At 34.3% G+C, this 57,938-nt stretch overlaps 3 protein-coding genes across 3 annotated transcripts; 1 reads left to right on the top strand and 2 right to left on the bottom strand.

The window, feature by feature from the left end:
• The first annotated feature begins 27,798 nt into the window (after window positions 1-27,798).
• LOC132064318 (probable protein phosphatase 2C 34) lies at window positions 27,799-31,119 on the top strand. Its single transcript, XM_059457263.1, has 6 exons — window positions 27,799-28,049; window positions 28,869-29,155; window positions 29,275-29,583; window positions 30,091-30,208; window positions 30,393-30,616; window positions 30,877-31,119. The coding sequence occupies exons 2-6, from the start codon at window positions 28,904-28,906 to the stop codon at window positions 31,087-31,089; spliced, it is 1,116 nt and encodes a 371-aa protein (XP_059313246.1). The 5' UTR covers window positions 27,799-28,049; window positions 28,869-28,903; the 3' UTR covers window positions 31,090-31,119.
• A 1,527-nt stretch (window positions 31,120-32,646) lies between these two features.
• On the bottom strand, window positions 32,647-34,131 carry LOC132064317 (deoxyuridine 5'-triphosphate nucleotidohydrolase). The gene is made up of 3 exons (XM_059457262.1): window positions 33,950-34,131; window positions 33,786-33,877; window positions 32,647-33,118 (listed from the first exon to the last, which is right to left on the bottom strand). Exons 1-3 carry the CDS (start codon window positions 34,129-34,131, stop codon window positions 32,874-32,876), a joined length of 519 nt encoding a protein of 172 aa, XP_059313245.1. The 3' UTR covers window positions 32,647-32,873.
• A 5,147-nt stretch (window positions 34,132-39,278) lies between these two features.
• On the bottom strand, window positions 39,279-56,725 carry LOC132064316 (phospholipase D zeta 1-like). The gene is given in 21 exon segments (XM_059457261.1): window positions 39,279-39,755; window positions 39,894-39,955; window positions 40,306-40,371; window positions 40,503-40,634; window positions 45,818-45,919; window positions 46,280-46,477; window positions 46,557-46,703; window positions 48,203-48,313; window positions 48,800-48,959; window positions 48,961-49,271; window positions 49,343-49,499; window positions 50,202-50,351; window positions 50,497-50,636; window positions 51,381-51,497; window positions 51,577-51,819; window positions 52,695-52,868; window positions 53,770-53,940; window positions 54,465-54,606; window positions 54,712-54,824; window positions 54,954-55,055; window positions 56,531-56,725. Coding segments are annotated over 21 exon segments (3,243 nt in total). The 3' UTR covers window positions 39,279-39,505.
• Between the last annotated feature and the right edge of the window lie 1,213 nt (window positions 56,726-57,938).

Below are 57,938 nucleotides of genomic sequence, written 5' to 3'. Positions count from 1 at the left end.
CCTGGCCCCATCGGACATGCGGCCCCGACATAATCCTAGCCCCTTCGATGTCACTCGCGGCATACGGCTACCCCGGCCCCATCGAGGCATGCCACTCGCGACATAATACTAATCTGCCCTTCGGGCATATTAATAATAACATAATAATAATAAAATGTCGCACCCCCTTCGGGGTGGTTTTAAAAAGTTTTATAAAATATCACGTCCCTTCCTTTTGTACGCACCCCCCTTCGGAGTGGTTTTAGAAAAGCCTTAGAAAATAATATATCACACCCCGCTTCGTGGTTTTAAGAAAGCTTTAGAAAATAATATATCACACCCCCTTCGGAGTGGTTTTGGAAAGTTTTATAAAATATCACACTCCCTAGTGGTTTATGGAAGTTTCAAGGCAATTCGATTACATTCTGCAAGTTACGGATGTTTGAACACTTTTCCAACAAAATATAAAGATTCTAGTTCAATCGCACCGAATGAATAGTGCTCCATTTCCGAGTTGGATTTCGATGAACAGAATAACCCCCGAGGCTCAAATTCAAGCCTAATACACCTAAGACATGCCAAGAGAAGGAGAGGGATAGCTTCACATACCTCACGGGCGTCTTACGCTCGCTTAAGCTCAAGTCCCGTTTCGCCCAGAATCTGCAAATGGTCACATTTACCAATTACTATTCATAAGGCTTAAAATTCCAATCTTGAATTAATACTTGTCTACCGGAATTTCGGCAGCACCTCCCCTGTAAATACAACGCCCCGAGAATTTGACTCGGCCATAACGGAACAACCAACCCAATAACAACGTCAACAACAACAACAATCGAATTAAAACGCATTATAACATAAATAGTCTCCCTTTCCAAATAATGCAACAACTTCCAATCCAACCTTGCATTACAAATCAATATCAATATTTTCATGTCCATATACTAATTTAGGATTATTCAAACATAGGCCAAGAATATTCCAAGCCATATATCCAATATACAACAAATTCCATATTCCATCCAAAGTTCCTACTTATGCAACAAAACCATCACAACACATTTTCTACTTACAAATTCATAATTCACACAACAATCCACATCTTAACAACCTCATTTTCATAGTATCATAAAACCACATTATGATGACATAATTTCCTACAACCAATTTCCATGTCAACTCAACCCATTTCATCTTCATTTACATTATAAGGATCGTCACAACACAACTAACATATTCAACAAAATTAGTCTATTCCCATACATCACACGGCCATACTCTATATTTCCAAATCCAACCAATTTCATTCAACTTTCATCTCCAATATAAAGTCTATCATGACCACAACTAGAACACTTACATACAATTCAACTCATCTCATCTATACAACATTACACACACGCTACTACGCACACATGCACACCCAACATGTAAACTTCCATATTTCCATACTTTCTACTCATTTCTACATTCCATAACATAAACAAAACCTTCATAACATAAAAAAAAGATGAATTCTTACCCTTTTCCAATTATCTTCTTTCTTGACTTGAACTTGTAGCTTGCAAGAATAGTTGCTTTTCTTGCTCAAATGGCTACTTCACCTTCCTAGGGACCTTCCGATTAGTAGAAAATAATTTTTGAACAAATTTTTCCCAAGATTTTTCCTCCACCAAACATGGCCGAATAGGCCCTCGTGTTTTCTTCTCTTTCTTTTTTTTCAAATTGTCTTGAACTCTCTAAGGGAATATGAGAAATATATCCTATTTATCCTTCTTTTTTCCCACCATTTCTCCTTATTTATTTTTAAGTCCCTCAAATAAAAGTTATGGACACGTGGGTCTTCTCCTTTTTCTTGAAACTTCTTGAAATTCCCAAGTATAAAAGATGACAAAAATGTGTTCCATAAGTCATATTTTGACTTATTTATTAAGATTCCATATGGGCCCACTTGGCCTATTATTTCATGAATTCCAAGTTTTCCAAAATTAACCTTTAACCCCAAATTTTCCTTTTTGCCCTTAGCCTTTCTCAATATTTCCGTACTACTAATATCCATAGATAATATTCATAACAACTTGTACATCGAAATAACTCTTGAAAGTGGTCTTGCCCTTAACTCGCCACGACTTCGAAATATCCGAATGCATAAATTACGGGATATAACAATATGGACGCCGTACGGCGCTATATTAGATGGTTTGCGGCCTTCGTAGGGCGGTCGGGGGTTTGGAGGTCGCGGTGTCCATTGATACACACAGGACATCGTAGAGGAGCACATGCCCGAGCGTGTCTTATGACAGTTTGGGCATACATAGAGTATACCCCCTGACGTCCGTCATGAGCTCCGACATTACCAACGGGACGATCGGGCTGCCGTTGATAATGATTTTCTGGCTTTCATGGATGTCCAGCTCCACCATTGGGAGAACAGGTTAGGCACTTTAGCGGTGATCGGTCATTTGACTCCCATTGAGTATTACATGCGCTGGTATCATCAGATCACACGCCGATTGATCGGCAACCCGGCTTGCGTCCCCACAGGGATGTAGGATACTCGGCACTCGCGGGGCGATACGAGGCATTGATATGTTTATCGTATTTAGATTTATTTAATTGCATTAATTGTTATGTTTTAAAAAATAACTTTTTTTTTTCTGTTGAACACAAATATGCAGCTGGTGGCCGTACAGCGTTTACGCATCTTGGGGTTAGAGCATATGCCTTACCCTGGGCTTGTAGGACTTGCGGCGGAGATGGTATGGATATCGGAGGATAGTATCCGGCGCGGCGAGATCGAGGGCGCGGAGGAGCTTGTTCGGAGGGGCCGAGTATCGAGCGCCGCCGGGGAGGAGGACCGGTGCTCCCGAGAGGAGAGGCCGTCTTTGCGAGGACGCCGTGAGCGTAGAGGCCGCGGTGCTTTCTTTAGAGGACACGGTGGTGGAGGACACCATGCGGAAGATGAGGTGGATGAGGCCGATCCCATTCCGCGGGGCGTTCACGGTCTAGTCCATCCGCGGCCGTTCCGGGCGGGGTGGCGGCTCACACACGGGGAGTCACCTACATTTACGCCGGCGCTCTTACTTGCTGAGATACCCGGGTTGTCGTCACAGCCGAGTCAAAATGCATTCATGGAGGAGCGTGATAACGTTGATTGGGCGGCGTTACGCGCTTCATTAGGCGATGAGCGGCTGTGAGGAATTTAGAGAGCCGTGATTCTTGACTTCGATGAGTTTTTGATCCCGTTAGTATTTAAAATACTTATTTGTTCATTTAAATTATTTATTTTAAATATATATATGTTACTTATTATTTAGTAATATTTTATATTTTAGGATTCGGCGCCGGCGGGGTCCACCGAGCCACCCACTCAGGCGTTTTCTCATGGGTCTGCCGAGCCAGCGGTGTCTTCCCATATGACTACCGAGCCACAGGTAAGCTTTTTATTAAAATTTCTTTTATTCAATATAAGGTCAATATTTAATATATATATATATATATATATATATATATATATATATATATATATATATATTTGATTATTTAAAGTACTTATTTTAAATATGTATGTTACTTATTATTTCATTTTTTTTGATATTTTAGGATTCGACGCCAGTGGGTCCACAGGAGCGACCCATTCAGGAGCATTCTCATCAGCCTACCGAGGCAGAGGTGTCTTCTCATGAGACTACCGAGGCGCATGTAAGTTTTTTACTTAAAACTAATTTTATTCAATATAAGGTAAATATTTATTTAATTTTTATAACCTTTACTTGGACTTCGAACGATCTCGTCCGAGAGACTACCTCATATTCACCACCACACCCATCTCAGGAGCCTACAGACCCATCTCAGGAGCCTATTTAGGCGCCCGTTGACACACATGTTTGATTAAATAAATAACGTTAATGTATTCAATATAAATAAGAAATGTACTAATTATTATTTACTTTTCAGGTTCATCCTTCGGCGCCTGAGGTGGCGACTCCCGACGAGGAAGAGGTCGAGTTTCCAAAACTAACTCAGCCTGAGGTTCTGAGCGTGCCAGTGGGACTAGATCCCAAGAAGAAGCACGTTCTAGTTAAGGGCGCAAGGGCTAGGGGAAGAGAAGATGATCATGACTTGGAGCGCCCGGTTATTAATAGGAAAAAGGGTGATAGAGACGATGGCGAGGGCGGTGGGGATAGTATGAGCCTTAGGCCTAGGGATAGTTTCCGGCATACTACATGTGGGACCCATCCTCGATAGTATATATACATTAGTGTTGTACAATTTATCGTAAATATTATATATTTTTTGCATATTTATATATATTATCTTAGTCTTTATTATTGTTTATAGTTTCACATCCTAAATTGATAATAAAAAAAAACGTGACACATTCGAAATAAAGTTAAGTATTAATTTAAAAATAAGACGAAACCCTAAAAGATAAATAACGTAAAGCTAATGACTACAAGTCTTCAAACAAAAAAGGACTTCGAGCACTTTTCAACCACTAAAACGACAATCCAAAATATTGCGTATTCTTGATGTATTGAGTCTATTTTATTAATTGTACAAATATAAGTAGGGTTCTATATAAAATATTGAAGTTCCGGAGTCTCAAAGCATGATTAATATACGGCTAAACTACGTAAAAAGGAGTGAAAATGTAATAAGAGGCTGGTGTTGGAAAATGGCGGACTGCTATAGCGCAGTAAAATAATGCGCTATATGTTATACCCTATTTTAACCTAAGTCAAAAATAGTTTACAACATCCAAGTAATTTCGGGGTTATTTAAAGTTAAAGAGTCGCCACCTAATTATTTACGGTGAATTAGGGCACCTAAAGTAATTAAAATAATTATCTAAAGTTAATTTATTTTTAAAGTCTACGAAATCAAATGATTCTAGGTACGGGTTCAACTAACCTAGAGGGAAGGTATTAGGCATCCTCTAAGTTCCATTAATAATGGTTAATCCGACCGGACTTAGATGAATTGATTAGGGTTTAAAAAACGTAAGCATAATATTTAAAATATTTAAGAAGATATCTTGTAAGCATCGCTAAGAGTTTAAATATAATAATGTTATTAAAAGTAAGATTTATAAAAAATATAGTAATTTGCATGAAAGAGGATTCTGAGTATTATTGAAGGTGAATTTGAAGATGTAATGGTTTTCATATAGGCGATAAGTTTAGCGAATTCGAAACTTTAGATAAAATTGTATTAATATGACAATGCCAATCAAAATCTAGTTTTATTATAAATATGATACAAAGGACATGAGTTTCTTTTTTGTTGACTTTATTTGATTATATTAGACTAAAAGTATGCATAGTTGAATAAATCTTAAAATAATATTTATAAAGTATGCTTGGATTAGTATTTATATGTTAGTGACGCCTTGAAAGTCTTTAAGATAGTATCACAAAGCATGGTTCTTTGGTTCAAAATACGTAATCATGCTACTTTGAAAATCCATTATTCTAAAATAGATAAATATTGTGAGTATTGTAAATAACTTAATATAAAAAGATGAAATTTATGGAATTAATTGGTCTTTCTTAAATTAGCTACTAAACTAAATTCCCTACTGATCTACTGTGGTTCATTTAGTTAAGGGAACAAACAAGTGAAATGTTAGTTGCACCAATACAAATCAAAATGCATAAAAATGAAATAAAGGAACAAATGACGTTAAAATGGGCTCGGTCCATTTTATAGACTGCTGCTGTTGTTTTTCGTTATTGGGCTTTTGGCCCAGAACTTGGTTTTCTTTCCCTTGGCTGCAGATAAAGGGGGCTGGACAGAGAGAGGTTACGTCGGGCTTTTAGCCCGACACCGAATGCGGAGGAAAACGAATCCCTTGGACTCGTATGCGATGGTCATGCACAAAAACAAAAGAAAAGGAGAAGGATTAGTATATAATCCATGGATAGTGTTAAACATGTAAAAATATAACTCAAACAAATTAGTAGATTGTGTATATCAGTTGGTCACGAGATATACCTTGACTAGGCTAAGCTAAATAAGTATCAGATCATGCACGACTTTGGAAAACAAATTCATCATATAAGACTTTATTGGATTAGACAAATTTAAGCAGGCTGAGCGATTCAGTTATAGAGCAAAACAGAGGATTTTCTTATTTTAACTATGATCACAGTTTTAACAATCCAAGTTAAAGTAATGTAGATCATCTTATTAAAGCAAATCAGGCCAAACATGGTGCAGTTCTCAACAAATGAAGCAATGAACCTACTTAGTTCAGCAACTAATCATACAAACAACCAATGATGAACAAAAGAAGAAAACCATACTATTTAAACATGCTTAGATAGATAAGATTGACATAACTAAATAAGCACATTAGCGCAGCCACAGAACTAATAAATGAACTATTTACCTAGCATACAAACAGTTAATAACCAAAATGATTAAATTGGTACTAAAAATGCAGAAAAATAAAAGAGAGGAGATATACAAAGAGTTTTCAACTATATCCATCCCATGCTAGGATACGAATAAGAAAGGAACTGAAATACTTCTTGTTGAACCTAAAGCCAAGCTAAAATACAATAAAGCCTAAACTAAATGTTAGACAGCGAACCAAGACTAGATTTGATAATATTGTGCATTCCACCTGAATCAATTATACGATAACCAAGCTTGGATTCATTCGTGTCTACACTAATATTATTCAAACAACATAATGAGGACATGCATAATCTGGCCGAATAGGAAGAGCAATTAGACAATAGCGGCGTACTGAACCTGAATCAAACAGGAATTAAGCCAACATGCCTACATAGGCCTAAACTGGTATTTCGATGAGCATTCAAACATAACAGACAGGATTGAGTTAAAATCTCAGCGATTTAATACTATCTTAGGGCACGTTTGGTACAAACATATGCAATGCAAACCTAAATCATGGAAGAACAAATAATCAATAACTTCGCCACCTTGTTTCGGGTTAGCATTAACCGAACGTAAAACTTAAACTTGCGTATGAAAGACAATTATGGAAATGGTTCAATGCCGATCCGTTTTAATCACACAATATACCTAAGATATACACACCACAAAAGTATATATCGATTATATATCGAATGTATATCTTCTTCTTACATTGATAACCCACTATATATCTTATGTATATTCAGCTTGAAATAGATTTTAAATTCTGGAAATTCAGTCTAACCATCCAAACTAGAGTACACGTCTTTCAAATTCATTTTAATAAATATTAATCTATCTGTGACCTCCCAAACATCAAACGAATAACACGACGACAAAGAAACTACACAACGATAAAAAGAACAGAAAGAGCTAAAATTTTAACTAAAGCAGAGAACCAAAGGCTGAAAGCGATAAGTGTATCAAAGTTTACCTTGTTTGCGCGCGATGAACTGGGACGGGGTCTCGAATCTACGCTCCTGAACCCGATTAAAGTAACTAGAGTTTCAGCTCGGAGAATGGAAGTAGAATAATATATGGTTGTTTTTTTAGAATGAGGCTATATTTTCGACGATAATTTTCAATCCCCAAAATCTTGTATTTTTTCAGAAGTGTTTCTGATTTAAAGGAAAATCAAGACCCGACTAAAAGAAACCTAAGACTTGATCATCCAAAAAAACCCCCTTTTCGGCTGAGCACTTAGAGGCGTATTTATAGGTGAAGTAACTAGGGTTTCGAGGTTTTGAATTCACGATTTTTGGCTCCAAAAACTAAAAGCCGTTTGAACTCAACCCGTGAAGGAATCTTATGCTCAGATCACTGAAAAGTTGCTCTTTTTCCTTCAGAATTTCAGAGGTGTTCTTGGCCATTTGTGTTGACTCGAACGTTGGAGACAAGGAAGGAAAGTTTTTACGCGAAAGTGGGGGCAACGGGCACGCCATGGCTGAAAGAGGGTTTGGATTTTGGTTAAAAAAGGAAAGGATGAGGAAGACGACGAGAGGGAGAGCGTGGAGAGAGAAAAGAGAAAGAAAGAGAGAGGGACGGCTGAAGTTGAATGAGGTTAGGGATTAGGTTTTGTTAAATATAGTGGGCCGGGTCGGGTGAGTTTGGTGTGGGCTGGAGCGGGTAAGTGGAGAAATGGGCTGGTCGGATGGGATTTTAGAAAACATGGGCTGCTGATGAAATGTTTCATTTGGGCCCTTATTTTGTTGGGCTGTGTTTGGCTTTGAAGGGATTTATAGGCTTGATTTGGCTGAAATTTTGTGGCCTTTTCTTCTTCAACTTAATTCCTTTTGGGTTTCTAACTTAACAACTAGTACAATGAAGACAATTAGTAATTTGTATGTAGAAAGTAAAGATTTAATAGAGTATAATTAATTTAACGAAAATAAAGTGACAACGAACCCTTTTAGAAATTGTGATAAAGAGATGCTAATAATGTTGATGAAAGTAATGATATCAATAATAGTAGCAATAAAGAAAATAATAGCGAAAATAAAGCGTTTAGCTCGTCAATAAATTTAGAAGCCCACAAAAAAAAAAAAAAATTGGAAGAAAGGAGGGACAAAATTGGGTGTCAACACTATAGATGAGAGACAAGTGTCTATAGCGCAGTATTTTACTGCGCTAAAGGACTCAACGAGCCCGTTACAGTTAAGTGCTATAGCGCAGTAAAATCTAAAGCACTAAAGCACTTTAGACACGATTAAGTGCTTTAATGCGATATTTTTCTGCTAGCAGCTAAAGGTACTTTTGTAATTTTTTTTTTATTAGGATATTTTGGTTCAAAATAATTTTTTTGGGAACATTTTGGTTCCGGACTCTATGTACTATTCTCCACCGTAATTGTGCCACCAACTAGGCACCATCCAATTCAATGACTTTCTAGAATACTTTGTTTTCGTTTTACGTTAGCACTTCTTTGTAATCATTAGCTTACTTTGTTCCATTGCCATTAGCCTATTTTGCCATTAACAATAGAAACTATTTAAAGTAACTTTTTGAGCTAGCATAGCCAATGACAAAAAATTCAGTCTTCTGTGACATGTCAAGTATAAATAAAATAATGCCATACTAAATCCATTTATTTGATTCCCGCGGCCAAGTCCCCACCGTAATTTGTCTCTTCAATTTAGTGCTTCACTCCTATGCATTTATTTACTAAAAAATGGGAACTTTTTCTCATATAAAATATTTCTGTTCCACATCGAAACCAATCATAACTTGGAAATTGCAATTACAAGATTTACATGCGAGTGTATAAGCAATGATTTCAGTACTCCACTTACCTAACCAATCTTCAAGCATTGTAATAGATTATAACTATACGAGGGTATATTTTATCGTCCACCATTTCATGATAATACAAGTTTCAACTCCATGAAGAGTCAAGTTAATAGTCAAATTATCAAAGATTCCCCTTAAATTTTTCCCATCAACCTCTCCCACTAATTCACTTGATAGATCTTGTCTTTTAGTTGGTGGGCTAAGAAGCGAAATCGAATCAATTAGAAGAAAAACTTGAATCAACATCTTTGAACAACTTAGCATTATAAAAAAATCCTAATTCACTGGGTTGTAATGAAAGAGTAACTCTTGGTTAATCCAACTATACTGTTGTAGTGTTGCCAGCCATCTGGAAGAGATCGAATTTCATGAAGTAATGTTTTTTTTTCTTGAGGTCATTGGTTGGATGCACGAATTCAGTATTTGAACATTAATTATGAATTTGGATTTTGAATTTTGAATTTTGTTACAATCTATTTGATTTATGGGTTCCAAATTTATTATTTATATTTTTGTTATGAAAATTTTAATATATATATATATATGGTCCGAAGTTTACTATTGAAGAAGTTGGAACGAGTATCGTAAAGGATCTTTAATTTCTTAGATAGAGTAGCATGATGCTCCTAGAAATGTCTACGTACTACTAGAGTTTCCACTTTCCAGCTGCTAATGTGCATGTACATGTGCATCTCATATACTCTGGAACTGACCTAAATACTTCGAATTTTTGGGACTTTGACAAGCCGAATAATCTAAAAAGCTCTTTTTGGAAGGAAATTCGAACACTAATTGAAAACAAACGTCAAAGTAAGTGAATTGGAATTAGAAAAAGGGGTCTCCCCGTTCTATTTCCTTTGGACATATGTCATTACCGTCCAACTTCAAATTCCCATTAGCGATAAGTGAGGAAAAATGTGTTGAAAAAAAAAGTGAGGCAGCGTGTACGTAATAAATGGTATTCGGTGGCCAATGCACAAACAGTGAGAGGTGGGAATAAATGGTGCAAATCCCATATATAAATGGTAGGTGGTACCCATAATTGCTACTCCCTCAACAGTAGCAGAATTTTGCAGACTGACTTGGTCCAATATGAACATAATGTATGGGGCATGCTAGGGTGCATGCATGAGGAGAAATCTATGATTTGAACCTAATAAATTTGAGTTTGGAATTTGATTTAATTACTGATTTGAATTCTATATTTCTTACATATTTAATTGATATTTAAGCACTTATATAAGATCCAAGCCAAAGCTAATTAATAAATTCGTAAGTTATACGCTAGATCGGTCCTGGGACCACAAATATAGCCCTTTTTTCCAATTTGAGAGGGAGGTTATTAGTTTGCGAATAATGGAAGTGATGGAACTGTAATTACAATTTACACATTTAAGTGAGGCAAACTGGAGTAGCAATCAATCTAACTACGCAAGTCAAGCTTTATATCTTACTCCATATCACTTTTTATATATGTAATGAGAACTGAAAGTAGAAGGGCGAGCCTTGCCGTAACTGATAAAGTTGTTGTCATGTAATCGGGAGGTCACGTTCGAGTCGTGCAAATAACCTCTTGTAGAAATGCAAGATAAGTCTGCATAAGAAAGATTCTTATGGTTCGGCCCTTCTCCGAACCCAGTGCATAGCGGAAGCTTAGTATTAGGGTTTTGCCCTGATTTTCTTACCAAATTTGAGTTTTACTTATCTCTTAAAGGAAAGTCAAAGTATTACCATAATTACTTTTACTTTTCCTGAAAGGAAAATATGATTCTCTTCCATATTTGGCTAATCCTTGTCGTGGAGGAAAAGTTTTGTACATCTATAAATTGAAAACATCCTTTCCACAACTGACACAAAAAAACAATAAAGATCCACAATGTAGCCGTTTAGAGAGTCTTGTTTATGAGGAGATTATTCTCTCCATAGTTTTTAATGCTTTTCTTTAAATTAGGGTTTTAATATGTACGTCACTTGACCGAACCATATTATAATATTATGTTTTTTTTAGTATATTTTAATTGTTGTTTGTATCGTCGTTCAAGATTTGCAATTGTAAGCTTTCACATGATGCCCTGATTATTGCGATCCCAACAAGTGGTATCAGAGTCAGGTTCATCCAATGATTCAACAAGTGGTATCAGCGCCAAGTTCGACAAGGTTAAAGACAGGTTCAAGATGGGTTCTAATCAAGAGCAACCAATTTAATGATGACGAAGTATTTTGTCAACCAAAAAAAAAAAAAAGGTCCAAAATTTTACATGTGGAGATGAATTTGTCAATCATATTTTCAACAATTCTGCTGCTATACATCTTTAAAAACAAAAAATATATTTTTAACCCATGCTTATTTTTCATGCTTGGGCTCCAATTTTCAACTCATGCTTACTTTTTTAACGCATGAGCTCAAATTTTCAACCCTAGCTTACTTATAACGCTTGAGCCAATTTCAACCCATGTTTACTTTTAACGTATGGGCTTCACTTTCAACCTGTGCCCACTTTTAACCACAAGGCTCAAATTTTTAACCCATGCCTACTTTTAACCATAACAAGCAGCAGTGATGAAGATTATGTGAAGAAGACGGATCAACTTTTGTCAAGAAAATCCAGGCCAAAAGGGAAGATTTGTTAGGGTTTTGCCCTGATTTTCTTACCAAATTTGAGTTTTTACTTTTCTTTTGAAGGAAGTCAAAGTATTACTATAATTGCTTTTACTTTTCCTGAAAGGAAAATATAATTCTCTTCCATATTTGGCTAATCCTTATCTTGGAGGAAAAGTTTTGTACATCTATAAATTGAACACATCTTTCACACAACTGACACAAAAAAATAATAGCATCCACAATGTAATCGTTTAGAGAGTCTTGTTTATGGGAAGATTATTCACTCCATAGTTTTTAATGCTTTCTTTCAAACTAGGGTTTTAATATGTAGGTCACTTGACCAAATCATATCGTAATATTATATCTTTTTAATATATTTTAGTTGTTATTTGATATCGTCATTCAAGATTTGCAATTGTAAGCTTCTCTCGCAATTGTAAGCTTTCGCATAACGCCTGATTATTTCGACCCCAGCAAGTGCACCGGGCAGTCGGGCTGCCCTTTAATGAAAGCTGAAAATATTGGTGATTTAATTTATGCAGTACGTTCATGTCAATCAGGTCCTACTTTAGCTACGCCGACTCTACAATTGATCTATGATTAATCCATAGGCGGAACGGGTGTGCACTTTACATTGGCTAATTTGTTGCTATTAATGGACGACCAAGTTTGTAACTCTCTTCGAAACAATCACTGGGAGGCCGTTTGTTGCTTTTTTAAAAGATGATGCGAAGAAAAAATTGAAAATATTATTGAAAACGTTTCTCAATAATTTTATTAAGGATGGAAGATTTAAATAGCCAACTTAAAAATAAAAAATCTGAAGAATAAAATTCAAAAGACCTGAATTATATTATCTTAACTAAACTTATTTAACTAAATTTAAATTTAACTAAGTAATTTTCAACACCGGTCTTGTCAGCTGCAGTAAAATGAGGTGCCTTTCTTGTGTCTTATATTGCTATTCTTACACTAATTCAACGAATAGGTTCCTATTATTATCATGAATCAATATAATTCCAATGTCACAACTGAAAGAATTTTGATCAGTCCTTCACAGAAAGGACAATGGACAAGATATATCTAAAAGTGTCCTCATGAGGAAAGGAAAAGACCTTAGCTTAGACTTTGTGAGAAAAACAAAATCATGACGTGAAGATATGGGGGGAGATGTGTTCACACACATGAGAAAGGGTAAAAATTAACCCAGAGTATTTTTTTTTTCCCGTAACCCAGTTTATTCACACCAATCTGTGTTTGACTATATACAATTATCATTTAATCATGATTAGTGTATATATTTTCACTATATTAAATTACTGAATCAAATTAATTCAAGCACTTTTTTACCCATGCCAAAGTGACAAAACTAGAAAAAAGAGGATGAAAAGAAGAGTTGAATCTGTGAAATGCATATGAGGTATGGGTCAAGTTTGCAGTGCCATCCAAACACTCTATGGTTTCTGGTTTACGTGTCATCATCTCATTGGACAATTCCCAAATTCTATCACTACTTTCCACCGACGTCATTATGCCTTATTTCCCACTTCTGCCTTCACCTGATGCATGAACTAACTTTATTGTACTCCAGTAAACATTTTCACGTGTCTTTTTTTTTTTGGCCTTTTCCAGAAACTACTGCTTTTACTTTTGTTTTGGCAGATCAAAATTTTAATATCCCTCACGTGGGATATATAAAGTAGTAGAAAATGCCGACGTGCTTCAAGTGAAATTCACAGAGAAAAGGACATAAATGGTCCCTTAACTATGAGAGTAGGTTCAAAATAGTCCCTTAACTATGCACTTAACGGTTTTGGTCCTTTAAGTTTGCCATAAGTTAACAAAAATGGTCCCTTAACTATGAGGGTTGGTTAAAAATAGTCCCTTAAGTATGCACTTAACGGTTTTGGTCCTTAAGTTTAACAAAAGTTAACAGTTTTAGTCTCCGACAAACTATTCATCGAACTCTGTTTGTTAGATTTGACGAGAACTGTAAAAAAAAGGAAAAAATTAGCGAGAACTCACATCTGGGAGACACACGCTATTAAAGAAACGATCGGAAATACCTCGGGACGAAATCGACGGACATACGATCGGTTATAAAAAAACCTACGGACTTGATAATGTCGGAAAGTGGTGTCTCGAAACACAAAGACCGACGGACTACGTCGATTAAAATTGAGGAATCCATCGGCTAAATAAAATACACTAGACTTTACAAATAAATTAGAAATAGCAGAAAACTAAAAAAGTTGTCACTACCAAAAACAAGCGAAAAAACGACGGACGGAAACCGATGGATAAAATCGAGGGACACTATTTTTTTAATTTTTTTTTATTTTTATTGTTTTTTACGAAAACCAACGGAAGTCCATCGGTTATTTTTGAGGAAAAATGCGCGGAAACTATTTTTTTTCAAAAAAGAATCACTACACTGGAAGTATTTATTTTTCTCGAGTTTTTCAAAAAAAACGAATCTAGTGTATTTCACTTAGCGAATGGACTCCTCGATTTAAATCGACAAAGTCCGTCGGTCTTTGTGTTTCGAGACTATTTTTTCGACATTATCAAGTCCGTAGTTTTTTCCTATAACCGACTAACGTCCTCTTTGTCCGTTATTTGACCGATCTAGAGTTCTCGCTAATTTTTCCTTTTTTTCATAATTTTCGTCAAATCTAACAAATGAAGCTCAAGACTAAAACTTCGTTAACTTTTACGAACTTAAAGGACCAAAACTGTTAAATGCATACTTAAGGGACTATTTTTAACCAACCCTCATAGTTAAGGGACCATTTTTGTTAACTTGTGGCAAACTTAAAGGACCAAAACCGTTAAGTGCATAGTTAAGGGACTATTTTGAACCTACTATCATAGTTAAGGGACTATTTTTGTCCTTTTCTCGAAATTCACATGTAGAGATTTTACCTGCTTGAGGTAATTGACAAGTAAATTTACCTTGTTTAATAGACAGACCAAATTTAAATTACCTATATAAAATAAATAATTGTTCTAGAGAAAAGCTTATCGATGAAGCTGTGTTTTAAGTAAAAGCTTACTATACTTATTCTTTGTTAAGTTACTGAATACATCAAAAATTCACATTTGAATTTCAAACTTGCAATTCTCATCTAGCGTACGTTTTGATGAATTTCTTGTAAGTTTCATCAATAAATATCGTTTGAAGCTCTTCCTAAATTCTGAGGGAAATTAGATCGAGGGGGAACCTGGGAACAAATTAAATGGAGGAGAACTAGTTAAGTTTTTTAAGGACAATAAAACAAATGATGATGTTGATACACTTCCTCTATCCCATATTAGTTGTCCTGTTTAGCTTTTCGAGAGCCAAGTTGACTAATTTTCGGAGTTGATTAGATCAATTTAATATTTTAAAATTATAATTTAGATATTTAAAAATTACACGAAAAATATTACAAATTGCAATTCTTCTATTATTAATACGTTGAAAAAATAACTTTCAAAATATTGATCAAAGTTTATATAATTTGACATTTAAAAAAAAAAAAAAGTGGATAAATAATATGAAATGGAGGGAGTAGGAGATACGCCTTAATTTTCGACAAGAGAATAAAAAGTAGGTGCTCATGTGAGTCATCAGAATTTGACTGATGTCGTTTCCATAAAAGTATTAAATATAGAGTAGCTAGCTCAAAGTCTTGGCAAGTGGCTATTTACAAACTAAATACACAGTTTTGCAGCGAATTCTTGTCTAATCCAGGTTCTAATTATATAATTCTGTGTGCTAATTAAAAGTAAAATCTCCACTTCTTTGCCCATATCAAACGGTCATCATCCAATGAATACATCTCTAGAATACATCATCTTTACTTTATGTTTGCACTCTTTTGTCAGCACTGACTTTCTTCACTTAAATTGTTATTTTCCTTGAGAAAAATAGTAGTAATAACTTTTTCAACCAAAGCATAGTGCAAAGGGCAAAACTTTAGTCTTCGACGAGAGTCAAGTAATAAATAAAATAAATGCGTCACTAAATCCATTTGATTCCCAATTAGTCCCCACCCACTAGCTTGTTCAAGTTATTACCTTGCCCGTAGGGAATTGTATTAGAAAATTAGTAGTAGAATGTCTGTTCCACATACAAAAAGATTAATTCGGAAAATGGCACACATATAAAATTTGCGTGTGAGTTATAAGCAATGATTTTCACTCAAATCTAACCAAATCTTTAAGCGTTGTAATCAATTGTGTAATTGGTGGAGGTGCATAATTTTTATTAATTGTCCGCTAGTTCATGATAATACAATTTTTTATCACCGTCGAGACCTTAAGAGTCAAAATGTTCATGATTCCCCTTATCTCCTATCAACTTCTCCCACATTACTCAAAAGTAATCTAAATTTGTCTTTTAAGTCATTGTTCTTTTCAGCTAAAAAAAAAAAAAAGAAAAAAAAAAAGAAGAAGAATAAGAAGAAGTTATTGTTCCTAGAAGCTAGCCAGGATTTTAATAATTTAAGCAACTTCTATCGTCATCGATCTTTGATCGACCTGCAATTTTGGAGGAAAAAAAAATTAATCACTTGGTTGTAAATGACGGCTATAGCTTTTTGTTGATTAGTAGTACTGCTCTTTGTAGTCTCATAAATCACCGATTTTTCTTGACAACTAATAAATGACAATCGTGGAGGGCTGGAGGCGTCTCTGAAAATGAAGAACCATATAATTCAAAAACCTAAATACTTATATAAATTTTGGAACCATAGAGAGCTGAATGCAGATCTAAGGAACAAAAACAAGTATCATGCATATCACTTGTTTCGTGCCTACCTTTACAAAAATTATGAGCATTATCATACTTATTTTGTGCTCTAGCTAGTGTATATATTCAGCTCTTGTGCACTTTTTCTGCTTAGGCAATGATATATAATGGGACCCGTTTGGCCATAAGAATTATTCACTGTTTTTCAAAAAACATTTTTAACTTTTTTAAAAAATTGGTGTTTGGTCATGAAAATTCCAAGTACAGTTTGAAGTTGTATTTGGAATTTTAAAAACAAGTTTTTCATTTTTTTCGCAACCAAAATAAGTACATTTTAATGAAAAAAATATTATTTTGCAAAAATTATGGCCAAACACAACTCCAACTCTAAAATTTCAAAAAAAATGAAAAATTTTTTGATTTGTATTGCCAAACGCCTACTAAGATCTAGGGTGGGGCTTAAAGACCAAATTTGTTAACACGCATTGGGGTGCTAAAAACTTCATTCTCGTCAAAATTTAAGTAGATTGAATAGAGAAAAAAGGGGTCTCCGCGTTGAATTTAGCATAAAGGTCTCCTTCGATTTTATTTGTACAATGAGTCCAATTTCTCAAGAATCGGAAATAATCTCTCTACCTTTTAAGATAGAGATAAAATTTACGTACACTCTACTCTTTTTAAATTCCACTTATGAAAATATACCAGGTATATTGTTATTGTAATGAGTCCAATTTCCAAGTTTCCAGTAGTAAATTAAGTGAGGCTACGGAACAAAAATAATTAAGTGAGGCCGTATCTGCAATAAATGGTACTCAGTCGGTGGCCCAATAGCCAATGTACAGATTTTAGAAATTTGACAGGGGCCAAGTCTAATCTACGTGCTGGAGTGAAAGTGAATAGTGTCTCAAAAGAGTTTTTCCAACTGTATGTTTCTCTACTTAATTAGTATCAAAGAGAGCTAGTCATAGTGAGCTCACACCCAAGAGAACTTTTTACTGAAGTAGGCTATTATTTCAGTAAATTCACCAAAACAATTTATTTTAAAAAAAATTACCGAACTAGAATAAACGTATTCTGTAATAATGTATTAAGTATTATTTTATTCAAAAAATTCAACGGGCAAAAAAGTTAATGGTTAACGGTGTTAAAGAGTAATTCGTTACTGTGAGTAACATTTTATGCCTAATACGTAATTGACAGTAACGTTTCTACAAAATTCTGTAAATTGGGAATCCTTCTGATTGATTTACTTATAATACATTATTGACAGTTTTTTGGTGAATATGTTGTCCCCCTTTTTTGTTAAAAAAATTCAACATTTTGCACATAAAGAAAGTATCTATATGCAACTAAATATTTTCAGATTTTTTTTCAGAAAGTACCTATTAACCCCAAATAATAGTATGTTGATAACGACAACCATCAATTCCGAACTAATCAATAAAGCTACAGGTATTCACAGCCTAGTGTATCATCCCCTTAGTTGATAGAAAAGAACTTAAGATTAGAATCTTATCCATGCATGTATACAAAATTGCATTTCCTTTATTGTATTATCAAATAAAGAGGCATAGCAAGCTGATTTTCTGGTCCCAAATTCCATGAACCCAAGAAAATGTTAACATGTTGCAGAGTTAAAGAGAAACACGAATAAGTACTAAAACAAAAGAAATTCTAGGTCGATCGGTCCTTATAAAAGCCTTAGCCAAACATACAACGTTAAGTGTAGTGCTTTATTTTCTTATGTCACTGGTGTTTACCAAACATTTTTCTTGATTCTTTCGTAATGTATGCTTACAAGTTGAGAGAAACATTTATTAGCAATTATGAGCATCGAGATTGTTAAGCGGAAAAAATTGGTTCACAAAAGGGCATTTTTTTAGCAACAATGATGCTTGTTAGAATTCCATTCAGATAGTACATATCCTAAAGCCAGGTCTTTCCCAACTAAACAACGCTGGCTTTATCCATCTCATCTACAGTGTCGAGAGAAAACATCTCCTAGCTAGTTCCAATTATCCCCAACTACTTCCAAAATTGCTTGATGTATATCAAAGGGTCAAAGAACGTTAAAAAAAAGTGAAAAAATATGTGTAAGATGCTATTTTTTTAAACAAAAAGGGGGCATATTTACCAAAAAACCGCCAGTAACGTTTTATAGGTAAATCAATAAAAAGGATTAACAATTTGATGGGATACGATTGTCCGTGCCTGAATTCCATAGTAAACGTTCTTAAGTCGATTCATTTTAGCCTAAAGTCTTAACTCTGAGTTACGACTTTCAGATCAATCAATGTCAGATTTCGTACAAGGATTGCTCGTGCGTGGATTCTGTAGAAACGTTACTGTCAGTTACGGGCATAAAACGTTACTCGTAGTAACGAATTACCCTTTAACACCGTTAACCATTAACTTTTTTGCCCGTTTGATTTTTTGAATAAAATAATGGCTAATACGTTACTACGAAATACGTTTATTCTAGTTCTGTAAATTTTCAAAAAAATGTATTATTTTGATAAATTATCTGAAATAATGACTTAATTTGGTAAAAAATTCCACCCATGAGGAATAAATCAAAAGGCATAAGCGATGAATATGTCCCTCGATGTGCGAGGTCGATGGACCACAAAACTAGTTGTTATACGATTTTACCTTGTTTTACCCCCAAAATGAGTCGAAATATAAATTGTTACAAGTTTAATAGTTTCTATCGTTTTTATCCTAGTAATATCTTATGCTAGAAGTGCTTCTGAATCCTGGGGCAGATATACATTGTTGCAAAAATATCTTTAAGTATATAATTTGTCCTTACACGCGTTAAGCTTCACAGGATTATTTGATCCTCCAACGTAACAAATATAGTACCCACAATTAATTGCAACTCCTTTTGCTGTGGCAGAAATTAAGAGAGTAGTTTTGTCTTGGTCCGCCATGTGTGAAAGGACCACCATGCATGTGATTTTCTGGACTCATTTTCCTGGTAGGACTTGTAAATAATGAGAAAGAAAAACGTACTCGGTGAAATTTGAATTATGTACCCGATTGATAGTATTTAGAAGTCGAAGAAGTGAAATTTTCTTAGAGTATATTGCATTGTGAATATTGCCGTCACAATACATATCAGAATCTTTCTACGTGTATCCATTTTATAAGTGTAGTCAAAGAAAATATGGGTACTAGATTACATTGTCATTGTCTCTAATGCCTTTGATCCATTGCGAATTAGTGCATACGCATGCCTTGGATAATATCCTTCCCTGTCAGTCAATTTCTTATTTTTCGATCTTCACTTTCCCGATATTTCACTTTATTCCGTTTCATGCATGTGGAAGTGGTTGATGACCAAATGATGATCATCAATACCTTGGCAAAGATTGTTGTACATTTTGCATTGGACAAAGTTTTTGCCTTTTCGTGAGAGCATCTTTTGACTAACTTGCAATTTTAGGTAACAATGTTGGAGGTGGTTTAGATATGCTTTTACTTCTTTTAGATTTGCTTGATTTAACGAGACCACAATGTGGACGAATTAAAAATGGAAAGCTAATAAACATATGAGTTGTGAACAAACTAAACATTTGCACTTAGCAAAGAGATCTTCTTGCATACAATTGTGGCACGTTTGCGGCTGAAAAGCCATAAATTAGATGTGGAAAGACAAGTTCCCTCCTTCAATTGATAGACGATACCCTTATGTCATAATTAAATAATTAATGCACTGCAATATCTATCACATGTAACTATAGTTACAATTATTATTTCTTTTTTCTAACTATTTTGAAATGTTTTTCCTTAAGTCGAACTAGGGTCTATCGAAAATAGCTCTCTACCTCCAAGTTAGAAGTAAAATCTTCATTTGTACACTTTACCCTTACCAGACCTCACTTGTAAAATTATACTGAATATGTTATTGTTGTATGTAACTACAATACAAAAGAAAAAGGTCTAATGAATAATGAAATTGACTAACACACGAAAACTTTTTACAATGTGGTGAATGGGAGAGGGCCTTAATGAACACTTTCCTGGTATTTTCATGATTCAATAGTCACATGTTACAACTGCACCAAGAAAAATGAGTCCTCCTTAATTTGACTGAAAAGATGAAAACGCGGGGTAAGGTCCTTAGAGCTGATAGAAAACAAAAACATGTCTGGAGAATGGGAAAATGAATAAGCCAGAGAATGGGAGAGTTGAAGGGTCAATTTTGCTGTGCTGGAAAGAAGCAGAGAAAAATCAATAATTCAGCATGTGCCTCCCCACACTTGATTGTTGGCAGTTTACGTGTCACCATCTCATTTTCCTTCAAAACTCTAATCACTCAGCATCACCACCAAAAAAGTTACTTTTATTTTAGGGCAAATGTATATATCTCTCGACTTTATGATTTAAAGAGAATATATATACATACTCTTATCATTACAAAATGATACAAATATATTTTTACTTTTACAAAATGACGTAAATATACTCTTTTCACTGACTAAGTTTTTTTTAAATCATTTAGGTTATTTTTAAATTAAAAAAATGTCACGTGACTTTCAAAAAATGTTTACCTATTTTTTTTTAACATATTTTTCTAAAGCCACATGATTTGGTTCTGATTCGTTTAAAAAAATATCCCTGTGACTTTGAAAAAATAAGTCTACCCATTTTTTTAAATGAACCGGACCGGACCCACCAGAAAAGAATTACTGTTATGTGGCTTTAGAATAGTATGTCTACTCAAAAAAAAAAATGGGTAGAATTTTTTTTATTTTTTAAGCCATTTGACTTTTTCTTTTAATTAAAAAATAACCTAAATAATTTTTTTTTTAAATGCCGTCAACGAAAAAGGTATATTTGCACCATTTTGTAGCGGCAGGGGTATATATACATCACTTTTGTAACAAAGAGTATGTCTGCTCTAACTCGTAAAGTTGAGGGGTATATTTGCACCTTTGCCCTTTATTTTGTTGGATAAAGTTTCATTTCAAACATATTTTCGGGGTAAATTTCACAGATGGTCACTTAACTATCACTTTTTTCCACAAAAGTCACTTAACTATCGTTTCTAACACAAAAGTCACTTAACTTTGAGTATACTAACACAAAAGTCACTAAATCACTTTACGGTATCACTAAACCACTTACGGTGAATAACTAATTTTCTACTCTCTTTTTTTAGAAAAAAAATCAAATAAGTTAAAAATTACTTAAAATGGTTCAACCCGACCCGACCCAACCCAAAATTAATTATTATCCCTCTGCCCCAATTTATATGACACGGTTCAAATTTTGAGTCAAAACAGTTTAATTTTGATTGTGAATTTGGGCATGTGATCTTTAAGTTTTTTGAAATAAAATGTACATATTTAGAAATTACGTAAAAATACTATAAGTCACGATAATGGACAATTCAAAATATTTAAAAGATATATGAAAAAATTACGGTCAAAGAAACACTTGTTTGAATCTCGAAATCCGAAAGATGCCACATAAATGGGACGAATGGAGTAAATTTTTTTGGGTCGGGTTGAACATTTTTAAGTAATATTAGATTTTTTTTTTTTTAAAAAAAGAGAGTAAAAGATGTGTTATTCACGGTAAAGTGATTTAGTGACACTGAAAAGTGGTTTAGTGACTTTTGTATTAGTATACTCAAAGTTAACTGACTTTTGTGTTAGAAACGATAATTAAATGACTTTTATGGAAAAAAAGAATGATAGTTAAGTGACTTTTGTGTTAGAATGATAATTACGTGACTTTTGTGAAAAAAAACCCACCCCCCTCAACTATGAAAAATAGACATTCTCCCCCCTTTATTCTAGGCAATGTTTATTTTACCCTTGGTATTTTCAATCCTCCATCTATGTAATACCTTTGTATATTATATAAAATTTATTTATTTTAACCTAGGTATTTATACATTTTTATTTAAATTCACATTATAAGTAGAATAATCCATTTATGTATTTATCACAAAATCAAATATTACTTTTTATGATTGTTATTTTAATAGTAATGTGTGTATGTGTATATTATACACACACACACACACATTACCGTTTATTTTTATATGTGTGTGTGTATATGTCTGTATATATATATATATATATATATATATATATATATATATATATATGTATGTATATGTATAGTTAAGTTTCACTTCTCTCTTATTCTCTATTGTCAATATATAAACGAGTTTTGGTTGTCATTAATGGAATATTTCAATTATGAATTAAAATTCATTTGTGATATAAATAGATTATCTTTTAGGAATTTGTTATACAATATACCTCTATTTTTATTAATTATTTTATATTACCTTCATTGAAATATATTTATAAGATTATTATTACATGTTATTTTTACTTGTATAAATAGATATCAAAGTTTTGATTATTAGTAAAACAAAATTCTTATTTTTCTCATTTATTTCATTATAGAACGGCATTAAGTTATATACTCAATTAGTGTTTCTCACTTTTTTTTTTCCGTCTAGATTTTTTTTTTTTAATAGAAAATTTGTCTCATAGATTAAAGAGATAAAAAAAAAAATCATGATTTTAAAGAAGTAAAAGAAAAAAGAAAAGTTGATAATGTAAGGGTAAAATAGAAATTTTAAAAAGCCAATTAGGATAAAGGGGGGAAGAATGATTGTTCAAAGTTAAGAGGGGAGTTTGATTTTTAAAGCAAGGTTGGGGGTGAAAATGATTTTGTGAAATTTACCCTATTCCCTCACTACAGTATTATTTTCTGTCCAGAAAACTACTTCGTTCAATTTCGTTTTTGGTTCAAAAACCTTATTTGATGAAGACTTATGGAATGTCAACCAATTATTAAGATTTACTTTTAAAGTGTTATAATACTCTCTTGTGGATTTAACAAGACTAGTTAGCAATTCTACCGGTGGACGTAAAACTGATAAAGAAAAAGGCAAAACAAAGATATGATTAGAAATATTAGTGTCTCACCACTTTTTATATTGGAACAAACACTTCTCATAAGTCATTATGATTTGGATTAATTTGTTGAGCTGTGTAAGGGGTTGAATTGTTACCGAGCCATCGAATCTGATGACCAAGTATTAGGGTCCACCATAAATCATTGATAAGTGAGTGTGACCGTCTTTAACCAAATAAAATGGAATTTACACTTTCATCAAACTTTTAAGTTGAAATCTTTTAATTGGTCGTCCATGGGACATCAATTAAATTAATACTTAATGTAGTTTTTGGGTAAAGTAAACACAATGGGCCCTCATTCCGACATTTCTATTTCCTCCACATATTTCTTAGCTGATCGACATCACTTTATTTATAATAATAATTCCATACATTTTTCTATTGAATCCCCTTTGGCGACTACAGTCTGCCCGTTGTAATTTTTATATTCTTCATAGAAATATATCCAATTAAGGAAAGATAATCTAATTAGAAGTTTTAATTAATTAGTGGAGTTCAGATTAAATGTCATGTCTCATCTTTTTGGCACGCATCTTTCTTGTTCAATAAAAACTAGTCACCCTTTGTGGTTGAAGAAAATTGTGAAAACTTAAGAAGAGTAAAACTTTGATTTCTAGTCTTCAAATTGCGCTAATGGGTGTGCTTGTAAGTATTTGAATTGCTTAATTTTGACTTCGGAATAACTCAATTCTTGTTTTAGTTGGCCACTGATATCTTCGATTTTGGAGGCCCTCATGAATATTAAATTTTGAATAATTGTCAAACACGCGGTACATCTCCGAACATTATTGCGGTCCAAAACCACATGCAAAAAATGCATATAAAAAACAATGCTACAAACATAATGAACAATAAGTAGTACTCCATATATCATTCAGGAAGAGGGGTTCTATAAGTTATTCTTGGATCTCATCTCTGAGTGCCGGATCCACTCCCCGTCCACTTACGAAGGAAAATAATTTTATTCAAAATCTCATAATTTGAATGTGCTCTATAATTCTTCACAACAGAAAATAGCTAATAGCATCCTATTTGTAATAGTACAAAATCTACTTCCGGCTAAGATCATAACCTTATGCCATTCAAAGATTTTATTTTCTATTACTTAAAAATTGTCTCCTTCTTCTTAACGGGAAAAATAAATGGCATTTGGAAATAGGAATATTATTATTTTCATTCCCACATCAGTATTGCTTATATAGAAAAAACGCAATACCAACCAAAGAGTTGACTGGTAAGTCGGTTGTAAAATTAGTATACATGCTACAGCTGCAGGTGTAATATTTGGATATTACTGAACTTTTTCTTTCTTTTTACCGAGGTGTAAAATTACTATACATGCTACAGGACTTGGCGCTGTTTCAGATTACCGAGGACATGACCTTGATGGCGAGGTTACGAGGGCCGACAGGCAGGCGTAGAAGAGTATAGCCTCGCTTTTCTGTCGCACTAGCAGGCGTAGCTTTGCTCTATTTTTTATTGCCCTATGTTTCCTGCTTTTATGTGTTGGGTATTGTCTCTTCATGTTGTTTTATCATGACTTCTTTGCTCTTGTTTTTTCTCATTTTCGCATTGCTTTGATTTGCCCTGTTCAGATCCGACTTTTCTCCCCTTGTTTTCTTGTTTTCTTTTGAGCCGAGGGTCTTTCTAAATGCCTCCCTACCAAGGTGCAGAAGGTCCGACATTTAACCTTCCCTGCACCCCACACCTGCAGTGATTCAACTGGGTATGTTGTTGTTGTAGTTGTTGTTGTTTCTTTCTTTTTACCCTACAGTCTCTCATTCAAATAGAACATAAATAGTTAAAAATGTTGTATCAATTATTTTGACCAATTATGTGTACTTGTTGCACGGCTCTAGCTCTGATTGGATACAATGAAAGTTGACATCTTATTATAGCATTATTTCTTACGGAAAAATAGTTACCGTTACTTGGTCGACTTCTATTTCCTATTTATAGTAACTTTTGGTTATTCATCAAAATGTTAGCTAACCTTCAGTTGTCTCTATGGATGCCACCTGAGACGAACTGTATGACATTGTCCTTCAAATAAATAGCGTACAAGTTATTAGACCAACAACTGATAATTAATCATATCAACATAATTGCGTTATCTTGGAACTATAATAATATAATAATAAAAAACATAGAAGACTCTGCTATGTGGACCGCCAAACTATTTAATTAACTCAATCTTGCTCGGCCATCCAAGCTTATCCACGTATTCTGTTACGAAGTATCTTAGCATATAAAATTATTTGTCCCTATTAGTTAGAATTATTCTTTCGTTTCGACAGAAAACTATAGTTTGACAGCTTACAATGTTTAAACAGAAGAGTTTATTTCAGCCCCTACCTCACACGGTTAGTTGAATAGCAAATTAAATATATAGATAATAGTACATATTTAATAATGCTCTCATCACAAAGTATTTGACAACCTATATGACTCGATCATGTTATTAATTTAGAATGAGATTTCCATTATTTTAAACGGGAATATTGTTAAGTAAAACACAATAAAACATACTTAATCTTCCCAAAAGGCATCAACTGTTGATACATGCATGCATGATGCATATCACATTATGTCTCATTTAATTTTTTTAAAAGTAAGAAATCATTTTACGAATGGTTAGAACAATATCTTAATATTCTCACATAATTATGAACTCAACCGAATTGTTCGGTCTACTGGAAACAATCCAATTTTTAGATATAGTCAAAGAAAGATAAAAGAACTCTTGATATTTCTTATGTCTCAATTTATATAATACTCTTTGCAATTTGAAGAGTCTCATTTTTTTTTTTTTTAATAATTCCTTTTATACAATTTTAACAACTCTCAAGAATTTTATATTCAATCAAAATTGAACTTTATGTATAATTATTTTTAACAATTACAATTTTCTTCTACTGCCACAAATATAACATAGTGTATAACTGAAATCAAATATCTAAAGAGTGTATAACTGAAATCAAATATCTAAAGCACCAAATAAATCAATTACCATCATAAAAATAAAATAGAAATAATCTTTTTTTGGCCTGATGAATTAAAACCAAAAGCGTATAGGTTGTAAGTTGCAACCATAATCAAGATTAACCTTAATTTTCTGTCATTATGCATTAGAATGTAAATTGAACATCCGTTTTAGCTAATAACAAAATTTTTAAGTTTCTAATGATTTAAATAATAGGAGTTTCAAACCTCTACTGATGGCATATTAAAATTGAGGGAAAATAAGAAAAAAGAAAAGGATGGAGATATTGTCTTGAATCTTTGATATACCTCCTGTTCTATTTATAGGAAATTCTTCCTTTTTTGGTTTGATTGAGAAGATCCCACACCTCTTTTATATTTGAAAGTTTTTCTCACTTAATATTTTTACATTATTCTTGAAGATATGCTCCAATCTAATACTCCTATGAGTTTGAATAATGTTTAGTTGAAGTTGAAAAAAGAATATTTAATATTAAAGTAAGTATTTAAATTGTATTTGGACATAAATTTTACTCGAAAAAATAAATTTTTAACCCTCTTTTCTTGTACAGTTTTACTATTTCTCCTGAGTATCCACAAAAAATTTCCAGCTAATGATTCGGGTTTAGAACTTGGTAAATGGTAAGTTTCAAAAGGAAAAAAATAGTTGCAAGTGAATCATGGCCAAAAAATTACTTAAGGAGCCGTTTGGACATGAGATGAAATCATGTTTGATACGCATGCAATCAATTTCTTAAGTTGCAGTTTTTTTATAAATATAAAAATCCCACAAGTTGTGAAAACCATCAAAATTTTCTCAATTCTTATACAATCTTACCAAATGAGTAAATCATAGTTCATAATAAAATTAATACGCTACTAGAAGACCTTTCTAAAAAATATAACATCAATTGATCAAACTTTAGTTCAATAAAAAGGAAAATTTAACATGAATAGTAATATAACTACTCTTTAATATAATCCTCTCACATGGTACGAACAATATATCTACCAACTTATGATTTTTAAACGTGATTAGTAAATATATCTACCAACTTATGGATCTATTTTTACAAAATATAAACGTATGAGTCAAATTTTATATTTATATTTTTTGAAATTATGATTTTAAATTTCAAATCATATCTTTTTGAATGATTTAAAATTTCATCTCATGAGATAAAATGAGAGATGAAATCGCATATCCAAACGCCTACTTATTTTACAAAAATATCTTGACGAAATCAAGGTCAATATAGATGTTTAGTATTCACCTTATTTTAAGACAGTAATACTGGTACACAGGAAGTTGCACACCACATGTTTAACGTACGCTCTATGTATGTCACTGTACACATAAACCAAACTCTCTTGTCTTCTCTTTTCTTACCTTTTAAAGGATCTATAACCAACGTAATCTTTTAATGGATTCTCTTCTTCTTTTCTCTCCATTATATTTCTCAGTTCACCTCATCAGAATTTCTTCACTTTCCGGCAATCATTTTCTTGATTTTCAGACCCGTCAATAAATCTCCGACCATATATTCAACCGGAAGTAAAATAAAAGGTGGTTCACATGGTCCTTACTTTTAGTCATGTTACATAACAAAAGGGTGTTATTTGGTTAATCAAGTTGTTTTTTTTTTTTTCTTTTTTCTTTTTTGCTTTGTTTACGAAGAAAATGAAGAAAAAGAGATGTAGTAGTCAAGTTTTCAACTTTCAATAATCGTAAAATCTGTTCAAAAGTTATTTGGGGATTGTTTTACCTATAAAACACTAGTCAAGTTTTTTTTTTTTTTTTTTTTTGTTTGCTTTGTTTCAAGAAAATGAAGAAAAAGAGATGTACTATAGCAAAGTTTTGAACTTTCAAGAATCGTAAATTCTATTCAAAAGCTATTTGGGTTTTTTGTTATTTATGTTCTCAGCCAATCAACTTGTTTTTGTTAATTGAGAAAATGGTAAAAAAAGGGACAAACTTTTTAACTGTAAAGAAGTTGTCTTTGTCTGTTTATGCTAAAAATACCATGGGGGGAAATTCTTTAGAGTTAATGGATTGATGGGTGTCTGTTCATTCTTCTGACATTTTTCTGTTGTTGGAATTCCAAGTTGGAGTTCGTATATTCCGCTTTCTTTGCATAGTTAAAAAGGTTGTTTAATCCTTCTCCTGATTTGTCATTTTTGGATATTTCTGTATTTTAAAACCTGTAGATTCTTAACTTTCTAACTCAGATCACATCCCTTTTTACCTCAGCCAAGTATATCTAATTACTTGATTCATGTCATGTTGTGTGTGTGTATTATTCAGTTTTTTACTAAATAGTGATATGCATATTTTGGGGGTTGTTGTGCCTATAAAGCTCAAGACTATTTTACCTTTCTGCTGCAGGGGTATTTAGGTAGCTAAATTAAAGAAGGCAGGAAATGGGGCATTTTTCTTCCATGTTTAATGGATTAGCAAGGTCTTTTTCGTTGAAGAAAAGAAGGAATAGCTCTGATAATGGGAAGTACAATGCTAGAGAGGCTGTTGAAGCTATGGCTAAAGAAGCCAAGAAAAATGACTTGATATTAAGGTCCCCAGGGACTGTAAACGTTGATGGCTCTAAGAATTTTGCTTCATTATTCTCCAGAAGAGGTGAAAAAGGAGTTAATCAAGATTGCTTCATTGTTTGGGAGGTATATTTCCATCATCACCCTTTTTATGATTATTAATTTGGTCTATGTATACTAGTCTTTGGATCTTTTCATTGTGGTTTCAATGAATTTATAGTAACAGTAAGTTTTGGTATTTGCAGGAATTTGGATGCCAAGAAGATATGATATTTTGTGGTATATTTGATGGGCATGGACCTTGGGGTCATTTTGTGTCAAAGAAGGTTAGAGAATCGATGGTGTCATCGTTGCTTTGCAATTGGCAGGAGAGTCTTGCTGAGGCTTCAAGTGATCCAGATTTGGATTTAGATTCTGATAAAAAGCTTCAAAGATTTAACATATGGAAGGACTCATTCCTGAAGACATGTGCAGCTGTAGATCAGGAGCTGGAAAATCATCCTAAAATTGATGCATTTTACAGTGGAACCACTGCTTTGACAATAGTCAGACAGGTAAATTCTTTCTTTCTTTTTCTCTTTGGAGTGTTCCTCCTGCTAAATTGTTAAACAGATTATAAGTGAAACTCAATGTAAGAAAAATGTGCTGAATTGTTGAATTTTTACTGTTATAAAGGCTATTGTGACAGTTCTCTTTTTTCTTCCATTTTGTTTTTGAATGTGGAAATGGTAAATGAAATGATGTTTTTACTACTTAGAAAAAGTGTTTAGCATGTTGACCCTGCAAATAGTAAATTGTGGAGAATCTATGGTTGAAGCCTGAGAAATGAAACTGCTTTCTAAGAGACAGCTTTTTTGAAAAACTTTGTCTTCTTTTTAGCTTCTGTCAATGAACATCTAGGAAATTGACCATCTCATCTCTGGCCTCGACCCTAATGTATGACACAAGGATTTTATTTTAAACTTCATTTTGTTTTATGTCTCTGCAGCAAAATGAACTTACTGCATAGTTCCCTGATCAAGAAAATTTGCTTAATCATCTTAGTGTTTGTTGTATTGCAGGGTGAGGTTATTTTTATAGCAAATGTTGGCGACTCACGTGCTGTATTGGCTACCACTTGTGATGATGGCAACTTAGTACCAGTTCAGCTCACTGTTGATTTCAAGCCTAATCTACCTCGTGAGTAATCTATATACCTTCATCTTCCTCTCTATACTGGACACAAAACAGCATATATGTGTACAACAAGTTGGTTATATGAATCCCCATTGTACATGTTGCTCTAATTAAGAGAATGTATATATATATATATATATATATATATGGTATTTTAGTTTGATGTTTCTTTTTCTTTCTCTTGCAGAGGAAACTGAGAGAATAGAGCAGTGTAATGGTAGAGTATTTTGCTTAGATGATGAATCTGGGGTGCACCGATTATGGTTGCCCGATGAAGAATCCCCCGGATTGGCGATGTCTAGAGCCTTCGGGGACTATTGCGTGAAAGATTTTGGTCTAATTTCAGTTCCTGATGTGACTCAGAGGCATATCACAACTAAAGACCAATTTGTTGTGCTGGCAACGGATGGGGTATGTTTTGGCCTTCTAGGTTGTTCCCAATTATAGAATTAGTCTATGTTGGACAATCACGTCTTCATCTCTAATAGTACCATATTTCTTATTTAGGCACATAGAACAAAAGTAGGTAGGTCAAAATGATAAGCATGACCTGATAAAGATTCATCAGTTCAACAGAAGCTGTTGACCACAATAAACGAACCTAGGTTTTGAGTTATCTTCTTAAGTATATATTCTTTGATGACAACTAAGTGTATTTTTTATTTATGCAGGTGTGGGATGTTGTTTCCAACCAAGAGGCTGTAGAAATTGTATCCGCAACTCCAGATAGGGCAAAAGCGGCCAAGCGCCTGGTTCAATGTGCTGTTCGTGGTTGGAAACGCAAGAGGAGGGGGATAGCAGTAGATGATATTTCAGCAATTGTACTCTTCTTTCATTCCAATCATTTCTGTCAGCATATTTACCCTGTAACTACACCAAAATAACATTTGATAGAAAAGGGAAGTTTCTATCTCGCTCTCTCTCTCATATTCTCCCTGCCTGCCTTTGGTTGGTTTAGTTTTTCATATTTTAATCATGAAATGGTCTCGATTGGTATTAGTGTAGATACGGCAAAGTCATTTTATTGGATCGAACAAGTTGTGATCTGGTTGATACTTTTCTTCATAGTAGTGCACGTTGCAAGGCTAAGCCGCGAATGCCACCAAGAACTCGTCCACATGCTTGCATGTTGGAACATGTATAAAACCTTAGATTTAGGCGCTCTTGAGTGAAATTCTCACTTGCCTTTGGACCTTTCTTCCTCCAAGAGGTTTGCATGTTACAAAAGACATTATCCTAAGATTTAGGTGCTCTTTAATTAAGTGAAGTTCCCACCACCTGAAGTTTGGGAAAAATCAATCTAATGGTTGTTGACAATTAACGCACCTGATTGAGTGTGTAACTACATTAATTCAGATATCATTGTAGAGGATGCATTCCACTCCTATTGCACATGGTTAGTAACAAAAGCATGAAAAATGGCAGAGTGTCATGTGAGCATTATTAATGAAGAGTAACATTGTAAGCATAAAGCTTTATCCTAAAAGGCCATGGTCATATGTATCAGACCCCTTGTTCCATATAGTAAACAGAATCATTGGTCAAGATACATCACTCGATCATTGCCCTGTCATTTCTCTTGCTTGTATTGTCTTACGTTGCTAGGCTTTCCTAATTGGTCTTTCGAAGTTTTACCAAGTAGTTTCTTTAGTGAAATTTGATGATAGGCAACGCATTTCTTTTTTTAAGAACTCCGAGTTACTGGAAAGAAACTTGAAAAATACTTCCAACAACAATATTTCTCCATTAAAGAATACTTCCAACTTCCAAGTGGTGCAACAATGATAGAGCTAGGCAACTTGAATGATGAAGCTAAAGTTCAAAGCATACATTAAATGAAGACTAGCTGCAATTGGAGGAGAAGTGCTAAATTTCCTGCACTAGAAATACTGGGGAAGCCACCCTAACCTAGGACCGGACTAAACAAAGAGTTAAATGCACGTGTGGCTGAAAAGTCATTGCCCAAGAAAATAAGAAAACAAAGGCAATTTTGCCGCACCTTGTCAACAAGGAAATTAAGGCCACCTATAATTTGTGCAGCCCAAGCAGCCATTTCAAACAACTGCGAGAGGGATAGTATTTGTTTATTCAAGTTTGAGATTTCAGAAACTGAGACTTAGCTAAGAAGCTAAAGTTGTAACAGATAGAAACATAATGCTCCTTGCATGTTGTTTGATCCGAACTGACAATTATATACCCATTAAGGACCTGTTTATCCATGAGAATCATTCACTTTTTTCTAGAATAATTTTTTTGCTTCAATCGAAAATCAGTGTTCTGTTTTAAAATTTTCAAATCCAACTTGGAGTTGGATTTCAAATTTGGAGAAGTGCTCCAAACCTGTTTTCCAACTCCAACTTCATAAATTCCAAATAAAGTACAAATAGTCAGAATGTATGACCAAACACCAACTGAGTACTTAAAATAGAACAACATACACAAGTTGAACCTGGCCAGTCATAAAGAATGCACTGAGGCAATTAAAGATCAGTGAGATATACATTTGATCCAAAATACAATTCCAAAATCTCCCACTGCTTGATCACTAACCCAACTACCAGGGTTTTAGTACTAGACATAATCCGGATAACAGCCAAAACCTACTAAATCTAAAACAAGATACTAATACTATTATAATACCGCAATGTTTCAAGTTAAGGTCAAATTTTTATACTCCAGTGGATCCAAAGCCACCAGATCCCCTCACAGTTGCATCAAGATCATCAACCTCCTCAACTTCTGGTGTCACAATTTTCTGAATAATAAGCTGAGCTATCCTGTCACCAGCCTTGACTTCAAAATCAACATCAGAATGGTTGAACAAAACAACTCCAACCGGCCCTCTGTAATCAGCATCTATAACACCAGCTCCAACATCTATAGAATGCTTCCATGCCAGACCAGATCGAGGCGCTATAGAAAAACCGACAAAAAAAATCAGTCCTGAGAAACCAGCTCTTTGAGGGTTCTATGGATGCTTACTGCAGAAAATGTTTTACCTTGAAAACTCATTTTTAATCATTTTCTAATAAAATCAATTGTCAAATTTTGATTGGGCATAGACATAGGTAAATATGATAAATCATACAAAAAGTGTAACAATAAAGCTTCATTCCAAAGGCAGATCTCTGATTTAAATTCAATGGATTCAATTTTTAAGATTTTTCTAATGAACCCATTACATTTTTATGAATCATGGAATAAAGAGACACTCTACTTAGTCTCCTGAACTAAATTCTTGAGAAAAAAGAATTCTGCTTGATCCTGCTTACTAGATTTCTCATTTATTATGGGTTCATAATTTACTACTATATTTGTTGCAATATTGTTGAATTTTTACATGTGAAACTTATGATCCACATCGAAAGTACTAGGTTCAAAGAAACACAATATCGTAATGGTTGATCCACCCCTGCTTTTTTCATTTTAATGATAAGATAATATTATTTCTCTCAAAAACTGAAAAATAACTTCACTAAGAAAACTGGAAAAAACGGCTACCGTGGTCCCAAACACATCTAGAACGAATAATTTTCAAAAATGCGGAAAAACAATTCTGAAAAGGTATAAAAGAAATTACCAATACGAGCATAGGTTCCTTGAGGAAGAGCAATAGTGAGATCTGTGGGTACTAGAGCCTTGCCTCTTGCAGGCACTTTAGTCTCTGCAGCACTATACACCAATAAAACAAACAATTTAGAGAAAAATTCCAACATAGATTTAATAAAATCACTGCAAACAAACCTGGATAGATCATAACCAGCAGAAAGAGGGGAACCTCTGGAAGGCAAAACAGCGTTTTCAGAGAGCTTTTTGACTCGAAAAAAGGGGATTTCAGGGGTATTGCCGTGTTGGGTGTGGTCTAGTTTTTGAATCTTAGGAGAAGGCTCTTTGATTTCAGGAGAGTTGATCTGCGTTTCTGCCATTTTTGAAAGTTGCAAAGGAGTTCCTGAGAATGGTAGGGTCTGAAGAGAGGTTTATTTAGGGGGGATTTTGACAAAAATGAAATGGCGCCAAATATTCCCGCCTTGTTTTCTATTGGGAAATGGGGATGTAGAGTTCCCATTCGGTTCACCTTAGTACCTAAAAAGAAAACACATGTAGGAGGCTCCTTAAACTCCAAGGGGTCGTTTGGTAGGTAGTCAAAATTATTTCGGGACTAATTTATCCCATCTATTGGGATTATTTTATACCACCTAAAAAATGGTATAAAATAATCCCAGTATAAGTGGAATAAGAAGGTATAAGTTGGGATATTCCAGCACTAATTTTTGTACCATGTTTGGTACAAGGTATAAATTTATCGTAGTATAAATTTATACCTTCTACCAAACATGGTACAAAAATTAGTGCTGGGATATCCCAGCTTATACCTTCTACCAAACGACCCCTAAGGAGTCATTTGGTTGGAAATAAGTTATTTCGGGATAAGTTATAGTGGGATTAGTTATTCCATCTTTCCATAGGGATAAAATAATACTACAATCCTAGAATAACTAATCTCGCTATTAGTTATGCCACCATTTTATCCCAATCAAACGTGGGATAAATTCATCTCAAATATAATTTTGGAATTATTTATCCTTATCCCTTGTACCAAACGAGCCCTAATAAGTTCACTTTTTCTAAAAACTGGTATGCTCAAGTCATTTAGTAGGTGTTTGGCCATGAAAACCAAATATTTTTTCACTTTATTTGGATTTTTTAAGTTGTAGTTGAAAATGGAATTGTGATTAATTGTAGTTTTTGCAAAGAATATTTAGTTATTTGAATGTACTGTAAAATGAAAAAAAGAGAAAACATGATTTGGGTTTTATGTGTGTTATACCCTATTTTAACAGAAGCCAAAAAATAGTTTACAACATCCGGGTAATTCCGGGGTTATTTTAAAGTAAAGGAGTCGCCACCTAATTATTTATGGTGAATTAGGACACCTAAGGTTAATTAAAGTAATTATCTGAAGTTGATTTAAAATCTACGAAACCAAAATTCTAGGTAAGGGTTCTACTAATCTAGAGGGAAGGTATTAGGCATCCTCTAAATTCCAGTAATAATGGTTAATCCGACCGGACTCAAATTTAATTAGGCCAAGTGTAAATATTATAGAAAAGAAAATAGTTTCGTAAATATTACTAGAGTTTAAAAGAAAATATGCTATTTAAGATAATACTTGTAAATATAGTCAAGGTTTTAAATGAAGGTATAATAATGTTGCTTAAAATAACGCCTGTTGGACAACATAATAATTTGCGTAAAAGAAGATTCTAAATATTAAATGAGATTTAAAGATATTGCTAAGGCCTTAAATGAAAAATATAGTAATGTTAAAAAATGAGATTTGTAGAAAATAGGATAATTTGCCCATGAATAATAGCCTTTAAAAGGTGACTTGACAAATGTGATCTTTACATAAAAAATGATATTATATGAATATGATGAAGTAGAAATGCTTAGACTTATATTCTTAAATATGATAAAAAGGCCATGAATTTCTTTCTATTTTTTATCACTCTTATTTAGCGTTATTTAGACTAAAACGTGCATGATTGGAAAATGTATTCATAAAATATACTTGAATTTATATTTGCGTGTTAGTGATGTTTTGAAATTGCTAATACGGAAGAATGAAAACATGATCTTAATTCAAAATATGTGCTTATGGCTTCGTCCTTGAAAATCAATGGCTTTAATATAGATAAATATTATAGACATTATAAATAAATTAATATGGAAGAAGAAGATTTAAACTAAGGAATTAATTATTGTTTCTTCCTACCCATTTTGCTAGAATCAAACCCGCTAATTCCGCTAAGGCTCGCCTAATCTAAGCAAATAAAACAAATAAAGCGTTAGTCATGTAATTTCAAATTAAATGCGCAAAATAAATAAAAAGATAGGAGAGTAAAATAATTGAAATGGGCTCGACCCATTGAGGACTGTCTTTGTTCACGTTTATTGGGCTTAGACCCCGATTTCTATTTTTGTTCGGCTACGGACAAAGTCGGGCACGAGAAGATTGCGTTGGGCTTTTAGCCCAACACCAAATACGGAAAAGAGCCCGAGGTGTACGGTGGTCATGCAAAAGAAAAGAAAAGAAGCTTGGATTAGTATATAACCCATAAAATAAAGCTAAACACGGATGAGGCAAATTCAAACAAACCAGTAGTTTTTACTAAAACGGGGGGATTAATTAATTAGTTTGGGGGTCATTAGCGAGGCAAGGCACAAGTAACAATTGTAATACGTAAATTGACGGGGAATTTGAGAGTCAATATGGTCTTAAGTTTAAAGGTAAAAAGTAACAATCAAGTAACAAAATTGCGATAGCTCCTATCGGTCTCTATGGAAGCTAACTTAAACAATCTTTAAGCAAGGTATTGTATCACGTTAGCTTCTCAACAGAACAAAGAGAATAAGATTTTGAATCAAACCATAACTAGGGAACAAGGCAGGCTTAAACACAATTCATCATTGAGCACATCTGAGAATATGTTTAGGCTATAAGGTAGGAAGAACGGATCGATTTACCCAGGGAAAATCCCACTCCAAAACAGAAAGACACCATACATATGTTCAACACTTATACACTAGCATGGTCTTATAGATGATCAAGTAAAGTTTGGAATATCGAAGTTCGGACCCATTCTTATATATCAAGTACGTATAACACGAACAACTTAAGCGGAAAGGGGATAAGGAGGACCATAGCACAAACAACTATTTCCCATTTATCCCACATGAACAGAACAGTAGATCCTTGACACAAATTCATATTCAACAATCGCAAACTTATGGCTTCAACTTAAAAGAGTAAAACAACATTCATATTCAATTTGATGGGCATACACATTTCCGAACAGACGTACGCTAAACAGATTGAATCAAAACAATCCTCCATTTCAAATTAGGTGTATGATTACTCATGTTTGAATAAAGAGAGAGGACTCAAACTACCTAAGCACATAAGTCGCATTTTTTGGCGATAACAGAAATTCTCGGAACACACATTCTTTACCTCCACAGTTTGATGATATGAGTCTGTTCCAACACCACTTATACTATCAAAACAAAGTATTGTTTGATCACGTAATAAAAAAATGTTTTAATCAATTTCTCCCTTATCAACATTTAGCCTAATCATGTTTTAACCGAAAAACACTGGATTTCCGTTTTTATCTAAGTGGAAATCTAAACAACAAGAAATACCATTTAGACTACTGCACATTAAACCGAGCTCCACTGAATAAACATGTAAACACAGAGCATGCAACACACATAAAGGACATTAAAGAACAGAGTTAAACACGGAAAAATCACACATACAAGCAGAGAATTACGAATACCAATCAGAATTGAGTCGAAAAATGGGAGAAAAAGGCGGTTTGCATCGACCTTTGTCGTGTGCAGTGAACAGGGCTTTAAAGTCCCAATCTACCCTCGATTCAAAAGTAACAGCAAAAGGGATCAACGACTTAAACGTGAATGTTTCCGGATATAGTGATTTAAAAAAAATGTAGTTATTTGGGGGGAGTTAAGGCGGCTGAAAAAAAACTCTCCTCAAATGTGTAACGAAGTGAATATTTATAGTAGAATCCCTAGGGTTTGTTATGGTTCGGATTGGGCGGGATTTTCTGGTATAGGATTCAAATCGAGTCAACGGACCATTCTGAACGTTGAAATTCTGAGGGGGAAAGGATCGGCCATTAACTCCTTTTCCTCAAATGGCCATGCATGGCCTGATTTTTGCGAAAGATTTCTGTGATTTTGTCGAGTTTGTTGAACAAGACAGAGAGGAGGAAAGAGAGGGGAGTATGTGCTGTGCGCATTACACGAAAGTGGAGGGAGGGAGAGTAGGAAAGAGAGAGAGATGAGGTACGGCATGAGGAGAGAGAGAGAGAAAAGAAGAGATGGATTAGGGCAGATGATGATTTTGTTTAAGAAGGTGGGCTGGACCGGGTCGGGTCGAGTAATTAGAGATAGTGGGCTGATCCGTTAAAATGTGGGCTGATTATTTGGGAGAAAAATGGGCCAATTGGGCTGGTCTGAAAAAGAGTTTTGTGGGCTGATTGGGTTGAATTAAATGTATGGGCCGGTTTATTGGTTCGAAAATGGGTTCTTCTTTTTTCTTTGATTTAATTATTTCTTAGGCTTCTAATTTAATAACTAGTACAACATATACAATGATAATTAGTGATTAATATGTAGAAAATAAAGGACTTGATAAAGTATAATTAATTTAACGAGTACAAAAAATAAAATGATGACGAACCCTTTTGAAATTTGTGATAAAGTAATGCTAGTAATGTGGATAGCAAAATAGTGAAAATGAAAGTAACGATATTAATAATAGTAGAAATAAAAAATAATAGTGAAAATAAAGTGTTTAGCTGGTCAATAAATTTAGAAGCCCGTTAAATAAATAGGAATAAAGGAGGGACGAAATTGGGTGTCAACAATGTGTTTTCCAAATTTCAAATACAACTTCAAGTTGCATTTGGAATTTTCATGGTTAAACCTTGATTTTCAAATTAAATAAAGTGGAAAAAAATCCGGGAATAAAGTGAAATATTCTCATGGCCAAACAGATCCTTAAAATAATGGTACAAACGCTTCTTGCAAATGGAAGTCTATATTTTTTGGATTTGTACAAAAGCAAGTCATATTGCTTTCACGGTATTTTTGCAAATTTAGGACCCAGAATTATTCACTTTTTTCACTTTATGGTGTTTGGCCATAAAAATTCCAAATGAAGTTGTATTTGGAATTTGGAAAACAACCAAAAACTTTTTTTCACTTTCAATAGATTCAAACAACCAAATATTCTTTGCAAAAACTATAACTAAACATAACTTCATCTTCAACTCCAACTCCAAATATTTGGGCTAGGGCCAACTTCCACTTAAGTGAAAAATATTTGGTTTTCATGGCCAAACGCCTACTTAAACAACAATATACCTAGTGAAATCCCATTATCTTTAGATGTAAATGGAAGATCTGAATAGCAATTTACATATATACTTTTATTTTCAGAAAACATAATAAGTGTACTTGTAGAGTATCAAGTTACAACCAAAAGAATGTATTGGGACCAACTCAGATTAGTCCCTAAAGAATAAGGTTGGCTTCTAGAATACCCAGGAGAGACACCGGGAAGAATCACAGCTTGTTATCTTGATACACGAGAAGTTTCAGTGTTCTGTCCTAGAATGGCTACTAATATACATATTAAATAAATAGGAATATATGTACACTTGCTTAAACACAAAGCCTATATATACATATCATAACTTAATTTATAGCTTAATAGAACACTTGAGGAGAAGTATAAAACTCGGTCTCGATAAAAACAGGTCTCAAATCTTCTTCGCGCATGAACTCCAAGGGGAAAGAAACAAGATGTCCTTTGACTGACTTTAACTTCTCTTTAGTATTCACTACAGATACTTGCCCATTATCGTGAAATTCAAGTTCATCAGGAGCGACACCAAGATCAATAGTAGTGTGCCCAAGCTTATCTTTCCAATGGTTCATACATTGTCGAAGTTCAGACCTGCATTCCAGGATGGCATTAGATAGCATAAGCAACTAAGCATGATCAAAGATTTTGCACTACTAGCCTACTACCACAACCGCCCCCGCCTCTGCAAAACAGAAAAGATGGTCGAAATTCAGTGTGGTAGTCATGTACCTTGAGTGAACAAGATCATTTGGGATGCAAGAGAATACAGCTTGGTAAATCGTGGCATTTGACTGTAACATAAAAGATACAAAGAGTTATTGATGCTCTAAGATGAAAATCGAAGTGACCAGATTGTGCAAGTTTAAGCAAGATTTCATGCATGGCATACATAGAAATGATATTTCTTTCAATGGGCAGTTACAGAAAGACAATTAAATAACTAAAACAAGCAGAAAGAGTGATAATGGAACTGCTGTCATACCCGGAAGCTTTCTTTCTATGTTAATGTGTCCATGCATCTTTACCAAAAGATAGGCATAGGGCAGAAATATTTTTGAGCTTCTTTCAAGAATTAGTGGTCATATTTTCATATTGTTTTTCTTTAAAGGCAGTCAACTAAAGTAAGAAACACCAGTCTTACCTCAGCAGTTGCCATCCATATATCTTTGTAAGTAGAGTCAGACACGGGATCTTTGATTTGACATATCTGGAAAAGAAAGGATGGCCTTTAGTTGCTTTGTTTAAAAACATATCCAAATAAAGAAGTATTGCATATCAAGACATGTAACATCCATGAGAGGAAGTTTTAAGTCATTCGAAGTCTGCAGCATCACTAACCTCTTCAGCACTTAAACCAAGGTGCTCTGCCCACAAAGAAACCCGAAGGCTAAAAGCAAACTTTCCAGCCTTCCAAGGATCTCCGTCCATGGTTGAATCAATGAAATCTTTATCTTCAATGACCACACAAATCTGGAACCACCAATTTTCTGTCATCAGTTCCTTTTTGTCTAAGTTTTTATTTATCTATTGTTTAAAAGTATCTACAGAACGAGATACTGTTTTTGGAGAGAAGTAGCTGAAAGAATTCAATTGCTCTATTGTTTAAAAGTATCTACAGAACAAGATACTGTTTTTGGAGAGAAGTAGCTGAAAGAATTCAATTGCAGATATCCAAGGTAGAAATTGATATATGAAACCACATGCAGTTGAAAATCTAGATTTATCTTTCAACTATGGACAACACTCATTCACAAGCAGCATGTGTCGAATAAGAAAGTATAGATGAACCAACTATCATGAATCGACAGACAGGAAAGCAAGGTGAAGATGGGATGAATCTAGAGTTTTCTGCAATGGATGTACAAATTCACTAATGAAAGCAGGATTTATCTATACCATATTACTAGTTCTCGGACTCGTGTATCCCATACTAATAGCCTTTTTCCTCACTTAATATTATTGATAATTAGTAATAGACTAGAAACGATATATGTTATGTCAATAACACCAAATTATAAAAAATTGTTATTGATGTTCCAAGATAGAGTATATAATAGTAGAGTTATGTATCTTTCTCTATCTCCCAAAAATACTCTTTTTTGACAGATGCGAAATGGGCCACTTGGGATGTCCATATAAAAGTTAATCCTCGAGCTTTATTTGAATAACAACCAAGATCTTATGAAAATTCAATATTTTCGAGCCTCACTGATTCATATATGTCATTATACCTTGAGAAGTAGAAAGAATATTGATTAACTAATTGGTAGATCCGTAGAATATTAGACAATCCAAAGAGACTCGAATCATTTCTTTGAACTCTTTATTGCTTATTATAGCAAAAAAATCCATAGTGTCATTGTTAATCAATGGTAGTTAAGGCGCATTATTATTTGAATAGAATATAATAGTTAAAGACCAAAATCAAGAACCCATTCATGGGACAACAAACCCATGAAAGGCCAATAATCGAAGCAATTGCACAGTTTGCCCTTCAAATGGGCTGGTCTTTAATTTTTGTCCTTCAAAAACGAAATTATGTCTGGCGGGGCATAAGTTCTTTAAGAAAGACGGGCATAACTTGTATATATAATGATGTGTGACTCATGCCCCTCTAGGCATAAATTTGATTTTGAAGAACAAAAATTAAAGACCAACACAAAATAGGGACAAAAGTGCAAATGACCCCAATAATCTAAGAATTAGCCCATGTACAAACTCCGCTAGCAATAACATATCTTTGGTCATTTTTTTGCGCGGATTGCCCTTCTTTTGGGGTGGTCTTTAAATTTTGCCCCTCATATTTGTGGTCTTTAAGTTTTGGCCTTTGCTTGGAAAGGTAGGCGAAGACCTGAGGTTCTGGGTTCGAACCCCCGCTCGCATAAAATAAAAAAATAATTTCGCAAGCAAGATCACAGGAAAAACTAAAGGGCCGTGTATGCCGTATCCGCATACAATCCTTAAGGAAAAAACTAAAGTTATCTTTGGATCCTTATAACTAAAAGTTTGCCCCATAAGGTAGAACTTTTTTATTAAGGCATAGTTTAGTTATGCCTATATATATATATATATATATATATATATATATATATATATATATATATATATATATATATATATGCCTCATAAGGCAAACTTTTCCTTAAGGCATAGACTTTGTCTTATAAGGCAAACTTTTAGTTGTGCGAAAAGTTCCGCCTTTGAGGAAGTGGAAACATAAAAAAGGGGAAAACTTAATTTTTTAGTTATGTCTTATGAAATCTAGCACGCTTTTAGTTAAGGCATAACTAAAAATTTACATTTTGGCAAGAAAAACTTGAAAAGTTATATATATATATATATATATATGCCTCCAAGAAAAAAAAAAAAAATCATTTTTTCGCTTTTTTTTTTTCAAAACTTTTAAAAAAAAAAACAAATTTTCAATTTTTTTTAAATCTTTTTTTTAAAAGAAAATTGAATCTTTTTTAGTTTTTTTTTTTTTTTAAATGAGTTTAAAAAAATTAAACATAACTAAAGTCACGGTTGACACGGGGCATAGAGCAAAAATTCAAACTCGCTCCCATATGAGAAATTTTTTTTTAAATTTTTGACTGAGCGGGGGTTCGAACCCGGAACCCATGAGTTTTAGCCAAAGGGCAAAATTTAAAGACTATAAATATGAGGGACAAAGTTTAAAGACCACCCCAAAAGAAGGGCAGTGGTTAGGCCCAGGACTTTTTTTTTCGATCCTCTGATCATGTCACTAAATGTATGCAATTAACAACTGTACAACAAAATTTCAAGATCAAATAACCTTCCTTTCTCCTCTTCCACATAAAGAATGCTAAAGAATGAAAATGTAACATTACTCGAGTCGGATCCTCCAAAGATATACTAGTATTTATGGAGGATCCGACATGCGATGATGATATAGATTGAGTTGGAGCAACATAGTTTTGTAGTAAGTACTAGTTGGAGCAAAGATGAGATCTTCGTATTTGTACTTTATTTGTTTGTTTTCCAGAGCTTAGACTTGTCTGCTTGTAGTAAATTCGAGTAATTAAGGATAGTATCATCCATCAGAGATTGAAAGCTTTCATCAAGTTGGCTATTTCATAATTCACCGTCCCAATCTCCTCCACCCCATAATTTAAAATATTTAAATACTTTTTAAAAAATAAAAGATTTGTCATTTTGACACTTTTATTCATGCATTACTAATATCGCATTCTTATTCACATTTTATCCTGCATAATAAAATGATGTATGCAGATATTACTTATAAGAAACATTAAATTTGGATTCTTTTACCTTATTCAACATAACTTAGTTTTTAAAGTAATTCGAAATTAAAATCTCTCTTTTGTCATGTGTGGAAATAACCCCATTTTATTTTAAAATACTAAGTTTTAAACTAATTTAAATCTAATTATTATTTTTTAAAGAGTCTAGAAACATTTCAAAGTCCAAATCTCTTTTTCTTTTTCAATCCAAATTAAATAAGGACAAAATTGGAAAAGAATAAGATCTCAGTGCATATTAATCCGAATTCATATTGAACTCGATTAGGGAATCTTTACCGTGAAGGCAGAGCTTCTAATTTTTGTGAAAGAAACGAAATACATCTAGCTATTTTATCCAAATATTAGATTAACTAAACAAAAATTTAAGCTTTTACCTTAGTTCATTTTAAAAAAAAAAAAAAACTCTGTTAATTAAATCCCTGGAATTTTTATATCATTCTTTGTTTGACCGCACACAAAAAGAAAAAAAATATTTGTACGAGAAAAACAGATACAAATAATCTTTTTTTCACAAACCGAATACTGTTACAATTGGGAGGGAAAAAATTTCCTAATTTCATTAACCCGAATCCCACTCGGATTCGGATTAAGGATTTCAATCTCTATATAAATTTCCCCTAATTTCCAGGGTTTCTCATCAGCTCTTTACTAAATTCAGTTTAATACATCATATTCAAAGAATTGAAGATTCATCATCATATGAATTTCCGATCAATGTTCAATATGAAGCTTTCAAAGAAGTGTTTTCAACCATGTTTCTCGTTAGTGATGGATTCTTTCTCAGCTGCAATCGAAGCTTTCTCTGAACCCCACTAATCTTTTCTACAGTTTTCTTCAATCTTGAATTTCAAGCTCTACTAATGGGTTTCGAGTTATACAGAGTTGTAGAGAAATCTCCATGTGGTAGGTTTATTAGATACGATCAACTGTTGGGTGGAGGTGCTTACAAAGAAGTGTATATAGGGTATGATCGTGTTGAAGAAATAGAAGTTGCATGGAACCAAATCGTTTATTATGGAGGAGATGAAGCCTTGGAAAACCCCGAAAAGTTGTTCTCTGAGGCTATTCTGTTGAAGTCTTTAAACCATGAAAGGGTTATCAAGTGTTTTAAATATTGGTTGGATTCAAAGTCCAAAACCCTAAACATGATCACCGAGTTATTCCCTTCAGGCAGCTTGAAGAAGTATATGTCCAAATATGATAATGGTGTTGGTGTTGATTTGGCGAGTATCAAGAATTGGGGGAAGCAGATTCTTGAAGGTTTGAGCTTTCTCCATAGCCAGAGCCCGAAGATTATTCATAGAGATATCAAGTGTGACAATGTGTTTGTTGATTGTGATGGGAAGCAAGTTAAGCTTGGAGATTTTGGGTTGGCGGTTCGTATTATGGAGGGTGATTTAGTGAAAGAGAAAGAGGCTAAGGGTACGCCTGAATTCATGGCTCCAGAATGTTATGACGGGGAATACAATGAGCTGGTGGATGTATATGCATTCGGAATGTGTCTACTTGAGATGGTTACTGGTGAATATCCGTATATGGAATGTGGAAATCAGATTCAGATATTTAAGAAAGTGTACACTGGTGTAAAGCCTAAATCTCTTGGAAAGGTGAAGGATTCCAGAGTGAAAGATATCATTGAAAAGTGTATGCTTCCCATGTCTGAAAGGCCGTCTGCAGAAGAGTTGCTGAAAGATCCATTCTTTTTATACAATGGGGGATCATCGACGTTGGAGGCTTGTGCACCCGCTGCCAGTTTTCTTGCTAGTCATCCTTTCAGGGGATTACATTGTTGTGCTAGGGATATTAGGAATTTGTATTTGGTGTGATTACCGCAATAGGATGAATCACACGTGTTCTGGTTCAGGATTAAGGTGTAATTGATTCATTGATTTATTCTTTTTCACACATCGTCTCTTGGAAAAGTTTTAGAATACCCAAGAGCCTTTTCTTTTCCAGAATTCGTTGTTAATGTCAGAATTAGTTGACTGTCTATTGAGAATGTAAATATATCATCTTTGCGCAATTTGCGTTTCTCTTCAGTTAGTTTTTCCCTTTATTGTGAATGTGTAATTGACAAAGTGAATGTTTGGCTGTTTATGATTTTTTCTCTATAAATATCTTTCTTCAGCTTTAGACAAAAAAGGTCCAGAATATCTAGCTGCAAAAGCGTCTTAATGATCTCGTAATGACAGCTTCCAAATGATAGATTTAATCAATTTTGTAAGAGGAAAAGGATGCTGATATTTGAGTGATAATTTCTAATAGTAACTAAAGTTTAAGAACAATAGAACTAGATAGAATAGGAATTTGAAAGGATAGGAATAGATAGAATAGGAATTTGAAAGGATTTAAACAGAAAAGATTTACCTCGGAGTCGCGAGATCCAAGCAAACTTCTGTCATTTATATTAGATGATCCAACTACAGCTATACGGTCATCTACTATCATCACTTTACTATGTACATAGACCTGTGGTTAAATTTGGGAACTTTTAGTGCAATAGAATACCAAATTTTCAAACAATAAAATCAAGTAAACTTGCAAAGCTACAGGTTGCATCTTAGAAAGTTTAAGAGAAATTGAGAGAAGATGATGAACATTTCCTACGAAACAGTAGAACGAGCTAACCCTCAAGGCTCGGGGAAATTGTCATTTTCAAATATTGGTCTTGCATCTCCACCAATTCTCTAGAGGCTAAAGTTGTTCATACAGATATTGGATTGGCTGGTTCTTAGCAATTCAAACACAGTCAATCCAATCTATGGACAATCTTACTACATAAGTGAGTTTCAGTTAATTGATTTATACTATTAGCTCTCTAAAAATTACCTGACTAGTGAACATGGGGCCAACATCAGAAAGCTGGCCGTGCGTCCTGAGACCATAAAAAGATATGTAATCACGGGTTTCTGGACCCAATAGAGCATTAAGATTGTGCAATATTGAATTGTTGCCCTTGCAAATAGTCCGATATTGCCAGTGCATTAAGGCTCTCACAGTTGCTGCCCCAGTGTCATCCAGGCCTCCCTGTAATTGTGAAGCTAGATATGAAACGTGAAAGATCAAAGCCAACTCATAATCCCCAATGTGAAGAAAAGATGCCTACCTGAAAACCAGGTAATAGTGGGATGACTATTATAACCCTGAAACACCTATTTTCTTTGTGCGCTCGCCTTATACGTCTGTATAAAGCATCAGCTACACGATTGCGTAAGATTTCATCTCCAGCAAGACCCGAGATAAAAAATTGATTCTGAAAGTTTTGTAAACAAGCATGAGTATTCATTTAATAAGTGAGCTTCTTTACTAGATTTTTGCACATGACATCAAAAAACACCCGGAACTGAGAAAAACAAAAAAGATTAAGAGAAGACAAACAAGAACCCTCTAAAGTAAATTGTTACAGTATCAAGGAAAACAAATCACAATTTCATATTGATTGTCAATGAGAATAAATGGAAATGTAATTTCCACATATGAGGCTTAAAGTAGCTAGCTTAGTTAACAACAGAATCAGTTCCAAATGAAGTCAACCATATTATTAGAGGTCCCAACTCATTAACTACTAGCTAAAACTTTGAAAAATCTAGCAGCTGGAGGAAGAAAATGACAGAAGATGGTTATATATTTGTTATTCATGCTTATAATTATTAGTGTTGGACTAAACATATACTAGTTGTAGATTTTCTCCATTTACGCCTTTTTTCATTAAAACCCACACTTTATTTGTGCTTTGCGCTTAAAGCCCCAAGGGACCTTAGAGCTTTTTTGCTCCTTTCGCTTTTAATAACACTGATAAACATCTGTATGAATCAGTCAGAAGTTATCAGCTGTTGTACCATTTAGTTTGTGGCTCTATGTACATAAAGGACATTATCAAATACTATGTCCAGCAATCCTCTCCTATTACTTGGGAATGTTTGAGAGAGTCTCAATAAGATCACACACTTTCTAGGGATGAGGAAGACCAATAAGCACAGAAAAGAACATCAATTGGCTCTTTTATTTGTTAAGCTTCTTAATTTGTAATGACTTGCAGATGCACATCCAGACATCTGCTTTCAAATAAGGGTGTCATGCTATCATTGCTAGCCTCGCATCCTCTAGAAGGAGTTTCTTTAAGATATATATTTTTTGACTGCTTATACTTCAATTTTTTCCGGGAAAAACATAAATGTGAGTTTGATTGAGATTTTGAAGGAAATACCTGAATTCTTCCTTACTACGGCCTCTTTTCCAAGTCACTGGGTGTGTTTTTAGTGTAATTATTTACGATTATATCTTATTCTTAGCTTCCAGATTTCCATCACATATTGTTTTTCTCTATGGCAAACTCACTTTAAATGTACAAACTTGTAATGGTCCTTTCTCAAGTATTTTTCTCTAGTGACTGTGGAATGAAGTGGTGGTGCAGTCTGAACAAGAAGAGTACACTTGTGACTGGACAGTAACAACAATAAACCCACTGAGCCACTGATGGCAGTCAAGCTATGGTTGACAAGATGGATATTAGCTTTCCATAGTTGGCAGTCAAGCTAAGGTTGACAGGATGGATATTAGCTTTCCATAATCTAGAGGTTGAATCAGAAGATAGCACTATCAAAATCCCTATAGCTGAAAAGAAGTGTGTTTTCCCTGTTTGCCATGTACCTTAAAGCAGAAAAGTTCTGCAATCAGTATTGTCTCGGTGGTTAATTAGTGCATACCTCTATGAACACAAAGCTCTGACAATCAGTTGTATTTAGTGTATACCTCAATGAACACAAAATGTTCTGCTTCCTCAATAAGAGAACAATAAGCTTTGTGAATGCTGTCATCAGTTTGAGTTGTTCCAGCAGACCACTGACTGACACTTCTAATGACCTATGACAAGTTAAACATAAGAAATGTCAATGGCAGTAGAAAATAAACTGAAACATAGGCGAAAGTGAAAAAACAAGAAAATGAAACTAAATGTTCAGATCATTTAAGGAAGTAATTTAAAGAAATATTATGAACCGAAACACTATCAACCGAAAGTATAGGCTATTTGAAGTATTGTTTAGCTAAATAGCTGCTACTAATCCCTACCTTCATTTGTTCAATATCTTAATCCTCTAACAACAGCATCCCAAGGGGGAAGGGGGTCCCTCCACCTGATTTTAAATATTTAGAATTTCTTCTAGTGGTCTATTTTCAAGGTCCTAATACTAGCTGAAATTAACCTTAATGTTCTCCTTGTTTTTGTTATCCTTGAGCAATAAAGGTTAGCTACTTAACAATGTCAATAACCTTTATAAGTAGCATGTAAAACTACCCATTATACACCACCAAATTAGATCCTCATTGTACTAAAACATTAAAACTAACCTGACAGTGACAACGGGTCCGAGGACCAACATCTGCTATTTCATCAGTTGAAACGACTTCGGCTACTCGCTTTTGTGTCTCCCACCAATTATCTTGTTGGTGAGTTTTTATGTGGCTTTGGAGATCAGGGTGATGAAGATCATCTGAAAAAAAATATCTTCAGACCTAATGTCAAAGTGCTACCAGAAAATAAATCAAACTTCAGCAATAGACTAGAGACCAGACCAGTCAATTTCTCGTCCGCACAGGGAACCCCCTCATCACAATCAGCTTCCTGGGGTAAAAGTAATGGGATGTCTTCCGGTGGTGACCCAGATGGAAATGGATCTTGTCCATTCAGATCTTTAGAGTTCAGCTCAGCTGTTTTACTTTCAACCTCGACTTCTCTGCTTCTGCCCATGTAGTGCGGAAGAACCATATGATGCTGTGGCATAAGCAGTGGTATAGTCTGTTCATTTGGAGCTTTGCTTCTCTGCATCAGTGGTCAGAAATATTAGCAACTTAAAATATCTTAAAGAAGTACACTGAGGACTGGAAAAGAACCTTAGCATGATTCCAACGCTGAACAAAATGTCTGGCAATATCTCGGCATGGTGGTCCCCAAATAGCACAGTGGACATCATGCCATGGCATTCGGGGATATTTCTCACGCTCTAGTTCATCTTTCATGGCATCTTCCCAAGAATTTGGTTCGGACTCTCTGCATAATAATGACTACTTAGCAATTTTAAGGATCACATTTGCTGCATATGGGTTTGAATGCCTTCTACAGCAGTCAAACTTTAAGAGAATGCTCTAATTCTATTCGTTCTCCATCTATGAAATTGATAGCAGCGTGAAGCATCTCAAACTAATATAGATATTTGTTTGCAATAAGTTGGGCAAATATGAGTTCTAATAGAATGGGTACGAACAAGAAGCTTTGATTGGATCAAACTAAACAATCTAGAGGTATAGAACATTAATCCTACACGATACTCTTACATTTTAGGACATAAAAAAATCTTTGAGACAACTACCAATGATACTATTACTAGGAGTTTCACTAGTTTCAAGAATTCAAATTCATCTAATCCATCGAATTTATATTTGATTTAAATCGGTCAACACAATTTCAAGATGGATAGCGTTAGCTCTTTCAACTAGGTCATGGTGGAATGTTTTCAAAATCTACATATTCCATTCCTTGCTTCAACAGGTTACAAATATTTTTGTATCATCATCTGAATGCGAATGGAGACCTATTACCCAAACAGATACTAACCAAAGGAGTTCGAAAAGAACTCCTGTTAAGAAGTATAATGGCACCCATATTTATTTGCCAGTATAAGTTTTAAATCCAGACTTGCCAAATAAAACTTCAAGTTCATGATTTGGTCACTACATATCATAGTTGCATTACCTTGGGTTATAGTAGTCCTTCCCAGGCCAAATAAAAGGAGGCTGATCACCCAACGTGTGCTCTTTTGTGTCATAACGGCCAAAACATAAATCTAAACCTCCAATGTAACAAATCTTGTTGTCCACAATGACAAGCTTTTCATGGTGCGACCTGCATATAGCAGCCACGTTTTAGTTTTAATAAGCTTATCAAGAAGAAGGAATTAATATGCACAGAGTGTGGAGACAAATGGAAAATCTATTCTAGATCAGTACTACATCAGAGTCTATGCTGTATAAGATTCTTAACTGCATACCACAAGTAGATCCCGGCGGAGAAATGGTTCGGATATCGCAAAACTTTAACATTTTTGTGAATTTTCAGAAGCTTTCTTTTGCTATATAAGCTGTTAATCTTTAAAGCAATAGAAACCTCCTTGTAGAGAAGAACATAAATCTGCATCAACATATATGTAGAAGTTAGTATGGATCTTAAAAATCACAACAGAAGAATTGTAGAGAAAACACATCTTTTGTATCCTTTCTAACTTAACAAAGTCTTGTAGTGAACAATGAGATGTTAGAATGATCTCTTCTTTTACAGAATAAGATAAATTTAAGATGAAGATACCAACCAATATGAGTAACAAAGTTGCATTAATAAGCGAACCGTAGTCAACAATTTATTGCACCTATGACCACCTAAATTTGCTATGGTCAAATAACACATACATTACTCATTTAGTTTTTGAATGTAGAATCTAATAACTGATACTTTCTCGAAAGAAGATTAATAAATAAATAAAGTACACAGACATTTGCCCATAACTACTTGATATACCATAGATCCAAAATTCAGCAAATGCTCCGCAGTATTCATTATAACTTCAGAAAGCAAGTAAATCAGTAAAAATCCTTAGTATGAGCAGAATGCACATCAAAATCACCGGATAGAATTTGTTACACGTTTACGCTCTAGTTTCATTTCGTCTCTGTTGAATAACAATGTCTCTAGATGCAAGAAAAATTGCATGGTTCCTAATCTTTATAACAAGTGACTTGAGTAAATGTCTTTCAACAAAAGTGTGACTTATTAGACTGTTGGCAGGGGTCAAAGAATAAGAATTTATTACATGCAAAATTTTACTCAATTATTTATAAAAATTAAACAAGTTTAGGACGAGATCAGTTGCATATGCACCTGGACCCCTTCTTTGGCTTTAGTATCAAGTAATGCATCAAGTCTAGAGGAGCTATGGTTGTGATATGGGCGTCTCAAGTACAGTTCTGGGCAAAGCCACCATCCAGTTATATAGATCTGCATAAAAAGTAATTAGGTGGAACTATCTGCAGCAAGAAAACTCATGATTGAGATGTAAAAAGTTGATAGATCAAACCTCAGATTTTGCACTCTCTATTGAAGAAGCAATTGCCTCAAAAGCTGATTTCCCATCTATAAACCACTGAGCTTGAGTGGCATCATCATTTGTCCCCCTCAATGGAGCAAAAGAACCAAAACGGTGAGGGTTACACCAACCTTCTGGAGGTTTAAGAACAGCATCATTAATTGCAGATATCCAATCATTGACTTTGGCATCGCTCGTGGTTCTAAACCTTATGCTACGGTTCCCACAAGAAACCTGACAGCCATTACAACTGTCAGTTTTATGCAAAAGGAAGCAAAAACAAGATGCATTCTTTGATAAGTAAATTCAGCAATTATGAGATAACTTACTAAATACAGAAAGAAGAATTGATTTAGATATGTGACATGCGACTTCATATTTTGTCACACTGATCCACTATTGATTTATTTGATTAAGTGGGGAAGTAACAGAAGATGGATTTCCCAAAAGACTGGCAGCGTTACGTAGAGGAAAAGATGACTTTCCCACAGATCTTGGTTGACCAAGAAGTTGCTGGATAATTAACAAGAAAAATTCATTAGGTTGACTAAAATTTATAGGTCAGTTTTTACTTTTTCCTGAATTAAACTTCCTAAGTAGTAGAATATGTTACGCAACTTGAGTGGTGAATTTATGGGAAAAAAGTAAGTAAATAATGTAAATTGTGATACAAGCTCAATCATTACTTAATGTTATAAGGCAAAGCTGATTGGTTTAAGTTAAATCATATCCTCCGTTTCAGCTGCCAAAATCATTTGCAAGTCATCATACGGGTTTAGGAATAGAACATCTAATTGATTAAACTTAAACTACTATTTCAGTATGTGTCACGAAATCTCTTCTTTGTAGCACAGTCTTGCTTTCAAAACTAGATAAGTCTCAGCTTCAGGCACATTCAGGTGAGTGTGGCATGATAACAATTCAAATACACAACTTTGTTTGACATATATCTTGAGTAATAAAATTAGCACCCCATAGTGGAGCACTCATAAAATGAACATGCAACCAAGAAATAAGAAATTGTAATGGTTGAAAATTGAGTTTAGACAGTTCCAGCAATGCTAAAACACCATAAAAGAAATTTATGTAGTGTTTGACAGGAAGCAGACCTTAAATGCATATTGCAAAGGATTTCTTTCTCTTATTTCCTCTGCTAAGCATACTGCGTTCTCTCCCTTCCCATTCGAAGTTGGAAGCACATCGAAAACAATAATATCCAGTAGTTTTGCATCAAAAGGATTGTTTAGTAAGGCCAAGTAACCAGGTTTTAGAACAGCCCAAACCTGCATGACACAGTACATGTAGTTAAGACAAGGAAGACAAAAACATTTAATAGGGTCAACCTCCCACTTTTCAGTTAACAAATGTTCACTCTGAGTTGCGCGGACTCTCCATTTTTGGTGCCGATCCCGTCTCGACACGGGTCTGGAGCGGGATACGTCCGGGATACGGTCAACCAAGTTCGGATACTTTGACCAGAGTCCATTGACAAATTTGGCGGAAAATTGAGATTTTGATTTCTCAAATTAAAGATAAAACAGATTTAAGGTAAGGGAAACGACATACCTTCAATATTATGGTACTTTTGTCTCATTTTTGCTGCTTCGTGTTTCAGAGAATATATATGTAAGTTTTTCATAGAATATCTCTCAACATTTATAGCTCTACTTTTTCTAATTTTGAATTTTCTTAACCGAATCCCCGCACCCCTATCCATACCCGGATACGCACCTCCGAATCTTAAAATTTAGATTTTGCGGAATCTGACACTCAGATCCGTACCCGTATCGGATACCCGCACCCGAGTCCGAGCAACTTAGTGTTCACTCATGCGGCGTTAATAACTGGTTAAATACAACTATTGGGATTTTCTAGATTGGACATGGACAAAGTGGTACTGAAAGTGGACAATGTTAGTAGATTCAGAATCTAAGATAATATATGATAACAACCGCGAAAGTAGGAACCATGGAGACTCAGGACCTCAAGGTTGCCAAGATGAATTGTTAAACTGCATATGTGGCTATCTATCTCGTATCTATCGTAGATAGTACTTCTCGAGTAATAGAATAATCTACCGAACTTTCCAGCTTTCAGAAAGAAAAAAGACCATATGTGCATAGAGTGCATACAAATATATCCACAAATGTTGTCAGCGGACTTTGCCTTATGTTGATCATTTACCTTTTGCCATTTGCTCTTGCAACAGCCAGACCAATAACATATGCAACATCCCACATTCTCCTCCTCTTTGGGAACTTTTGACAAATGCTTAACCATTACATAATTTTCTTTGAGCTTTGGGCCATATTCTGGTAAGAATGATAACTTGGATACCTCCAAAAACTTGCACACCTGAAGTTTAAAAATACTCTATTTGTTACAACCAAGGAAAAGAAACAATAGCAGCAGAAAGTCCCAAAGAACCAAATATACCGTTTCATAACTATGAATAACAGAATTGCTTGGAAACTATTGTTTGGAGGAAAGGTAGAATATCATCAGAAACAAGAATTTCCAACAGTACAAGTCTAAAGAGAAAAGTAGCATCACTTAAAGGAGCACAAATGCTAATTGCCTAATAAGAAAAAAGTATATGTTTCCCATACTTCCTAAAATGGAAAACTATAGAGCTACAACAGATGTTGCAAGCACTTTCACAAGATCATTCCTATGTTTAATTCAATATTCAGGATAATAACTTGAGCAAACATTTATTTCAGAGACTAACTAGTCTATGACTTCCAACACGGCAGTGACTACCCCTGCCAACAGTTTACTTCTGCAACAACAGTCCATCCATACAAAGTTTTCTAGTCAAAATGTATCAATCTGCCTAAGAACAAACTGCTGGTATTGAAACAGAATACTATACACACCTCTCGAGAATTTACTATGTCCAAATCCCCCAGAAAATGATTCAGATACTCTTGCATAGCTAGTTTTGCTTTTCTTGTGATGGTCTGCTGCCTGCCCAATGCCGGACGAATGATTGATAAAGCAGCCCGGGATGGAACACACCTGCAAACATACCCACGTGTAAGAATCACATGTAGTATTTGCAGAATGCTATGCAAGGTCCGACCTGCTAAGCATAACATTATTCAAACAGAAACAATTCGACACCTTTTCCTAATACTATCTTCATTGTAAATTGGCACAGCTCCATCATCTTCATCATCGTCATGTATGACAGCTGTTTGTTCTCCTATACCAATGTGGTGAAGCCATTCTTTAACCTTTTGACAAGTATTTGAGAACGAGATCAGGGAGATTTTCAGATAGTCGGCATGTCATATTCGTGGAATGGAAAAATAACAAAGGAGTAGAAATGTCTCATATATGTGAAAGCAAAGAGAGAGATGAACCTGCTCTTGCTTCTCCTGGAGTTCCTCAATTATTGCCCGTTTCCTCAAAGCAAAGTGTAAATAAATAACTTGTGACGCCTTCTTTAATAAGCGCCACTTGAACTGCTAATTGGAAAAGTAAAAGAGGAGATGGTCATGTAATGCGAACACAAGATCTTTTTGTAGAAACTAAAGTTTATTGACTAGTTGCTACCAGACCACGTACTAATGGAAGCAGAAACAAATTCAGCTTTTCTTTACCTGGAAAAATGAGGCTAAAATAAAATAAATACTTCAAAAGTGATTTCCAAACTGTTAACTGCTCAATCTTTTCATTATTTTAGCATAAAGAGTGAAGGCTAAGAGGCATTCTTGAATAGGGTCAACCAAAACTGTATTCTAGAAAGGAAAAGTTGCTAGTGACTTTAAGGTTAAACCAGGTAGAAGGGCCATGTGCATGATATGATTTACTAACCTCATGAAGAGAAAATATAAATGATACTGTCAATATTGTCAAAAGTAGGTTAATCCCAAACCTAAAGAACAGCGTGCAGAGATTAAAGAAGAAAACAGATGGCATACAATTAGTATCAGGAAACCCCGGTTGTATGCTCTTTTTTACTCGGTCAGTGGGAGAAGACATGAAAGAATTGTTCTGTGTAAAGGTTGTAGTTATTTTATCTAATGAACTGAGCTGTCCATAATCACCTATTGAGCTTTCCAATGCACCCAGTATCATAAGCCTCATTGTATATGAGTATATCTAGTCCGACATTCTCACTGCAGTGAGTTTTTTTAATGACCCTATATGTATCTCATGGTCCCTTCCACCATAAGAAAGTCCATATCCTTTCTGTCACCTTTCATCCTAACCACAACAGCCCATCTTAACAGTATTGATGAGGCCCGTTTCAATATTTACACCATTACAAAATGATCTACAAGCTAATAACACGTTGCCCTTAATCACTGAACAAAAGAACTGTTCCAACGTGCCATTAAACACAGGGACGGATGTATAGTATAAACTACAGGTTCAAAAATCTACTACATATGTACAAATATTAAAATTTGAACCCAGTAACTCAAATCATCAATAGTGAGTTCAGTATCACCTCGAACTCATAAAGTTCAAACAGGATCGCCTGTGTTTAAACACCACCCAGTACCAATTAAATCAACAGATAGATATTCTAGAAAGCAATTCCCAACTTAAACCACAATAATAAAGTTTTCTTAATCCATTTAAACCCCTCCTGCTTCCCACACGAGATTAAACAATCAATACAAAATCATGTACTTCCTTATTTCATCGACTATAGCAACTAGCTATTAAATGAAAAGAGAAGCAGAAACACAAAAAGTCACCACATTCAAAGCTATATATTTACTTACTACTCCTAGTAATTTAAAGTCAAAGTCATGATTAAGAAACATGCATTCCGCATTAAACAGAATTAACTACTTCCTCCGTTCACTTTTACTTTTCGTTTTTCGAGAGCCAAACTATATAAATAAGTATTACAACTTATAGTATTTTTGTATAGTTTTGAATTAGTCAAATTGACCCTCGACAACCAAAAGGAGGGAGGCTTCACCTGCTTGTAGTGGACTTCAATGGTATATGACAAAAGCAAAGGACTTATATCAGTAGCATCTCCTCTCGACACCCCAATTATACTCGCCTTCGGCAATTCATCAAAAATAGTCGTTGGCTCGGTGTAGTATCTGAGCGAATGCGTGGATGACACTGCCGACGCCGGCGCGTTTTCTATCAGTCTCTCCGTCGACATTATATTGCTGCTCCTACTACTTAATTCACTTGAATTATTTCACATTATATACTGACTAAAAACTCGTTTGGCATTTCAGAAAAATGTACGAATATTCTATTGTATGGTTAGTTTATGGGAAAAAGCGTAATATAGTTGGAGAACAAATGGAGCAAGTTAGGGAATGGTGACAGCTGAGTTCGTGTATTTCTCGTGAAGCTCTCTTGATATTGCGACACGTATATGTAAATTGTGGTGAGCTGGGTCAGCTTTACATGTGGCAATTGTTCATTTGTTGACAGTAATGGTTTTGGTGCTGTGGTGCAATTTGGAAGCTGATGGTGTCACAGCTTGCATTATGTTCTATTGTGTTCAATATTATATAAGTTGGTCCTAACTATAAGATCAAAATGACAGCATTACCCCTAGGCAAGATAGAGTATGTGATTACATAATCATAATGCTTTTACTTGCACTTTACAATTTTGTTTTTGTTGTACATTTCTCCTAAAGACAACAAGAACAAGGAACTTTCAGTTTTCTTTTCACTTCTTCATTCACTTATAAGCTTTATGGTACTGTTCATCTTATGTAATATTTTCTACCAAACATCCAAGACTACATGGTTGTAATGAATAGTCTAGCAGTTTTCTTTATATACAAGATTTTTTTTTTTTTTAAATGGCAATGACAAAATGTAAATGCAAAGCAAAAGATTAGTACAACAAGCGAAATGCAAAACATAAAATTGGTATCTGGAGAGAACTATTATAATTGAATTTCATAAATTCACCAAAATTTTGTGAAATCTTTACAATTACACAAAATAAACTATACTTTGAAGTTCAGTTATCAAAATTTCAAAGAAGTTGATTCTCTTTTCAATGATATAGAAGAAGGAAAATAGAAAAAAGAAGAAGAAACATTTAAACTAATTCAAGGCGCGGAAATTTCTTTACCTACAATTTTGCAAAGGGCAAAATGTGCGTTTAAAAAAAAAGGGGGGAAGGGGGGGGGGGGGATAAAGTTGGGCTTTGAGAAGTCAACCAAAGGACATATTTGTCACTTCATTTTGGGTGGCCCCAACCATTCAAACTTAAGCCCTTAACTTAACTCTTGGATGTCCCATAACAGATAAATTTTAGAATATCCAACTTATAAATGAGTATATGCTATAATAACCACCAAACACTTGTCAGAGGTATCATACTCATATTCCAAAGATTATTCCTAA

This window comes from Lycium ferocissimum, chromosome 7 (genome assembly GCF_029784015.1).
Source record: "Lycium ferocissimum isolate CSIRO_LF1 chromosome 7, AGI_CSIRO_Lferr_CH_V1, whole genome shotgun sequence".
Lineage (NCBI taxonomy): Eukaryota > Viridiplantae > Streptophyta > Magnoliopsida > Solanales > Solanaceae > Lycium > Lycium ferocissimum.
The sequence above is the reverse complement of the archived record's forward strand: the minus strand, read 5'-3'. Positions and strand labels throughout refer to the sequence as shown.

Excerpts from the sequence above, each read along its gene's own strand:
- LOC132064318 (XM_059457263.1), top strand. The coding sequence starts at position 28,904 with ATGGGGCATTTTTCTTCCATGTTTAATGGATTAGCAAGGTCTTTTTCG. Across the intron at positions 30,209-30,392 it reads TTTCAAGCCTAATCTACCTC|AGGAAACTGAGAGAATAGAG; the intron begins GTGAGTAATCTA and ends TTTCTCTTGCAG. Across the intron at positions 30,617-30,876 it reads TTGTGCTGGCAACGGATGGG|GTGTGGGATGTTGTTTCCAA; the intron begins GTATGTTTTGGC and ends TTATTTATGCAG.
- LOC132064317 (XM_059457262.1), bottom strand. The coding sequence starts at position 34,131 with ATGGCAGAAACGCAGATCAACTCTCCTGAAATCAAAGAGCCTTCTCCT. Across the intron at positions 33,878-33,949 it reads GCTGGTTATGATCTATCCAG|TGCTGCAGAGACTAAAGTGC; the intron begins GTTTGTTTGCAG and ends ATTGGTGTATAG. Across the intron at positions 33,119-33,785 it reads AGGAACCTATGCTCGTATTG|CGCCTCGATCTGGTCTGGCA; the intron begins GTAATTTCTTTT and ends GTTTTTCTATAG.